The sequence below is a fragment of the Panicum virgatum genome, chromosome 8K, assembly GCF_016808335.1.
Source record: "Panicum virgatum strain AP13 chromosome 8K, P.virgatum_v5, whole genome shotgun sequence".
NCBI classification, from domain to species: Eukaryota; Viridiplantae; Streptophyta; class Magnoliopsida; order Poales; family Poaceae; genus Panicum; species Panicum virgatum.
Genome location: NC_053143.1, coordinates 50491377 through 50562172, shown reverse-complemented (window position 1 = coordinate 50562172; position 70796 = coordinate 50491377). Strand labels below are relative to the sequence as shown.

At 43.8% G+C, this 70796-nt stretch overlaps 4 protein-coding genes across 12 annotated transcripts; 3 read left to right on the top strand and 1 right to left on the bottom strand.

The window, feature by feature from the left end:
* Positions 1-23860: 23860 nt before the first annotated feature.
* On the bottom strand, positions 23861-25450 carry LOC120645073 (protein ELF4-LIKE 4-like). 5 transcript variants are annotated; one of them, XM_039921820.1, is made up of 3 exons: positions 25201-25450; positions 25020-25120; positions 23861-24728 (listed from the first exon to the last, which is right to left on the bottom strand). In XM_039921820.1, the coding sequence occupies exon 3, from the start codon at positions 24644-24646 to the stop codon at positions 24287-24289; it is 360 nt and encodes a 119-aa protein (XP_039777754.1). In that variant the 5' UTR covers positions 24647-24728; positions 25020-25120; positions 25201-25450; the 3' UTR covers positions 23861-24286. The 5 variants fall into 5 exon arrangements, with proteins under 5 accessions (XP_039777754.1, XP_039777753.1, XP_039777756.1 ...); XM_039921819.1 differs by having other exon boundaries at positions 25036-25120; XM_039921822.1 differs by having other exon boundaries at positions 25020-25114.
* Positions 25451-33814: 8364 nt separating this feature from the next.
* Positions 33815-35699, top strand: LOC120645072 (stress enhanced protein 1, chloroplastic-like). Of its 3 annotated transcripts, XR_005664114.1 has the most exons (4): positions 33818-34048; positions 34370-34569; positions 34665-34867; positions 35137-35699. XR_005664114.1 is itself a non-coding variant. In XM_039921818.1 (3 exons), exons 1-3 carry the CDS (start codon positions 33970-33972, stop codon positions 34767-34769), a joined length of 384 nt encoding a protein of 127 aa, XP_039777752.1. In that variant the 5' UTR covers positions 33815-33969; the 3' UTR covers positions 34770-35090. The 3 variants fall into 3 exon arrangements, 2 of the variants coding, with proteins under 2 accessions (XP_039777752.1, XP_039777751.1); XM_039921818.1 differs by lacking the exon at positions 35137-35699 and having other exon boundaries at positions 33815-34048; positions 34665-35090; XM_039921817.1 differs by lacking the exon at positions 35137-35699 and having other exon boundaries at positions 34373-34569; positions 34665-35090.
* Positions 35700-36469: 770 nt separating this feature from the next.
* Positions 36470-42770, top strand: LOC120645070 (glycine-rich domain-containing protein 1-like). 2 transcript variants are annotated; one of them, XM_039921813.1, is made up of 10 exons: positions 36470-36690; positions 37274-37453; positions 38036-38153; positions 38320-38571; positions 38752-39207; positions 39446-39972; positions 40524-40707; positions 40798-40953; positions 41035-41107; positions 41180-42770. In XM_039921813.1, exons 2-10 carry the CDS (start codon positions 37293-37295, stop codon positions 42493-42495), a joined length of 3243 nt encoding a protein of 1080 aa, XP_039777747.1. In that variant the 5' UTR covers positions 36470-36690; positions 37274-37292; the 3' UTR covers positions 42496-42770. The 2 variants fall into 2 exon arrangements, with proteins under 2 accessions (XP_039777747.1, XP_039777746.1); XM_039921812.1 differs by having other exon boundaries at positions 36475-36690; positions 41035-42770.
* Positions 42771-53894: 11124 nt separating this feature from the next.
* LOC120645071 (glycine-rich domain-containing protein 1-like) lies at positions 53895-57845 on the top strand. Of its 2 annotated transcripts, XM_039921816.1 has the most exons (6): positions 53895-54373; positions 54612-55135; positions 55599-55782; positions 55873-56028; positions 56110-56182; positions 56255-57845. In XM_039921816.1, the coding sequence occupies exons 1-6, from the start codon at positions 53933-53935 to the stop codon at positions 57565-57567; spliced, it is 2691 nt and encodes an 896-aa protein (XP_039777750.1). In that variant the 5' UTR covers positions 53895-53932; the 3' UTR covers positions 57568-57845. The 2 variants fall into 2 exon arrangements, with proteins under 2 accessions (XP_039777750.1, XP_039777748.1); XM_039921814.1 differs by having other exon boundaries at positions 53921-54373; positions 56110-57845.
* The last annotated feature ends 12951 nt before the right edge of the window (positions 57846-70796 follow it).

Below are 70796 nucleotides of genomic sequence, written 5' to 3'. Positions count from 1 at the left end.
ATAAAAGAAGCAGGGTGTTGTCTCTGTGCAACTAATTCTATGCGACAAGAACTAGCATAAGATTGAAACGTGACAGCACAGAAACAACGTGATATTCGTAGATGATAAGCAATGAAGCACGACAGATCTACTAAAAGCCATGCTACGAACATCAGGATAACTAGCATTACTTGCCATCAAAAACGCTTCAGTACGAGTAATACCAAGGTAAAAGCAAGAACTACGCTGCCCTGATCGCAAGAAGCGATCAGGGCAGCATGGCACTTACTTGGATGAAACCCTAGGATTAGGGGTGGCGATACGCCGAGAGTTGTTGTTGTTGTGAGACGTGATGACGCTCTCTTCATAAATAACAAAGGATACATATTTATAGTCCGGAGACTTGGGAAACAATCTAAACTAATCTTGTCCCGATTGGACTCTATCTCTAACCTTAAACTAAATCTAAGGATACACGGCCAATGTGGCCCATATGCTCACGCAGGAGCCGATTTACAAGCCTTCCTCAATCTTCTGCTTTAAGCCCATCTTGCTTTCGGCCCACAAGTCACCAAGACAAGGCCACCGCCACCATCTCTCTCAAAGCGTCACCAACGGAACCGTCTTCACTATTGGAGCTTCTCACCAAGAGGGGTCTCCTTCCCCGCACAGAGTGTCGTTGCCTCTCCACACCAAGTCGGAGGGTCGCACAACGAGTACACGATTGCTTGCCGCAGCAGGACTTTGCTCAAGGGAGCTCTCGCAAGAACTAATCCCTATACAAGTGCACAAAGCACTCTCTCAAAACTTCTCACAAGCTAGATATGACACTAAGCTTTGCTAGGATGGTTGGAGATGTTAGTTTGCTTGGGCAACACTTCCTTCAACTTTTCTGGCGTCCAACCATATGCAGCAACCAGCCTTGGGGGGTATATATAGCCCACACACCCCAAAAGAGCCGTTGGGAAAGGCTGACAAAATTCCTTAACGCCGGTTAAACCGACGCTCCATTTTTGTCATCACCGGTTCAACCGGTGAATGCTATTTCCCAGCAACTAGCCGTTACTGCTCCAATGGCTACTTGATCAATTGCACCGACGCTCTTGAATTCATCGTCGGTTTAACCGGTGAGTGCAAGTTCAGAAACCCCCTGAAGAATGGAGTCTCTGGACAACTGCACCGACGCAATTGACCGGTGTATCATCGGTTCAACCGATGTATGCATTTTCCTTGGTCTTCTTCTGCCGTTGCACCGACGTATTGTCTTCAGGCGTCGTCGGTTCAACCGACGCTAAACCCTAGCCTCAGCTTCTGGGTCCATTGCACCGACGCCATCATTCTTCCCATCGTCGGTTCATCTGGTGCACTCTGCTGACTGAGTCTTCTCTGAACTCATTGCACCGGTGTATGTAATTTGCCTCACGTCGGTTTAACCGGTGAGTGCAAATTACCTCTGTCTTGGTTCTTTCGACCTGATTTCTTCGGGGTTTAGTATCTTTTCATCCCTTGGACCTATAATCCTGATAATGATCATCTTAACACATATATTAGTCCAAGTGTTGTGTGTATCATCAATCGCCAAAACATTATATTGAAATATGGCATTAGAGGCCATTTTTGCTACAATCTGCTTCATCAAGTTGCAGTCAAACTTAGAGCTGACCAACCCATCGGCAATCTTGGAGGTTCTTGGTGGTTTATTCAGTTATGGTTAAACATGTATATGCATAGGACCATGGGTCGAAACCTGAGAAAAATGTCCTTTCCATCAGAAAACTATGCAGAGGGACAACAAATCCAAGTTCGCCTATGCACCTCTTTTGGTGAATCGGCATCAATGATCGCCAATGAAGACTTTGGCATGACAGATTTGTTCAAGTGCTTCTACAATGGCTTTGCTGATGAGTCCATAATTTGGTTGCTTATCGTGACGACAACCATGATTTCAAAAATAAAGTGAAACTTCAGCTTGACAACTAGAAAGATGATGAATATGCAACAAACAGTCTGTAAGAAGCTGTTACCACAAGGATTTTACATACCAACTTCACATTGGGGCGAGGTTAGCCCAGTTATGAGTTCTATCACCCATCAGCAGCAGCATGGCAACTATGATTTGGTCAATTGCCAATTCACCTTTTCTTTGCTGATAAAGTACGAGCAAGGGAAACTGTCAAGAGCGTTCTGAATTATAGTCGCCTGAAAGATCGGGAGCCTGATTTGAGCACTATAGATCTGAGTAGCTGGCAGATTGTTCCTTTCACATCAATTCCCTTCAAACATTGGTGGTCAGAATGGCAGGATCATCTCTTTTGCTTATCAGCAAGCAACTACTGCAAGAATATCAACGCTACTTTTGGCTTTTAACAAATATCTATGCTCCTTGTACTCCTGATGGCAAGAGAGACTTTTGTGAGTGGTTCAAAAATATTCAAATGCCTGATGAACAAGATTGGATTATAGTGGGAGACTTTAACTTGATGAGGTCACCTGACAATAGGAATCGACCAGGGGGAGATGTCACAGCGATGTTGCTTTTTAATGAAACAATCAATTCTTTGGGTATTGTTGAATTACCTTTGCAAGGGAAGCGTTTCACTTGGTCGAATAAACAGCACCCTCCTTTGTTGGAACGTTTAGACTGGTTTTTTACCTCTATAACTTGGACTTTGACTTATCCTAATACAACGGTGTCAACACTAGTCTCAGAAATCTCTGATCATACTCCTTGTCTTGTTCAAGTTGAAACTGCAATCCCAAAAGGAAACATTTTTCGCTTTGAAAATTATTGGATGGAACATGAGCACTTTCTACTAGTGGTGAGTCATGGTTGGTCTTTACCAACTAACCAAACTGATTCGGCAAAAGTGTTAACTGCTAAATTTAAGAATCTGAGAAGAGTTCTAAAGGCTTGGCAAAAACACATTTCGAGTCTTTCAGATAATATTGCAAACATCAAATTGGTTTTCTCTCTCATGGAAATTCTGGAGGAATATAGAGATCTAACTCTGGAAGAATGGAATTTCAAAGAATTGCTGGGTGAAAAATTAACAGCTTTGTTACATCAACAAAAAATTTATTGGAAGCAAAGAGGCACGGTCAAATGGGTTAAATTTGGAGATGCTAGTACTCGGTTCTTCCATTCAACTGCTACGATCAGGCACAGAAAGAAAATGATTACGCTTCTAAAAACTGAAGATGGAACAGAGGTTTTTAACCATAATAGCAAAGCTGAAATCTTGTGGGAAGTTTATAAAGAAAGATTGGGCACTTCCAACCCAGTTTCGATGCCTCATAATCTTGATCAGCTCTTACAATCAGCCCAGAATTTAGAACGGTTGGAAACACCTTTTACACATGAAGAAATAGACCTTGTGGTAAAAAGTTTGGCTACTGATAAGACTCCTGGACCAGATGGTTTTAATAATGACTTCTTGAAAAAATGTTGGCATATCATAGCACCAGATTTCTACAAGTTGTGTGAGGACTTTCAAAAGGGTGACATTTGTCTCCAAAGTATAAATGGTTCATACATTACTTTATTACCGAAAATGGATAACCCATGTACAGCTAGTGACTTTAGACCCATCTCTCTTCTCAATTGTTCCATGAAGTTAATCACAAAGCTTTTGGCTAACAGATTACAAAGAGTAATAACTGATTTAGTACACAAAAATCAGTATGGTTTTATCAAGACAAGGACAATTCAAGATTGCCTAGCATGGTCCTTTGAATATCTACACCTTTGTCATCAAAGTAAGAAGAAAATTATTATTCTGAAATTGGTTTTTGAAAAGGCTTTTGACAGAATGGAGCATACAGCAATGTTAAACCTGATGCAGGCAAAAGGTTTTGGGGGTACTTGGCTTTCATGGATGCATTCTATATTTAGTTCTGGCACTTCCTCGGTTTTGCTAAATGGAGTACCTGGAAAAACTTTTCATTGTAAAAGAGGGGTTCGGCAAGGTGATCCACTCTCACCTTTGTTGTTTGTTCTAGCAGCTGATTTTCTTCAAACTCTCATCAATGCAGCTCTGGAACAAGGTTTACTTCGCCTGCCAGTCCTGTGCACTTCAGATAATATTTTTCCAGTGATACAATATGCAGATGACACACTCATCATTATGGAGGGGTGTGTGAGACAGTTACAGACTTTGAATGACATTTTGAACACCTTCACTTTGGCTACTGGCTTGACAGTTAACTTTAACAAATCTATGATGGTCCCCATAAATCTAGATGATGAAAAGTTAGATTTGCTCTCTACAAGTTTCAATTGTTCAAAAGGGTTTCTTCCTTTCACCTACCTAGGTTTGCCACTTGGAATTTCGAAACCAACGGTTAATAATTTCCTACCTCTGATCTCCAAATGTGAAAGAAGACTGCAAGCCACATCTCAATTCTTGACACAAGCAGGAAGGTTACAAATGGCCAATTCTGTTTTTACTGCCTTACCAATGTTTCAAATGGGGACCTTCCTCCTACCAAAACCTGTTATCAAACAAATTGATAAGTTCAGAAAACATTGTTTGTGGAGAGGAGCCAATGTAAATGCAAAAACACCTCCCAAGGCAGTGTGGAATATGGTATGTCTACCAAAGGAAGAAGGGGGATTAGGAGTGCTCAATCTTAGAACACAAAATGAAGCCCTTTTGCTCAAGAATTTGCATAAATTCTTTAACAAACAAGACATTCCTTGGGTTCAGCTTGTCTGGGAAAAGCATTATCAAAATGGAAAACTACCCAGTCACATAAAAAAGGGCTCTTTTTGGTGGCGTGACAATTTAAAGTTGTTACAAAGTTTTAAAGGAATGGCTTCAGTATGTCTACAAGATGGTTCATCATGCTATTTCTGGACAGACCTTTGGGATGGTCATGTGCATAGCCAAATTTTTTCCAGAACTCTTTTCTTTTGTAAAAAATAAGAGAGTGACTTTCAGTAAAGCATTTCATACAGAACCTCTACACACATTGTTCCTTTTACCTCTCTCAGTGGAAGCCTACAATCAATTCTTGCTCCTGGAGATTAAGTTAGACAATTTTCAGCTCTCGGTTGAGAAAGATTGGTGGACTTATATTTGGGGCACGCCACACTTCTCCTCACAAAAAGCATATCGCCATCTTCTTGGTCATGCAGACGCTCATCCAGTTTTCAAGTGGCTATGGAAATCTTGCTGTCAAAACAAGCACAAGGTCTTCTTCTGGCTTCTAATTGTGGACAGATTAAGTACTCGAAATATTCTCAGAAGGAAGAATATGGTTCTACCATCGTATGATTGTGCTATCTGTAATAACGGCATTGAGGAAACCTCGCAACATCTGTTCTTCCAATGCCCGCTAGCTTTAACTTGCTGGAATATGTTGCAAGTAACTCCGGTGGATTCAGATTCATTTTTTGGAAACATAGAAAGCATCAAGGCTAAAATCTGCTCACCCATGTTCATGAGTTTAATCATCTTGTTATGTTGGACCATATGGACAGCAAGAAATGAACTGATATTTCAAGGAATTCAACCGTCATTGGGGCAGTGCCGGGCTACTTTCAAAAAAGAACTCGCGTTGCTTATGCATCGAGTCAAGGCGAAACACAAACCACAGTTAGAAGAATGGATAAGTTCCTTTGGTTGAGCCTAGTTTTAGTTTTGATTTTTTTTCTTTCTTTCTTTGTTTCCTGAAGTTCGCGTTGTAAAGACTTTTTCCCTTTGTTTTAATATATATATTCAGTAGGAGTCTTGAACTCCTCCTGTTGCTTCAAAAAAAAAAGAATATCAACGCTGATTATCAGGATCCCGCGAACGAGGTACATATGTCATCAACCTCTTCAACAGCTAACTTTTATTTTCTTATTAGCTAATTCTGAAAATTATCTGACAGGCTCCCAGTATATCTCCTCCGAAGATAAGCAAGAGCAACCGGCCAATTGCATATGGCCCTCCATCGGTAGATCCTCTCATCGACCTCGATGCTCCAACCTTAGATGAAATCTATACTGGGAGGAAGCGTAAACCATCTTGTACCAAGGTATCAGTCTGTAAGGTGCCTCTGCAGGATTCCCCAAGCCAACAAGACCCTTCACCAGCGGTACCTTCATCGGGAGGAACTGTCGATACACTAGTGGTGGACATTTCTTATCCTTCACCAGGTAACTAACCTGCCATTTGTATTTCCCGCATAAGAACAATTTCAGCATTCCTGCTCTTTGACTCCGATTATATTATCAGCTGGAGATCTCCCTAAAGATGCACCAACATCCCCTCCTTCAACCAGAGTAAAACTAGGTTAGACATTACTCATTCTTCGTGTTCTCATCTTTTTTCAGATTAACAACAGCTGTTTATCATTTTCATATCAGAACACTATCTCCAGCTCTGAAGAAAGCAAGAACGACATCTCCACCTCGTCAGGTAAAACCTGGAACTCTTATCCCGCAAATCATATGCAATTTCTGACAAGCATTTTCAGGCTACCCAGCAAGTGCTGGCTGGATCTTACAGTCAACTAGTAATCCAACAAGATATTCCAGATATTGCAATCACCATTTCTTCACCAATGACCTCTGTACTTCCCCCTCCTGGTTCTAACTTTGACGAAATAAATCTAAAGCAGGTAAATATTCTTCTTCAGCCAATTTTATGACATAACAATTCCTATCGGCTGACTAACTTTCTTTTTCAGGCACAAGAATCCCCAGACAATAGCATGTTTTCCTTCCAGATTGGAGTCACCTCTCAAGAAGAAGAAGAACCATCGTCAGCTGAATCGGCAGCACTGCCTGACCATGTCAAAGCCATGCTCCAAGAAGTCCTTCAATTTCTGAATCGTGTCATCGGCCAATTGGTTCGGGATGCTGAGCCGATTCGTGCCATCTTAAAGTCTTTGGATGGCCAACTCTCCGAGCTGATTGAAGAAGCGCTGGTCCCTGCGGCATTTATCGAGAGCCATCAAGTACAAGTCCTCAGAGCCAAGAAGTGCCTCGCTGACCGCACCCAACAAGAACAAATTGCCAATTAGAGGGATGATTTCAAGACTCACGTGGCATCAACTTGCTTTGAAATTGAATCTTTGAACAGTGCTCAGGCTGCTCTTCAAAGAACCAAGAATGAATTGGAAGCCAAGCGCAACAATCTCCTTCAAGAACTCAATCGGGTCAACCAGGAGATCGATGTCATAGATAATGACGTCTCGCAGATACCACCGGCTATCAGCAGACTCCAAGGGGAGAAATAAGAACAAGCCCGCCAAGCATACCAACTTCACAAGAGTCCACGACCGATTCCAAATCACTCACCTAATTCAGACCTGAGATTCCGCCGAACCCTTGGGATGATTTGCGGTTCCAATCGATCATGGACCCCCTGCAGATGTGCTTGCCGATGAGCTCCACCAAACCAAAAACAAACAAAAAAGGATTAGATGCAGGGGGAGGGGGAGAGGGGGGCGCATGGATTTGGGGGGTTGTTTGGGCGGGGGGTGTGTGGGGGCATGAACTCACCCACACTGGTCTGCAAATTTCGGCCCATCCCCCTTGATTCCCTTCACCAAAAAACAACCACAAAAATCAAATCGCTTCATGCACGATGGGGGTTCAAAACAACCACGAAATCAAAATTGCTACACACGCGATGGGGGATCAGATGCAGCAAAATGGAGTGAGAAAAAAAAGCGAGCACGTACCTGTAGGGGTTGCGATTCAATCCCCCTCGCAAATGCTCTTGTGAAAGCTCATATGCGCGAGTATGGTGCTAGATTCGAGCAAATGCCTCCCAGTGGAGGAAAGAGGAAAGAGAGAGGGGACGAGGAGATGAAATGAACGAGGTGGAGGAACCATAGAGAGATGAGAAAATGAATGGGCGCAATATTTTGATTAAAAAATAACAACCGCTGGCAGATACGTGGGCCCACATGATTAGAAGTGTGTGTGCGAGCTGGCCGCGCTGGTGGATGCAGCCAGCTGTGCGCGCAGACTAGAATGCGGCCGGTTGTAGCAAAGTCTTTACTTAAATCTTCTATGTCCGTATTGTGAATAAAATATATTATCTTGATATTTCGTGTGCGTATTTAGAATATTTTTTTCTTTTTTTAATACACAGGAAAGTTGCACATCATTGTATTAAGAATAAAAAATAGAATGTTTGATTTACAACCACGGAGCAGAGCTCACGCTGACAAAGTACGGCACACAACGCTCCTAGAGCAAGAAACAGACGTGGCCACCGTAGGAAACAGCCTCCTGCAGCCTCATCAGGCGTCGATGCCTAGGATACTGGATAGGGCAGGCGCTCCGGAGTGCAGGGAGTAGCTCCAGATATACGTTGAGGCAGAGCACTGAGACAGTGAAACAGCACAAAATTGCAAATAAAGACCCATAACAAGAACTGATGAGGAGCTGCCAGGTCAAGCTTGAGGAATTAGACTAGTGAAACTGCTGTTCATTCCTACAGCACTGAAGACTAGCTAGCGTTTTCATAACAAAGAACGTCCTTTAGGAGCCCCCTAGTTTGGATCTACTCGTGATCTAAATATTTGCATATGGCCCCTGATTTTGCCTGAATCGGCACCTCCCGCTCCGGCCGGTCCGCACCGCCGCCACCATCACCTTGGCTGGAATCGAAGCACAAGTGGATGCTTACAGCCACTGGAGTCCACACAAAACATATACTTAGGCCCAAGGTGTCATACGGCCATAGAAAACAGACAGCAGAACAGAAAGATAAAAGCAAGGACTCAAGCTTCAATTCTGTTGCTGAACTTCCATCCAAACTTGCTTAGAATCTCTATCACTGTGATCTCCAAAAGATGGCAGTTTTTCTTTAGGGCATTCTCCTCTTCCTCTTTAGAGAGTAGTGACCAGCACCTTGTCCGGCACGTTCATCTGAAAGTTACCTAACAAAAGAGCTAGGTTTGGTCTTTTTGAATGCTACATCATTTCTACTCAACCAAATAGCCTAACAAAGAACTGATGCACCAATAATAATCTGATTTTGAAACTTCGAAGAAAAACTTCCAAGCCAATAACCAAAGAGATTTGATACACAAGAAGGTGGTTGAATACCAAAAGTGATATAGACTGCATTCCAAATGAACCTTGCCATATGGCATTCAAAGATAAGGTGATGTATCGTTTCATCACAGCAGCAGAAATAATATTTGGTGCAGACTTGCCATTTTCTCTTCATCAGGTTGTCTTTCGTCAGGGTGACTGGGTGAGTCACTTGAGAAGAACAAACCCACCCCAAATATTGCTGAAAGAAACTCGTTCAGGTTGCAGGCAAGAGGAGGAAGCATCTTGCAGTTGCAGTAGCTGCTTGTCCAGAACAGAGGGAAGTTCAGTTAGAAATGTGAGGGACCGAAAAGGCGACCAGAGGGGGGTGAATGGGAGCCGATCAAAATTTCTTTCGAAATCGATCTGTCGGCCTATATCCCGAAAAACACCACAAACACTCAAACCTAGGATATGAGAGAATAGCTGTGGACTAGCTATCTCTTTGCAAAACGCCCTAGGAAACTAAGCGGGAGATATCGCGGAAGCAAACACGAAAAACTAGCAAAAAATAGCCAGCCAGCAGCCCACCGGTCAGACCGGTCCTGGGCACCGGTCAGACCGGTCCTTCCCAGACAGCCCGAAATTCAACCTCCAAAAGATGAATCTTGAGCAAACGATGTCCAAATCCAACGAAACTTGGAGGATACCTTCACAACTGTCCCGTGAACATATCCCCAAGAGATCTCTCCCAAAAGATCAAAGGAACTTGAGAATTCGAGGGATGATCAAAGAGGATTGGGGTTTTCTCAAGAACGTGAAAAACTCCAATTCGTGAGAACTCGCGATTCCAGGGGGTTTGGCACTAGGCTAGATGGATAAGAATTGTCACAACGAGTCCAGCAAAACATGAATCCAAGGCCTTGACTCCTCCAAACACAAAACACACCAAAGAGAGGAGAATTCAAGCCCAAAACGCAAACCTTGAGAAGGGAGAAAGGGGAGGACGAAATTCCAGCACACAAGTGATGAACTTAACACGATTTCATTTAAGCATTTCAGAGGTCATCACCTATACAAAGCTAGAGCCTACCACCCTATCATCCACCCTCTTGATTGAAGAGATTAGCTATAACCTAATCCTCCTTTGCGTTGGAGACCTTGGCCCTAAACTAGAGCAGGGAGAGAGGAAAGGAGAAAACCAAAGGACTCAAAAGGCTCAAGAGACTCAACCAGCCACGGGCTGGTGGGGGTATTTATACCCGCCGAGACCGGTTCCATGGACCGGTCAGACTGGTCGGTCTGCAGCATCTCCCTGTACACGATCTCATCTGACGGTTAAGGTTCTTTCTTCGAAACGAAGTCTTCTCCGCGATGACGCCATGTTGATGAAAATCTGGTTCGCGGTTTTGGAGGGTCCGTGAAACCCGGGTAGGTGGCCGGTTTTGAGAAAACCGCCAAAACTCCACGTGCGGAAGATTCCCGCCTCCACGCCGTGGCCCTAGACGCCGTTCCCGCCTCGGCCTTCTGATGGCCCTAGACGCCGCCCGACGCCCGTCACCTCCTCGCCCGCAGCGAGGCCCTAGACGCCGTCGACGCCCGTTCCTCCGCCAGTCCCGAGACCGACGCCCGTGCCTCCACGACTTGGCGTCTTCAACCGCCGTACGCGCTTGGTTTTGTGGCGCAAACCAAGAAACCCGACATCCGTCGCTGCTTGCGCCCTCGATCTAGGAGTGGACGCCACAGCTGCCGCCCGGCCTGAGCTCCTCCACGGCAACTCTCCGTCGACATTTGACGCCCGTGTACCTACAACCAAAGACCAAGCACACGATCACACCGCACGGTTGACAATTCACTCATCACAGCCAGGAGTGAGTACTGCTCATTCCTCAAAATGCTTGACAAACCCACAGCCTGATGCTGATCTCTCCAAGGAACATAGGATCTTTGAATCTCTTTCATTCTAGTGAAGACTTTTAGGAGCATGATTCCGTAACTGAACACATGGCTCTTGACCATGCCGTCCCGAGAGATCCATACTCTGCTCATGCATTCCCAAAAAAAAAAAGAATTAGGATTCACTGGACAAGCTAAGTAGTCGTAGAGAAAACAGCATAGGATTTATTTTAGCAAATTACAAGTGGCAGTACCTGGTTCCATGTACCCAAGTTTTCCAGGCGTGCTTGCAGTGATAATGTAGTTGTCATTACTCAAAATCTTTGCGATGCCGAAATCTGCCACATGCGCTGTCATGTTCTCTGCGTACCTGTAGATTTCAAGTTGTACTGCCACGTATCATTTGAGAAACAGTATATTCCAGGTCAGAAGTCAAAGTCCTCCAAAAAAAAATGGAACGAGCATCTACTCTGTCCCTATTCGTAGTCCAGTGCTGTTAAATTTTCAGGTAAGGTAGATCCATCCTCTCTTGATCTCCAATAACAGAAACACATTATATTGAACAAGTTCAGAAAAGTAGACCAGAGTGCAATGTAAGAATTATATGAATTGTTATTTTCCACATAAATTTGTACTGGAAATTCTTATCATGGTTATTAGAGAATTCGTTGCACAATCCTGTTGCAAAGCTTCCAAGGCCTTCAGACTCTCACCGAATAATGAAGTTCTGCTAGACATAATTCCCCTTCATCCGCCCTTGAAAACATCAGCCACCGTCAGATTATTACTGGAGGCTACGCTACAATACTTCCATCAAGCATCATCCTGTACGTTGGGTTCAGTATAGAGCCACAAACTTCTTTGTCCAGATGATGAGATGAAATAATTTCTCCGGGTTGGCTTTTCCTCCTCCTTATCTGCATCTCCTCAAAGAATCACTCCAGGCAGTTTCTACCAAGAACGCGGATCGCCGTTGCCACCATAGATTGGAAGCTGAGTGGCCTTGGTTAGTTGCATTGAATTCAGCCTCCATCTCCCCCTATTCCAGGCTCTCTAATCTATGGAAGTTGATCTGGCTTGCTAGTGGACAGGGCAGGCGGCAGCAAACTCTGTGTTTCCCTCCTTGTGGGCAAAGCATCGTGCACCTGGAGCACCACACCATGCGGGCACCAATCGACGTAGGTACAGACCGTCGCCGGCGAGAGAGATGCACGGCTGCAAGGGTACCAGACGTCGCCGGGGCCGATATTTACCTCAGTCAGAGCAGAGCAATACCGTACAAGTAAAAGAAAAATACAGTACTCAGTCACAAGCTGAGCAACCGAACCTCTGATTTTGACTGAGTGAACGACTCAATATCACCACAGGTTTGAGTGAATGATCGATGATGATTCCATGCAGCAACCTCATTTGCAAGTACTCAGATGTACCTGTAGTTTTTAGGAACTACAGAACTGAGAAGAAAAGTAGGTATCGTTTGTTGCCTCACAATCTTCCTTTCTGACTGTTTTTGCCACTGCTGGCTAACAGATTCAAGTGAAACATCCTCAAGCATTGTGCTCCCCACATTAACACCTGGGCAGGGATTACAGTTACAGACTTGTTGATGACAATGCCCGAGGCATGGCTTCTGTGGACGCTTGGGCCTTCTGTATTTTCAGTAGAAAACAGCCATGGTGATTAAGTTTACTTCTAGGCTCTTGCGTATTTCAACACGGGCAAGTTTCCGTCCTCCTTTGTCAATGAAAAGCAGTTAATTTGCCGTGCCCTTCAATCAGTTGTACCGGTATCATTCCCTGATGGTCCTGTACGGGCGGGCGCTGGGACTGAAATCACTGCAACAATTGATATTTTTCAGTGTACTGCATCTGGTACTGGTAACAGACCTGCCAGTACTGGCACCAGATCTGAATATCTGATACTCGGATTTACTCGCTGGGATCTTGATTCTTAATGTACTGGAGTTCCTAATTACTGGTACAGTGTCGTTAGTAAGGTACGAGTTCACACATCAGGATGTAGTATTGATTCTGAATGTCCTAGATGTCATTTTTTTCTTCCCCCGTTTATTCATGACAGCGCTGTGTATTTTCTCTGCATGTTCAGGCTTGCAATGATGGTATTTGAAGTATCGATAATTCGATATCTAATTTCTACAATTTTTGTGTTGTTCTTGTTATTTTTTTATTCTTGGATAAACGCAGCTAACTACATGTACGCAGTAATGCTTTCTCTCGGCTGGATGGAGGATGCCGTAAGTCTGTAATTAGTAAACTGAACCGAGGAACAACAGGTTGGGCACCAATGGAGCTCAACTTGAGGCTCTGCTCTTTCAGACAAGCATTTATCTGCACAGGACGGTACTCTTTCCCTCACCCGATGGCATGCAAAATCCAGTGCTTAATGTCACATAGAAGAGGCTTAGGCGATCATGTTTTATAGGCAGGAACCTACGCGAGTCAGTGATGAAGCCAAGAAAAAGAATGTGCAAAAACATCGTCCAAAGCACCGAATGGAGGACTCCAGATGAACATCTCAACTGCTAGTGGCCCTTGTATGGTTTCTACAATTTTTTTACAATGGTTGGAGGAAAAATAGATGTCTCACGAGGCTCGATCCGACGGTTCAAATTTGATAAGCATAAAAAAACACAAAAAGAGGCACCTATAGAATGGTGGGCACATAGGCACTACATGTCTGTTAAATTGGTTGGCCCAAATTTTAAAAAGTAATTGTGGTAATTCTATTTTTAAAATTATTTATTTAATCAAGGATAAGATAGTAAATCTATAATGATCCTTACCATCAAAAGATAGCTCCATTTGCTTTTTAGCATCTATTATATTATTAAAGGAGTGTTAAAAGAAGCCACCACCTTCGCCGAGAGGGTCTAGAAATTCCCACATTAATCTAAAAAAGAGAAGAATTTGCACCGTTGGATTTTATGAAGATCTAACGGTTCAAACTAACACAAGAGTTCATATCAAATACGATTAATAAATAGCTAATTTCGGATTTAAAAAATTAAGGAAAATTAAGACATGGCAAAGAGTCCATGCTGAATACTATTAGTAAATAGTTTAATTCAGAATTAAAAAAAATAAGGAAATTAGGGCATAATCAAAGAGTCAATGTTGAATACAATTATTAAATAGGAAAATTCTGAATTATCAAATTAAAAAAATAGCATTACCACTAGATAAAAAAAGAGAAGAATTTGCACCGTTGGATTTTATGAAGATCTAACAGTTCAAACTAACTCAAGAGTTCATATCAAATACAATTAATAAATAGCTAATTTCGGATTTAAAAAATTAAGGAAAATTAAGACATGGCAAAGAGTCCATGCTGAATACTATTAGTAAATAGTTTAATTCGGAATTTAAAAAAATAAGGAAATTAGGGCTTAATCAAAGAGTCCATGTTGAATACAATTACTAAATAGGAAAATTCTGAATTATCAAATTAAAAAAATAGCATTACCACTAGATAAAAATTAATATTAGCTGAATAGCTAAATTTAAAATCAAAAATATAAATTCTATTATATTATTAAGGGAGTGTTAAAACAAACCACTACGTTCGTCGAGACGGTCTAGAAATTCCTACGTTATTCTATGACTGTCCAACTGTTGTCAGTTGACTAATTTTTTAGTATTTCATATTGTTAGTACCTGTTAAAAGTTTTGCAAACGGATTATGCGTTCTGGACGATTGAAGAAGAGAGGGGCATGTGTAATACGTGAGCTTGATGGGAAAACATATGTTTTAGAATTAATCTGAACTGTTAATACCTCTTTGCAAAGAGATAATGTTGACTTGAATTCCTAGCAACTACTGGTAGCTAGCATCACGGTGGTCGCTGGCAACAGGCTGGCAGAGGGAGCCTCCGACGCGATGTGCCCCCGGTGTCGTGGCACTGCCCCGACGTGAAGGGATGTCAAAGATGGTTGGACGGACGATTTCGTGATGATGATGGTTTAATTCGGAATTTAAAAAAATAAGGAAATTAGGGCTTAATCAAAGAGTCCATGTTGAATACAATTACTAAATAGGAAAATTCTGAATTATCAAATTAAAAAATAGCATTACCACTAGATAAAAATTAATATTAGCTGAATAGCTAAATTTAAAATTAAAAGTATAAATTCTATTATATTATTAAGGGAGTGTTAAAACAAACCACCACGTTCGTCGAGAGGATCTAGAAATTCCTATGTTATTCTATGACTGTCCAACTGTTGTCAGTTGACTAATTTTTTAGTATGTCATATTGTTAGTACCTGTTAAAAGTTTTGCAAACAGATTATGCGTTCTGGACGATTGAAGAAGAGGGGGGCATGTGTAATACGTGAGCTTGATGGGAAAACATATGTTTTAGAATTAATATGAACTGTTAATACCTCTTTGCAAAGAGATAATGTTGACTTGAATTCCTAGCAACTACTGGTAGCTAGCAGCACGGTGGTCGCTGGCAACAGGCTGGCAGAGGGAGCCTCCGACGCGATGTGCCCCCGGTGTCGTGGCACTGCCCCGACGTGAAGGGATGTCGAAGATGGATGGACGGACGATTTCGTGATGATGATGGAGTAAAGAAACGCGATGAGATACAGGGTCCGCATGACATAAAAACTCATGTTACCATCTATGTCTCGCATTAACCTTCCTTAAAGATGCAAAAAAATGGCAGCAGCATAAGCGTGACAACACGACCATAGTTGTATTGTATTGGTACTATTGAAAGGGATAATTGCTTTGAAAAATCTTTGGAACGCCCTGCACTACGACACGACCATAGTCTTTGTCCGAGATTCCGAATCACAACTTTTTGAGTCCCAAGAACGTCATGCAGTACATGCAGCTGCATGAAGCACACTGGATTCTACTCAAAATCATTGCCGAACTCAATCAATCCATTTCTTCTGGAGCAACCAAACGTCAAGATAGGGACGAAAAAATAATGATGATGCGCAGAGTTTCACATATTGCAATCTATTGCAAGACCATTGGCACCTTATGATTGTAAGTGTGGGCCAATGAATACGCAGACGAATTAATGTGAGAAATATCCGCTAAAGAACCAATACTTTCTCCAAACAAGAATTATCATCATAAATATTGCATATTCTTGAACAACTTTAGTTATACAAACTAATCTGATGGTGGTCAACAAAGAATTATGATTCTATGGGCATATAATAGTTCCATACAAGTAATAATCACTGGGATAAAGGGTAAAGCACCGAACCCTACAAATAAATGTGACTATTATTAGCTCAATCTAAATAGATGCATGGGAAAAATCAGGGAGTTAGTCATGTGAGGAATCAAATAGCATAGATAATTATTAACATTATTATCCCCATCTAATCTTCTATAAGTACACACTAGGCATAGAACACAAATGTGATCGATACCTCTAAAGAAGTATAAAGAAAGAGAAGAGAAAAAGATAAAGAAGCACCAAGATTGAACGGGTAAGGAAAGTAGAAAAAGGATAATAGAAAAAGAAGGCAGGAAAAATGAGAAAATGAGGGCAAAAGAAAAGGACAAAAGTGAATTTATTGGTTTAGTCTATAAATAATATCATTAGAATGAGAAAAATATTAAATTATAGTCATGTCCCGTTGGACATTTGACATCTTTCATATATTCATGAAAAAATAGAAGAAGCGGTTCTACCAAACGGTTTTCAAAACAGCTCTATATCCATAAAAAAGCTGCTCCATCAAAGAAGCCACAACTGAAATTATTTTAGCCACAGATACAGGGCTGAAGCCCTGCTAATCTATCTCAAAGTCGATTGCCTACAATACAAAATCAAATGATTCAAACAAATGTACGTTGTCGATGCTCCTCTTCGCTCAGAAAAGAAAACCCTGAGGCACAATACTAAACAGGAAACTTCTCCATTAGATGCATCAGATGCGATACACACTAATCGATTTCAAATATACCGAGGAACAAAATAGAAGACAGAGAAATCAATAAAAATTGCTAGAGAAAATGAAAAATAAAGAAAAGAGTTAGAAACAACAACAAAGATATATATGGAACTATCTATCACCGAGATGACAAAACTCTAAAGTAGACCAATATATGCAGTCATATAGGCTAAAAATAAATAAATTATGCAGAGTGGGAAAAATAATAATAGGTTCGGTTAAATAAAAAATTTAAAACATATATGCATTAACATAGCACGCATATATATAAGTTTTGCATAACATTTATTTACCAAAGCCAGCAGGAGGCCTCAACTTATTTTTTAACATAACTTTTTTTGTCTAATCTATGATCATTTTTATTTCGCTCCGATGATGAGTTAGGTCTAGATCTGCTAGATGCTATTTAAGTGCTCTAACAACTACACTAGATATATTTTTGCTAAATATTAATCAAAATATTGCAAGATACAAATCGAACTCCAACATCTAAGTTACAGATTGTTGGCAAACATAACTATCAAATACATATAAATATATTTCATAATTATAAAAAACTTTATATGAATACAATTATGTAAAATTTGCTCTGTATTCAAGGTGATCCAAAATTGAATTTAATCCTCAAATTTAGATTTTGCAGGTTTAAGCACTAAAATATGCAACTATAATATAGAATAAAGCAACATAAAAAGTAATGATTGATATGAACTCTTATGCATAGAAAGCTGCAAGTAGTATAATATTCAACAAGAGCAAATGAGAGGTAAATAAATTACAAAATACATCTCTTCTGTCAATGTAAATATTTTTAAAGAATTAAATAAAAAACTAGCTACCCGCGCTATTAGCGCGGGCCACCTTGCTAGTTCACGTTAACTGAGCGTTGACTACCGATAGAAAAAGAAAGAACTCGCGCACTCGTCGGCGTCATCGGTTCATCGCCGCAACTCCTGTATGCTGCTTCTGCTGCATCGCAGCTTGCGGCCTCCGGCGGCGCATATGACTTTGTGGGACTCCCTCAATAATCTCAGCGGTGTCCTCGGCTCACTGCTTGACAACTCCGCCGCCATGTCCGCAGCTCCGCGCTCGGTCTGCTACTCGACGACTCCGCTGCCGTGTCTGCAGCTCTGCGCTCGGCCTGCTGGCTGTTGCTCGATGACTCTGCCGCCCGTCGCCGTGTCGGCTTGCTCCTCATCTCCTCCACCGCCATATTCATGCTCGGCTTGCTCCCGAAGCCTCTCGTTCCATACGTCCATAGAACCTCATTAGCGCCTGCGACGGCGGCGCGCTTCACCTCTACGATACGTCGATGCTGATGGATTCGTGCTTCTTGGCGTTCCGCAGGTTCTCGAGGGGCTCGCTGTGCACCTGCCGGACTGGGGGGGGTGCTCGCCATCGATCTCGATGAGCCGACGAGGTGCTAGCGATCGTCAATCTCGTCCGAGGGAGGCGTACCTTCGCGTGCACCTTGAACGCCCCGCATCCACCGGCGCAGGACAGAGATGGGGAGGAGAGCAGGGTGACTGCGTGGTGGGACAGTGGAGCTTTACCACAATACCCTTCATCAAATAAATTTAATTAAAACTAATAATTTGGGTAAGCACCTATAGGCATTAAAAAGCATCCACAACCACCGTAAAAGAGCTCATGGTTTCTATAGTACTGTTCATGTGTGCTTTGTGAATCCTGAGAAGTACCAGCAATATGTAGAGCAGTGTAGAGGAAAAAATGTCCTACAGTATTGTGTACAAAGGCATTGGAAAATCAACCGTCCGTCTCGTTGTCTTCTCTTTGCTGCCCTGAACCCTTGTTTGACATTTGTTCTACAATGTAGAATTCTCCTGTAGAGTGTAGACCTATCAAAGAATCTAGTGTTCCAAGCTCTTTCGGGAAAACATCTTCTGAAGAAACAACAATATCGTTTTGAGCTCTCACAATCTCAATCATTTGTTCCACGCTTTATGTAATCGTAAACTTTATGCAATACTCTGGTGATTATGCCTGCTAAATCGATGCTCGACCTGATTGGTTAAGCAAAAGAGCAAAAATTAGCAGAGCATCTCTGGATGTGATGCTCCAATGCGTACAGATGCTGCAGTTCCGACAGCTTAAACAAACCGCAAATCGGCAGAGGTTTTGGCATTTTTTTAGCCAGGTTTGGACGGCAGCAGCAGCAACTTCTGGTAGCCCCATTTGGTGAGTCCTTTTAAAAATGGGAGGAGAATAACCAAGCTTGTGTTCTGGCTAAGGCCGAGTTCCACGCAGTGAGAAATCCAGATTCTCAACCTCTTCCTGTGTCTATTAGTTGTTGCTGTTGCATTATGAATGTCCACTGTCCCATCAGTGGTCCTAAGATTGTAAGTATTAGTTTCTCGAAAATTGACTACCCAACAACCTAGTCAGTATTATAATGACATTTGTAGGTAACTTGGGCATAGATTTAGAGGTAACTTTAGGTTATTTTTTATAATGATAGAAGTAGGTAATTTAGATGCAAATTTAGAGGATTATATTAGTTTAGTTTCAAAATGCCATTGGTGGGTAATTTATATGAAGATTTAAGGTGTTACTTTAAATGATTTTTTTTTTGTAATAGCAAAGGTGAGTTATATGTAGATTTAAGGGTTGCTTTCAATACTTTCATAATGATAGAGGGGATAATTGTTTTTAAGAACATATAATAGATTCAATGTCTATTTATTATTAATGAGTATTAGAGTCTAGCAAATTGATGGCATGATGTTTCTAATTTTTTTACAAAGATTCTAGCATTTTATCTTTTTTATATGCAGATTAATGGGGGCACCAATTAGTATTATTAAGATAGGAATAAAGATGTCCTAGGTAATTCATGCAACAATCTTACATCGATGTCAGCTTGTGTGATTGGGTATGCAAATGGAGGAAATATATAAAAGGATAAGTTGGTGAGTGGTGGAAAAGCCTAGCATCACCTGAAATAGAATTAAAACTGTGAATAAATAAGGAAAAATGTTCCACAGTGATATAATAAATCATTGCCTGATTTATTAAAAAAATAACAGATATATGGAGCAAGATGTATATGTGGACTCCAATAGAATACTATCAGGTAATTCAAAAGAAAAAGGTGCACAACTGTGCCAGAATGGTTAACCACAGACAAGGTCAGCTCAAATTATTTTACATTATCAACTTGATATATTTTAAGTCCAATTAGGACCATTGTTTCAAACTATTTTACATTATCATCCTTAAATCTATTCGCATCGGTTATCTTCACAAGAAATCGAACAATACAAAACTGTGGAGTCCATTCATGCGCCCTAGAGAGTAGCCAGGGACAAGCATCCTTGGGGTATACTTTTAAGGAAAAGGAAAAGGAGGGTCCTTTCACTAGATTTGTGGATGAAAATGGATACTTCCAATGCACAAAAAGTACATAAGTTAAAGCCTCAATGGTACAAGATAAGCCTGATTAACATACCTATCATTGCACTAATCAGTGGTCCTGCCAAACACTAAACACTTTGCCCCAATGCGAGGTGGTCCTATCACAGTTTTTTTTTTTGCCAAACCCAACAGCTCCATATACCTACTACAGGGTATAACATATTTGCTGGTGGTGTATCAGATTTCAGTTTAGTGGAGTCAATCAGCTGATGGAGTATCAGATCTGATCTGCTGGAACCTAATCCTCCACAGTGGTGGCTTTGTTATCTGTGCATATAGAAACATATGTTATCCACATGTATTATAAGACTGCTCTATTTTTGTTGCAGTAAGTTTTAAGGATTGCAATGAATTTTGTTTCCTCTGTGGATTCAAATACCTGTCTGAGAGATTTCATTCGTTCAGACAAAGTTCACATCTGTGAAAAAGGAACTGGAACTTTTTTTAACAGAGGAGGTGAAACTTTCTGCTTTGGTTTATTATACACACTCTCTGAGAAAACGCTGGATAAAAGAAAAATGACCAGTTCTGCTGAGCTATCTGAAACCTTAGCAGAAGGCAACGGAGACAATCATCACATTGCAACTTATGTGCAAGTTGCTCCCCTGGGTACCTGACAATCATTACAGACACTTGGGCACGGCCAACTGCGAAGCAAACTCTTAAAGTGAATAAAGAATATGTCTTGAGGGTTGAACCTATGTTGGATTCTATCAAAGATTGGGTCCTAAACTGTCACTTGAATATTCTCTTTGTATTCAAGAAAAAAAATATTTTCAGCTGATTTCTTTTTTACCAATTATGCAACATGTTTGCAAACTTCAAAGTACAGGTGGTGATGTCAAAGAAAACGTGTAGGCTGGGTGCAGACTTAATTTATAGTTATTGGTGAAAATCATTGGTAACTAACCGTTTAAATTGTTAAACATATCAATGAATACACCGTTGCACTGAATCTGACCACACTATTTCTGTTATCTGTCAAGGCCACATGTTTTGCCTTCGAATTAGGGACCTCCCTAGGACTATTGCTGTCAAATAAAAAGATAATTGCTACATCACTGATCACAATTTGATATCATTACTGAACTGAAATCATTATTATTATTTCGTACAAGATCGAGGACTTCTCAAATAAACTTAATATTTGACTGCCTAGAAGCTGCACCCATAGTCACCAGGAAACGCGAATGCCCTTGCATTCCACGTTCAAAAATACGCTGTTCCGGGATGGGAACACGGGAACATTTTCATTACTGTAGTGTAAAAATACATCCCAAGTGCCGTTCTCCGCTCCACATTTCCTATTTCTCGTTCCTCAATCCATCGTTCCGGAAACTTCGGTGACTGCTAGCCTATCAACTCGTGCTCTCGCACGGGCTAATTAGAATTAATATAAAAATAAGACTAATAGCTAATAATTATAATTACCTATCTCATACCCTCTTTTATCTATAAATATTCTAACACATACTCTAAAATACATATTTATCATTATCGAGTTGCAATATATTTCATTTTGCATCTCACCTCCGTGTTTGATATATATATTTAATTGAATCATTTGTTTATAAATTATTATTCTTATCTCCTGCATCATACATGAATACATAGTGACACATATCATAGTATTTTATATAAATATTAACATAATATATTAATAATAATAGATTTAATTTAGAATTTTATATTGGTACACTTTAATATTTTGTTATAATTATATAATTTTGATTCAGATTTAGGGGTTACTTCAACTTTAATAATGATATAATTGGATAATTTGTATGCAAATTTAGGGGGTTATTTGCATTATTTTTTATAATAGCATAGGTGGGTAATTTACACGAAGATTAGGGTGTTACTTTAGATTTTTTTATAATGGTAGAGATGGGTAATTTAGATATATATTTAGGGGGTTACTTTATATAACGACAGAGGTGGATAATTTATTAGGAAAGATAACAGATCCAATGACCATTATGATTATAGTTGTCGGATTGATGGCCGGATATTTTTTATTTTTTTAGAATTTCTAGATTTTTTCTAATTTTTTAAAGTGTCAACTTAAAATTCTGGGTGGCTTCACGTGGAGGTTTAAAAAGCCTTCAGTTAGATAGCTGCACCATGGCCCATGTGGTACCAAGCTTGTATGTTTCTTAAGAATTAAGCAAGCAAGGATATTTTTAACCAACCAAGTCTAGCTATCCACGTGGAAGTGTTGGGACCCCCAAATTTGGCCATTCCCCGAGCTGTGATCCCAAAACTGCTGTATTTTTGTGTTACAGGGTGTAGCTCAGCTGTGGGTCCGACCAAGTGCAGTGTCTGAGTACGTACCGACTAGTGATCATGTCATTTTCCTGCGTTTATCTAGCTGTTTCATGCAGAAAGAATACAGAAGATCCTCTCAAGTTCTGGAGAGAGACCGAGAGGGGATATGCGATCGATCGATCGATCGAGAGAGAGAGAGAGAGAGAGCTGTCATCAGATCATAAGGAACAGCCTCTCCTGTGCTGTGGGCCTTCCCAGCTTGTCCTGCCTGCTAGGGGGACACTGCTAGGATGGTTCTGGTAATATTCTCTGGTGCTTTTGCTCTACATCTTTGCTATTATATTATACAGAAGTAGTCCTTGAGATGTCCAGATAAATTTAATGGAAACAGTGAGTATCAGTACTTAGGAGCATTAGGATCAAAGCAACATAGGAATGATCAGAGTATAAATTTATTGGAAGAAAAAAAATCATAACACTTGCATTATGTCTTTGTGTTTGGAAGAGCCACCTCAACATACCTCATCTCAAGATAACTGTATCTTTGGAACTAGCTAGCCAAATAGGTATTCATGTTTAAAAAAAAAAACTCAAGTTTGAAACATACAACATGAAAACGCAATTTACAGATGCAGAATTTAAGATTTCAAATTATGTCTCGTGTTATGAACTACTAATTTCACAGAGAATCTGCCTACATGTCATGTTTCTTTAAATGGTTGAAACAGTAGTACCACTGTAGGTCCTTGGCAAAGAAAGGGGACCAATTGCACTGTCCAGCAGGCCAAATCAGTGGTCAAAAGTTTCACACACTCAGATCAGGAAAAGGGCCAGATTTCAGACACATACACACCACTCTTTCGAATAGGAGTAAGATTCTGACCATGCCATGGTGTTTCACAGCATGATTGGCAGCCATTAAATTATTGAAGCTTTTCCTCTCCTCCTCTAGCTGATGCTGTCCAGCATCTCGCAGATAGATGCCCACTGCACTAGACAACCCCTGCTTTTTGTTCACCCTTTTGGCATTCAGAAAAGGAGAGCCTTATCTAAAAATCACACCACCAGTTCGAGTGAGTATTAGGAACATGAAAGAAAAGCTGGGAATTTCAGCGCACAAGTAGCTTGGGGCTTTGGCCACCTTGAGCTTTTTCATGATAACTCATCAGGGCAAGATAGAAAGACATGGCAGGGGTGAGTGAGCATGAGCAGATTTGTAAAGCTGTAAAGCTCTGCACTTTGCATTGCCAGTACATGAGCCACCATTTCGCACTGAATCATCAGATCCAGAGCTGTGAGATCACCAAAGCGTCGCACTCATCAGATTCAGAACTCAGGTAAAGATGAACGGAAAGGATGACGGCAATGTCAGATGGTAGCTGAGATGCATGCCTCAAGATCTGTATGTCCTGTTAAACATGAACTGCCTACCTGACCTGACCCATCTACAGTGACAGAGAGCTGCAATGGACATGCTCCCCCAAGTCCTAGTACACTCGAAAAACCGCCATGGAAATAATTTTCAGATGCTAACTGTAACAGCAAGGATGCCAACAGATGAGCATTTCGTCTCATCATCATCATCATAGCAACTACCACATGACAGCTTTCTGTTTCTCACTAATCATACACTAATCACTGATGCAGCTAAAGCATTTGCAGCAAAGACAAGGAGGATTAATGAACAAGAAGAGAGCTGCAAGAAAAAGGCTAAGCCTAGGCCTAGTAGTGGCAACACCTCACTATTCGCAATGGGGGAATGCCGGCAAGACCAAGAGAGCCGCTAGCCGGGGCGGACGCGCTTCTGGCCGGCGCGGCCGTCGGAGGAGCGGAGCGTGCCGGAGGAGTCGCCGTCGGAGGAGGCGTCCATGTTGCGGGCGAAGGAGGCGGAGAGGTCGGCGTAGAGGCCGACGACGCGGCGGATGTTGTTGTTGAGCTCCCGGATGAGGCCGACGTTGCGGGTGAGGTTGCCGGGCACCCGGGACTCGTGGTTCTGGTTGATCTCGCTGATGAGCAGCCGGTTCTGGTCCAGCAGGCTCTGCACCTGCACGAAGCTCTTGTGGAACGTCTGGATCAGCTTCCCGTCCGCCTGACCGCCGCCGCCGCCGCCGTTCGCCATGCCGGAGAAGCTGTCCCCTTCCATGTCAGCCCCAGCCTCTCCTCTTCTTGCTTGCTCTGACCTCTCACACTGACACCACGGCAACAGCAGCAGGCAAGATATATGCCTGAATTGAACGCAGACAGATCAAATCAGACCCATTGATTCAGCTGGGGTCAGGAAAGATTTGAACTTGAGAACCAAAATTTAGGCTTTGCATTTATGGTGGGATTGGTTTGTACTAGAAACAAATAATAAAGGCCCATCAAGAAACATGTAGTGTGAAAGATTCAACGGGTACATACAGTACAAATGTACAATAATCAACCATAGGTAAAAAAAATCCAATATACAAAACACCGTGAAGGTAAAATTCAGCAACTGAACTTTGGGACGAAACAAAAAGAAAGAGACGAACTTTCACAAGGATTCACCTATTTCAGTTCCCAACCCCTCCTCTGAAGAAGAACACAAAGCCTCCTACTGGTGTGATGAGCAACTGCAAACTAGTCCCTGATGCTGACAAGAAAGCAATGGAAGAACTTAAATAGGAGGTGGTGGGGAGAAAAGCAAAGGAGGCGGGATTCTATAGGACTCACCCCACAAATGTTATCCCTGCAGAAACCTTTGCAATTAACAAGGGCAAAGCGGGGCGGATGCCGAGGATGATAGAGAGGGGATGGAATCTATCGGGAAGTGTTCAGGGGCAGAGTCTAGGGAGAGAGGAGAGGAGCATGGGGACTTGTATGTGAGAGAAGAGATGGAGAGGGGCCCTGATCTGAGGACCCAGTGACCCTGACTGAGCCTGACCTGTGTGATGCTGAGGTGAAATCATGGCCAGTGGCCACAGGCCGGCCAGCTCCCCATGCCGATCCCTTTTATATTCTCTCTCTAGCAGACTACTGGCACACAAAAACAAACATTCTCTCTCTAAAACTTTGAGATAATCAGCGAAGCATAGCTCTAAAGAATCTTAGAAATATTAAACAAAGTTTATCTACAAAACTATTTGTAGAACCCCTAGTCTATTTCGCAAGACGAATCTAAAGGTACGCTAAACTATGATTAGCGGATGGTTACTGTAGTATCACTGTATCAACTTATAGATTAATTAGGCTCATTAGATTCGTCTCGTAAAATAGCATAGGGGTTATGGAATGAGTTTTACCAGTAATCTACATTTAGTACTTCTAAATATTAGGATTTCGTAGTAGAACTATTTTTTAGCTCGAGGGAGAGGACATAGGAGCAGGACGAAGAAAGAGGACATGCAGAGGGTTTTGTAACTGGGGAAAAGCTGGAAGCCAATTCCACAAAAAGAGATGACATAGGAGCAGGACGAAGAAAGAGGACATGCAGGGGGTTTTGTAACTGGGGAAAAGCTGGAAGCCAATTCCATAAAAAAGAGATGGGGCTCCCCATGTTGCTTTGTGCCCACATTTGCATGCCCCGGAACGAGATGTTAAGTAATGACCCCATCATAATCCAGCCATCTCTGCCAGGGACCTTCGTGGGAGAAGATGCCAAGAACGGGAACTGAAGCAGCCCCGGATAAAGAATGGGCAATTTGTCTCTTGGGGACGCACGGCACCAAAAGAGTGGCTTCGTTTCTAAGACACCGTCGTGTTCGATTTTGTTTGCTACGCTGCACAAATACGAGGTTTGTTAGTAGGATACTAGAGGAACAGCAAAAAAAAAGTCATATTTACTTTTGCATTGCATCCTATCCGTGTATTTTTTTTCTAGGAATGTCCACGAAGATTTGGAAAACAGCACAAAGGGCACAATAGTCTTTTCGTCCCCTCCAACGATGTGATTTTGTTGGGGGTTACCCATAAAGATCTAGAAAAGTGGTGCCAAGCGCGTCATAATTTTTTCCTCCAACGACGTAGACGCAAACCATGTTTTTTTGCAGCATTGTGGGGCCAAGGATCATTTTCCTTTAGGTACTTGCGAGAGGGATAAAGTTCCTCAGAGGATATCAAGACAAGGTCCTTCCCTGCACTGCAAACAACCCCTCGTAGCTCTCCCGCGTGTTCGAAGAAATAAATTCCCATCTAGGAGCTCGGCAAACCGGTAAAGATGAGACCCTTGCTCGGTGCCCTCAGTTGGCAGAATGGGTCGCCACTCACCAGGGCATGGCCAAGCAGATTAAGCAGAAGAAGTGTTGTTTACCCCAAGGTTAGCTCAGGTTTGTGTCGGGGCTTAAGGAGGGGGAGGAATCCTGTCAATCGGCCACTTGGCCTACCATTCTACCGCCCATTCAGAAACTGAGCCCGAAAGTGAGTGACCACTGTCCACTGTCTTGCAAGCAGATTGTTTTTTCCTAAAAAAAAAGTACTGCACTTGTGTTGCTTGTTAGATGTGCAGAGGTAGGCAAGCGTGCAGAGTTTGCACAGAGACTCATGCAGATCTTTTCAAAAAAAGAAAAAGAAAAGAGACACATGCATGCAGATGCGCATGTATCATTACTTACTAATTTGCTATGTATAATAACAATTACACTAGGTGGCGTTGGAGACACTCTTCAGGATCGTCGTGTGGTGCCGTGAGATGATGGTAGGCTCCCCAAGGATGGTGGTGAGAAAGGAGGGAGGACGGCAGGAGGACGCGTCGCTGTTCTGTTCAGACGAGGAAGGGACACGGGATGGCCTGCCTGAATTCTTTTTCTTTCCAGCCCGGGTGATCCTGACAGACAACTGCAACGCCTGCAAATTTTGTTCTTGTGTGTCTCCTCTCCTGTGCTCACCGAAAGGAGTTTCCTCGATGCATCCGGAGGTTTGAGATGAAGAAACTTTTTGATTTGTACCGGAAGTTTTGGTTTTAGAGGTGAAGCTTTTAATTCGCACTGAAAAAAGCTTTTGGTTCGGTAGAAACCAGTATTTGCGGCAAGGACTCAACTGAGCTCAGGAAAATAACAGGAAAATAAAAAGGCTAAAAACAGACTGAGAAACTAATATGGCAAAGTACCATGACAACAGAAAGTTATTTTCCGGTAAGAATACGATGAATAGTTACATCCTCCTGATCAAACAGTGAACGCACAGCAGGCTGGCAATGTATAATATATATGTAATTCCTCAGTTCTGAAATGCAAGTTACTGTGGTTTGTCCTAAATCAAATTATTCTAAATTTAATTAAGTTTAGGATAGAGTGATAATATTTTAAATGTCAAATGAGAATAATTAGGCCCATTACGAAATATATTTTCATAATTTACTTATTTGATACGCTAACTGCTAATATTATTCTCTATAAATTTGTTCAAATTTGAACTATTTTAACTTCTATCTAAACTACTTTAAAGCAAAATGCCTTATATTTTAGAAATGACGTGAGTAGCTAGCGTGGTAAAGGTGGGACTTCTATGCACCTTCCGTGCGATAGAAAGAAACTCATTGAATCGCAAAAGCCCAATACAGCCCAGCAGTAGCCCACTGGACACGCACCCGCAAGCAGAAATATCATGCTAACATCATCTTGTTGCAGCAGCGAATGGAGGCTAAGTCAGTCATGCTCAACATCACCTCAAATGCATATGCTTCGATTTTTTTATTTATACTTCCTTTTTGTTTTTTCTAGCCTGTAATAGCAGATTCAATATTATTGTTATAGCTGGATCAACATTCTGAAAAACTTCTTCAACATTTTTTAAAAGTGTTGAAACAGTATATTATAAATATTGAAATGATATATTAAAAATGTTGAATTAGTATATTGAAATGTTGCAATATTAAAATTGAAAATTTTAGACAACATATTGGATCTCATTTCATTCTAAGAAATACCATGATGCAAACGGATTTATAATCGGATGCATGGCTTAAGAGAAAACACCATCTAAAGCTTGAATTTGTTTAGCATCCCACCCACCACCCTTCTCTCACGTCGCGATACGTGTCCCCAACATGTATGTTGCTGTGCTTCTCCGTGAGCCGGCTCCGCATGTGCAGTTCATGCATGCCATGTGTACCTCTCTCTAGACATGTTCTTAGCCTCTCTCAGTAATATTACATGAATTCTCTAGACATGTTCTTAGCCTCTCTCAGTAATATTACATGGATCTCAAACGGTGTAAGATGTATTGCTAAAAATCTTTCGAAAGATATATAGAGATTATTTTTAAAATTTAACTCAGATAATCAAAGAATCGGACTCTAATCTTTATAATTTTAAGCTAAAAATATATAAGAGCAAAGTTAAAATGTGCTACGAGTAGCCCGGAGCCTCTAATGGATGGACTGGGTGGGCTTCTTGCCAGGCAGGCCTTTTCAAGCCTGCAACATGGACGGCTCTGGCCCACATAAACGAAGGGCTCCTTTTCAACCCAGGCGGCCACGTCGGCCACCCGACGGCCACTCTGTTAGAAGCGACGGCGAACAAAACGATGAAAAATAGAAAGATCAAACCGTAGAAAGACACGAAGATTTAACGTGGAAAACCCCTCCAATGCGAAGGGTAAAAACCACGGGCGCCAGCCAGCAAGAACTTCACTATATCGGGTGTTTGTGTACAACGCCTAGCGGCGGCTTACAAGAGGAATAATAGGATTGATATTCTCCGGTGAATCCTATGGGTTAGATATATAGGAGAGTCACGTGGTCTCCTCAACTTCTACTAGCAATGTGGGATTAAAAGTTTGCACCACATGGGCCTTAATGGGCCAAGCCCAAATTCCAACACTCTCCCATCAGAATTTGGATCACAATATAACATACTCCACCTTGAGACAAATTCCTTCTTGTAGCATATCAAAATCATCACCTGAACACAACAAAGAACAGAACTTCTGGCGCCAAATAGCCTCTTGGGCTAAACTGTCAAACCAACTAAGCTTGAGCAAAGGTCAAACTTAGCTACAGGAACTGGTTTAGTCGTCATATCAGCTGGATTATCATGAGTACTGATCTTGCATACCTTTAATTTACCTTGTGAAATAACATCACGAACATAATGGTACTTGACATCAATATGCTTTGTCCTTTCATGAAACATCTGATCTTTAGTGAGGCAAATAGCACTTTGACTGTCACAGAATAGATCAATGCAAGAACCAACTCCACACAGCTCAGTAAACAAACCTTTCAGCCAAACTGCCTCCTTGCACGCTTCAGCAATAGCCATATATTCTGCTTCTGTGGTAGACATAGCAACAACAGGCTGCAAAGTAGCCTTCCAACTCACAGCACAACTGCTAACAGTGAACACATAACCTGTGAGTGACCTGCGCCTATCCAAATCAGCAGCATAATCTGAATCCACATAACCAATGAGTCCCTGATCAGTTCTCCCAAACTTCAAACAAGAATCTGCTGTTCCTCTGAGGTACCTGAAAATCCACTGAACTGCCTTCCAGTGTTCTTTACCAGGATTAGACATGTATCTGCTAACCAAACTCATAGCATATGATAAATCTGGGCGAGAGCAAACCATGGCATACATCAAAGAACCAACAGCACTAGAATATGGGACTTTTGACATGTATTCAACATCCTCCTCAGAACTAGGGCACTGAGCAGCTGACAATTTAAAGTGAGGTGCAATAGGAGTACTAACTGGCTTTGAATCATGCATATTGAAACGCTGAAGAACCTTGTTAATGTAATTATGCTGACTAAGAAATAATAAACCAGATTTTCTGTCTCTAGTAATCTCCATACCTAGAATTTTTTTAGCAACACCAAGATCCTTCATATCAAATTCACTACTCAACAATTTCTTTACTGTAGTGATTTCTTTTCTGCTCTTGGCAGCAATAAGCATGTCATCAACATATAACAGCAAGTATATAGATGATTCCTCAACAATCTTAATGTAAACACAGCTATCATATTCAGATCTTTTAAAACCATGTAACAACATAAATGAATCAAACCTCTTATACCACTGACGAGGAGACTGTTTCAAACCATACAAGGATTTCTTTAATTTGCAAACATAATTCTCTTTGCTTGGCACTATGAATCCTTCTGACTGATCCATGTAAATTTCCTCCTCAAGCTCTCCATGTAAAAATGCAGTCTTCACATCTAACTGCTCAAGCTCAAGATCATGCATAGCAACAATACTAAAGAAAGTCCGAATTGAGCTATGCTTCACAACTGGAGAGAACACATCATTATAGTCAACACCAGGAATCTGACTGAAACCTTTTGCAACTAACCTTGCCTTAAATCTTGGAGGCTCACTAGAAGACAAACCCTCCTTTCTCTTGAAGACCCATTTGCAGCGAACAGTCTTCTTTTTCTCAGGCAAGCTTACAATCTCCCATGTGCCATTCTTCTCAAGAGACTGCATCTCCTCATGCATAGCTGAGATCCACTTCTCCTTATCAACTGAATCAATGGCTTCAGAATATGTTGCTGGCTCACTAGCATCCTCCACCTGTTCAGCACAACTCAAAGCATAATAAGTCAGATTACACTCCTCAATTAAACGGTTTGGAGGTCCACAACTCCTCTTTGATCTGCGAAGAGCAATAGGTAAATCTACATCCTCCTCATGCTGCAAATCAGACTGTGAAACTGGAGGTGAGTGCTGAACAGTATCAGGAACACTATCTGAAACATCATTACCAACAACTTCATTTTCCTGGTCATCCATAAGCTCCACCTGCACACTAACTTGTGACTGCAATTTCTCAACTAAAGCATCATCTGTGGACAAACTGTCAGTAAACATCACAGATTCATTGAAAACAACACTTCTGCTCATAAAAGTCTTTCTAGTTTCAGGATTCCACAATTTATATCCTTTGACTCCCGAACCATAACCAAGAAACAGACATTTAATAGCTCTAGGCTCTAATTTTCCATTATCAACATGAGCATAAGAAGTGCAGCCAAAAACTCTCAAGTGTGAATAATCTGCAGGTGTACCAGACCATACCTCAATAGGAGTCTTCTTGTTGAGTGGAATAGAAGGCGATCTGTTGATCAAATAACATGCTGTATTAACAGCCTCAGCCCAAAAACGCTTGTTCATATGGGCATTGGACAGCATGCAACGAGCCTTCGAGATGATAGTCCTGTTCATACGCTCGGCCACACCATTCTGCTGAGGAGTGTATGGTATGGTGTGATGCCTAACAATGCCTTCTTTTCTGCAATAATCATCAAAAGCATCCGAACAGAACTCTCCACCATTATCAGTTCGAAGCACCTTGACCTTCTTCTCAGTTTGCCTTTCTATCATAACTTTCCATTCTATAAAAGCAGCAAAAGTATCATCTTTGCTTTTCAGAAAATAAGGCCAGACTCTTCTAGAGTAATCATCAATAATGGTAAGCATATAACGAGCACCACCATATGAAGGCTTACGTGAAGGACCCCACAAATCAGCATGAACATAATCAAGTGTACCTTTTGTGGTATGAACAGAGGTATTGAATTTGACCCTCTTATGCTTACCAAATACACAATGCTCACAGAACTTCTTGCCACTCAGAATGCAGCCATCCAGCAGGTTTCTCTTCATCAATTCTGCCATACCGAGTTCACTCATGTGTCCAAGACGCATATGCCAAAGGTCAGTCTTACTAGGTTCAGCATTAGCAACATTAGCAGCAGAAACAGAACCATGCAAAGTACAACCTCTGAGAACATATAAATTTGAAGGATTGAGATCACCCAGCAAACATACAAGAGAACCTTTAGATACCTTCACAACTCCACCTGAACCGGTGTATTTGAGTCCTTCTTTATCAAGTGTGCTCAACGAGATCAGATTTCTTTTCATCCCTGGTATGTGCCTTACATTCTTCAGTATGCGAATCATGCCATCATGGGTCTTGATCTGAACAGAGCCAATGCCAATAATCTCACACGGGTTATCATCTCCCATGCGCACAAAATCACCGTTCTGCAAAGACTCATAGGAACTGAACCAATCTCTATTAGTGCAGATATGAAAAGAACATGCAGAATCAAGAATCCACTCATCATGACCAGCAACACAATCAGCAAAGACAACCAAACAATCTGACTCAGAGTTTTCACCAGCAGAAGCAACACTAGCCTTACCATCAGATTTATTTTTCTTCTTCTCCTTATTCTGCAATTTCCAGCAATCCTCAATCATATGAGATTTCTTCTTGCAATACTTACAGAATTTCTTCTTGGGACCTTTGGACTGGGAGCGGCCTCTACCGTCATTGCTCTTGCCACGATCGTTGTTATCACTTGAGGATCTTTGCTCTGATCTGCCTCTGACATGCAAAGCGTCGCCCCTAGAGGACGAGCCATCTGTCTGCACCATGCCTTTCATCTTCTCCTTAGACTGGAGTGCCTCACAAACTTCCGCAAGGGTTAGTTCATCACGGCTTAATAGTATGGTGTCACGGAAACTTGCATAAGAACTTGGCAAAGAGCATAATAAAAGAAGATCTAAGTCCTCATCTTCATACTTAACCTCCATCGACCCTAGGTCAGCAACGATCTCCTTGAAGACAGATAGGTGACCCATCACCGAATCACCCTCCTGCATCTTAAGCGTGTACAGCTTCAACTTCATATGCAATTTACTGGTAAGATCCTTCGACATGCAGATCGATTCCAGTTTTAGCCACAATTCTGCAGCAGTCTTTTCCTGCAGCACTTCTTGTAGAATATCATTAGATAGATGAAGCTGAATAAGAGAAAGAGCCTTACGGTCCTTGCGCTTCTCCTCATCGGTCCACTCATCCTTCTTTTTCTTCCCGAATTTTTCCAGCGCCTCATCAAGATCATTGGTTTGCGCCAGAATAGCTCTCATCTTGACTTGCCACAGCGAGAACCTTGTCTTGTAGTCCAACATCGGTAGATCATACTTCATCGACGCCATCACGAAACTCAAACTTGAAACCTGGCTCTGATACCACTTGTTAGAAGCGACGGCGAACAAAACGATGAAAAATAGAAAGATCAAACCGCAGAAAGACACGAAGATTTAACGTGGAAAACCCCTCCAATGCGAAGGGTAAAAACCACGGGCGCCAGCCAGCAAGAACTTCACTATATCGGGTGTTTGTGTACAACGCCTAGCGGCGGCTTACAAGAGAAATAATAGGATTGATATTCTCCGGTGAAGCCTATGGGTTAGATATATAGGAGAGTCACGTGGTCTCCTCAACTTCTACTAGCAATGTGGGATTAAAAGTTTGCACCACATGGGCCTTAATGGGTCAAGCCCAAATTCCAACACTCTCCCATCAGAATTTGGATCACAATATAACACACTCACCTCGGCTGGCTCCTGTCCTGCGCTCCCACCCTGCAGACAAAAACGAGCACACACGAGCAGCTCCGAGCAGACGCGGCGAGGATTCATTCGTTCAACAGCAGAGGAGGAGGAGGAAGAGAGCGAGCGGCTCCGGTCCCAACCATATCCCATGGCGCTGTTCGCCGTCCTCCGCGCATCTCCGGTGGCTGCCGCCGCGGCGCCGTCCTTCTCCTGCATGTCCGGCCGTGGTACTGTATGCGCAGCTCTGTTTTGATTCCAAGCTTGGTAGCCATGGAATTAGACGGCGCTGATTTACCTTAATTCAGGCGTCGTTAATCGTGGATTATGAGGGCATCTTGTGTGTGCTAATTGTAGGTTTTTTGAGATCTAGTGTAGTTACTCAACTAATGCTGCGGAGTCTTAAGATTCTTCGAAACAAAACATTCTTTGGATTGTCTGAAAGAGTTGCATGCATTTTGAACATGGCTACTGAAATGGTCTGACCTGGTGTTAAAATTTAGTGATTTACTGTACTACTCGTGGCTTCTGAAAATTGTGCCAAAATGCAGCAGCGTCTTCGCTGCGCGTCACCTCCGGCAAGAGGCGCGCCGTCTCCTCCAGGGCGGCCGCCCGGCCGCTGTCCATCCGGTGCGAGCAGAGCGCGAAGCAGGGCGGCGGCGGCTCCGACGTGTGGCTGGGCCGCGCCGCCATGGTCGGCTTCGCCTCGGCGATCTCCGTCGAGGTGGCCACCGGCAAAGGCTTCCTCCAGGTCGCTAGCTAGCTTAGATTCGCATGACCAGTGACTGGTTCCTGCACACGTACGTGCCGAAAAGCTTGCAACTAACGCCCAACTTGGTGCCGCAGAACTTCGGCGTGGCGACGCCGGCGCCGACGCTGGCGCTGGTCGTGTCGGGGCTCGTCGTCGGCCTCGCCCTCTTCTTCCTGCTCCAGTCCGGCTCGCGAGACTGAACGCCGGTGGACGAGCAATCGAACATCTGCAGGGTTCAGTGCTGAAGGTTCGTCAGAGGCTGCTCTGCAAACGCATCTAGTTTGTCCCTGGTTCACTGCCGGTGCCGGCCTCGGATCGGATCAGTGGCCTACCAGCTACTACTGGTACAGTCCATATTGTATTGTCCTGTGGCTTTGTGTTTGGACCATCTGTCGGCGATACGAACTAACATGCAGTGACCTCTTAATGAAAAACGTGCTCAGATCGCGAAAAAACCGAATGAACATGTAATATTATCCACATTTTAACCTAAAGGAACATGCGCTACATCAACAACCAAACAGACAAATCTTTTGGCGAAATTGCATAGTCGCAATTGTTAGTGAACATAGCATTCTTCTTCCCCCCTGCAGCATGCTTTTTCCATGATCCTGCTCCGCAGTGGCTGCACCCGACAAATTCAGGACGACGTTCTGAATGTCATGCAACTGACGAAAACCGTGACCTGGTGGCCGGCAACTTTCTTGCTCGTCAGCTTCCCTATCTGCCCTTGTACGAGCTGGACATTCCTTCAAGTCTGTATAAGTAGTACTACACGGATACCTGCAGCTCCATGGCTTGTACGACCGTACTGCATCTGATGATGTGCTATCTGACGGAGGAGGGACAGCGTTAGGTGGAACCGATCGATCATGGATGATTGGATGTCATAGGAACGGTAGTATTGCTTGCAGATTCCCCAGAAAAAAAAGGAGACAAGATGAGACTCCCTGTCACTGAAATATCAATTTTGCTTGTGTGAGTATTTTCCAAATGTGCAGTGATTCAGCATGATATCAGTTCCTTTGAGTAGGGGACTTTGCTCGAGTTACTTACTATTAGATGGACAAGATAACAATAATGCTGTGATCCTGATGCAGCAGGTGCTTATATATAGCAAAGTGGACCAACTCTGCCTGGTCTCCCGTGCTGCAGTGTGCAGATGGTTGCAGTCTAGTACAGTGCCTCTTCTTATGCAGCTGCATATGACATAATACACTAGCAAGCAAATTAAAACAGCACAGCCACCTCTAAGACTTCGCAAGATTAAATTTTCCCTACTGTACTCTTCGGAAAGAAAAATCTTTTCAAGAAAACTCATCTTAAAGAAAAGTATATCCATGTACTCTCCAGGCCTCTTCAGTGACCCAAAGCATTTTCAGTCACCGGAGTACCACCAGTGGAGTTCATGCGCGTCACAACTCACCACCGGACGTTTGAAGGCGTCAAGCAAAGTACAAGTACTGAGACAAAGTGACGTGAAGCTGTACTGCCCTGTCCCCATCCGCTTGCTTCACGGCGCAAGCTAGCAAAACGGCCCCGGATCACCAGATTCCGGTAGTAGCTGACACCACCGAGCACGGCTTTCTGTTAGAGGTTTCCGTGTTGCAAGGAGCAGTTCAATCAGAGTTAACCGAAGTTCTCGGAACGATGGATGGAGGAACGCGGAATGGGGAACGAGGAACGGCATTTGGAATGGATTTTTACACTATGGGAACGAAAATGTTCTCTGTTCCCGTTCCCGGAACGGCGTTCCCGGAACGGCGTTTCCGGAACGTGGAACGCAGCCACGTTCCCTGTGACTATGAATCAGAGTTCCAAAAGGAGTAACTTGCACAGGGTTTCTGCTGGAAAGTCAGTCCTTTTGATCATTGCACGCAAAGCTTTAATCCGGCTCTGTCAGTGACGCTAACCTATGGGCATTGTTTGTTTCTCGCGGTGGTTAAGAAAAGAAAGCGATGCAGTTTGAGACTCGAGTTCATTAATCTACGATTTTTTTCTCAGGTCATTGCGTGTCCACTGCCCCTACTGGCTGTATAAATAGGGAGGGCCACAGACAGCTGCAGCAGGGCTGCCACTCTCTCTCACAGTTCGAGCTCTTTATCACCTGCAGTCTCTCAGGTTCTTCTTGCTCCCACCACTCTTTTCAGTTAGCATGTAGGAGTACTAGCAGTAGCAATTCAGTTTATGCATCCCTTCGATTCAGACTGCTACTCTTGATTTTTTTCTGAAATGAGAAAAAAGAAAGATCTTTCTGATTTCAATCCCGTTTCTATCCCGCTTTTGCCACATGAGCTGATGATTCAACACAAATTCACTTTTTTCATCTCTTCGATTCAGACTGCTACTCTGAAAACTTTTCCGAAATGATAAAACAGAGAGACCTTTCTGAATTCGCTGTTGATTCCGTCTCTATCACACTTTTGCCACTTATAGTCTCGACGATTCAACAACATAAATTCGAGACAAATACAATATAAAGTCTAGGGTGATATTTCGAAGAAAAAAAAATCTAATCTTGACGGGTCAAGAACCCTGAAAGTCAAGGGCGAAGGGCCCACGGCGCAGAGACCGTGTCCGTCTAGGACTCCGCCTATCAATCTCTCCGGCCGCCGGAAATAAGTCAAGAACCCGTTTGTCCGCCATGATCGCGGCCGAGCGATAACCCACCCTGCCGTTGACCTCGTGGTGATCGATTCCGCAGGCGGCGACGGGAGGAGGAGATGGACGGGGAGCAGGCGGCGCGGTGGGCGGCGGCGCAGGAGGGGGTGCCCGTCGGCGCGGACCTCGTCGCTGCGGCGCTGCGGCAGCTGGAGTTCCTCGCGGCGGTGGACCGCCGCCGGTGGCTCTATGAGGGCCCGCTGCTCGACCGGGCCATACGCAGGTACGGATGATGCGAGAAATAATTTTCCCTTATTTTATCATTTCTCCTCCCCCTTGGCTTTTGGCTGTTGGAGAACGCAAGGGACGGTTCATGCTTTTTCTCGAGGTCGTCAACTGTTCATCTTTGTCGGGCCTGGATCATGATCAATAGATGAATCCCTGGGAGAATCATGAGAATATGAGATGGAAAATGATGAAACCGGAATCTTAATTGTGAAATTTCTTCTTCTGGTCTGGGAAAATAACAGTCTTGATGAAAATCGCTAGTTAGATAACAAAGTGCCGCAGGAATGCAGGTGCCTGAGCTTCAATTTTGGGGGGGTAGAATTCAGAAGATAGCTGAGAGCCTGAAACCAATTGCAAATACTCTTGTTTGTAGTTTTGGCCTTACCTGGAGATATTTAGTTGAAAATGCAGTCACATAAAAGTCAGTGTCGTGTTGAATTACTGATGGTTTGGTGATTTGATTTTTTTTAAACTAGGAAATTCCTCTACTGCTCCGGGAAACAGAACAATTCTGCTCTGATTCATGTCCTGAGATGTATACTCGTTGACCCTTTGTATTATTTTGCTGCTATGCTAGGTACAAAGCTTGTTGGCTTCCCCTTCTTGCAAAGCACACTCAGGCTCCTATTGTGGATGGACCCTTGGTTGTCCCTCTTGATTGTGAATGGATCTGGCACTGCCATCGCCTTAACCCGGTATGCATCTTTAGGAAGACAATCATCTTGATTCATGATGTTACTCCTACTGGATGGAATGATCTGAACACCACATTAGACATCTCCTGCAGTTTCTTATGCTATATAAGATATGACTGTATTAAAAAAACTCAGTGAAGTAATTGTCATATTGCACATCTTTCAGGTTCAGTACATAAGGGACTGCAAGAAAGTATATGGCAGAATACTGAACAATGACAATGTTGAGTCATCCATTGGAATAAAATCAAAGATTCAGTCAGAGAAGGTTTGGAAAGCGTTGTATCCTGAGGAGCCCTTTGAGTTAGGGTACACTAGTTCTTCTGAAACCACCATGGATGTGCACCCTGGAGCTACAGAGGGCATTTCCTATGATTTAATTTCAGCTGTTAAGAGACAATCTTCTTTCTATTATCAGGTATTTAAACAACCTTTACTCCACTATATGCTATGTACCAGTGTTCCTGATTACACGATAAATCCTAAAAATTGCTATTTCAATTTTGACTCCAGATAACTGAAATAGCATTTACTTTGTAGACGACATACTGTTTTTTTATGATCCAGGATATCAGAAAATTTTTCTTTTTTCTGGCAGGTTGGAACGCCAACCATGCATGACCAGCGTTTTCTTGTTGAAGCGTTAGCTCGATACAAGGGATTTTTATATCTGATCAAGATGAATCAAGACAAAGGAGTGCAGCGATTCCGTGTACCGACCTACGATGTGGATCTCATGTGGCACACTCACCAGCTGCATCCTGTTACTTACTGCAAAGATATGTTGAAGCTTCTTGGCAAAGTTCTGGAGCATGATGACACCGACGCTGATAGATCTGAAGGGAAGAAGCTTGATGTCGGATTTACAGAGACTACGGAACAGTTTGAGAGTATCTTTGGTGCAAGATACTGGAAGGCTGGATGTATGTACCGTGGCAACATGCCGTCTCCTGTTACATCCACTCCTCAGATATTCAATACTGAGGATGGTAATGGATCTGACATCTGCAAAGCCCATAATGATCTTAATGTTCTGGACATCACTTTTGTAGAGGTATGCTACTTTCTTCATTAAGTGACAGTTAGTACAAGGTACATAATTATATCTAGACAGGTCTGATCTGATGGTACAATTCAAAATGATGTGTGTTGTACATGTAACTACTATAACCAGTTGTTTCTGGACTGATAGTTGATATGATAATTGCATAAAATCTGAAGCAGCCAATTCTTCTGCCATGATGTTTCTACCATATATTAGTAGTGGACTTGAACATTTCCCTTTTTTGCAGTTATATTTGCAAATTGTGGACATCAAGAATTTACCATCATCTGCTGTTCCAAAAGAAAATGTGTATGTATGGTTCACCAAGAATCAATCAGATATGTTTATCAGTGACGGTGGCAGGTTGGATATTTCAACAGTTACAGGGAAGACTGGAGCTAGTTTGCAGTGTGAACCTACCGGAGAACTCATCCTTACAGTAATGGTTGATCAGGCATCTAAGAAACCAGAACCAATTGGGAAGGTTTCTATTCCACTGCAGCATCTTACAGGGCCTGATTCTAAGCTCTCCTTTGAATGGTGGTTTGAACTGAAAGCTCATGGTGGGCATGCCACTTCCCCTCCTGTTAGTCTTCGTGTTGCAGCCTCTGCTACTGTCCCATCTAGCGCTCAGAAGGTGTTTAGCATGGTCAGGGCAGAGCCTTTCTCTCTCAAGTCCTGTCTTTTGCCATATTCCATCAAGGATCAGAAGATGGGCAGCTCGACTCGTTTCTTGTATGATTGTGGTACCGAGCTTATCCGTCTTCAGATAAGGTAATTTTCTTGGATTGCAAAATGGATGAATTTTCTCTCCACAAAGGTTAACAGATTTGTAGAACTGTATGGCAGAAATTACATTTGATGCTGACCGGAACTACACTACTGCCACATAGTAGTACAGCTGCTTTCCTTCATGTTTAAAGTTTCTTTATATGGTTTTGCCGTCTGTTCAGTACATCTCCAAATGAAGGTTGAGTATGCAAAGTTGCAAATTGGTAGTTGCAGTAGGAGCCGATGGTCAGATTATAAAGACATCTTTAACTATTCATTCAGATCAGATCCGCAATTTATTTCATTATGAGGAGTCTGGAAGGACTTTAGTTACTGTTAATTTTTTTCATTATAGAACACTATGAAAAAGATAAGAATGTTCTTGGTGATAGGGACTGAAAGAGTTGAAACTCACAAGTTCTGTTTATCCAAATCCCAGATGAAGCAGGATAAAAAAATTATCTTCCTGTAAATAGAACAGTGTGTCAATTTACTACTAACCTGAATCATGCTAGTAAATGCGTCCAATGAGTAATGACTAACCTATGTCTCAGAAAGCACAAGGTAAAGAATGCTATGGCTTGCAAGCGGGAATTGGTTGGAGTACTGAAGTCGCGAAAGCAGCATCTTCAGCTAGCAGAATTCAGAGAAAATAAGTGGATGCTGAAAAATTCAAACCTGTCGATCAGCGGTAGCACTGATGGCAGTATGCTCGACCTCAAAGGTGACAACCAACTGGTAAGCTTAACTCAAATTCAATTCACAGTGATAACCACTTTCTATTCAAGTAGCAAACTTAAAGTTCTAGTACTTGTTTGAACAAATCAGATCAAGCTGTACCAAGGAAGGAAACTCGAATATGAACGCAAGTGCTGCAAGTGTCACTCCGAGGATGCCTCGGCTGTCACCGCTGTGAGGTTTTGTGCTGAGCACCCATATGGCAAAGCTGTGGCGTTGCTGGACACCAAATCTCGGTTGATCATGGTACACTTTTACTTGTAGCATCATTTTGGTAACCTGAATTATCTTTCTTTCTGCTAACACAACCATGTTTGTCATCGATAGGTGAATGAGGATGAGTTCCTACTTCCATGGATCACGATATCGTTCCTGTTCATGTATGCCGACTGCCAAGAAGGTGTGGAACTCATCAGTAGTGCAGTAGTTCAGAAGGCTGTAGTGTCCGGATCTGACACAGCCATAATTTCAGAGATACATACCCTTGAAGCTAGGAGCGCGGCAGTGGCTCCTGTGCTATGTGGCACTTGCAGCACGGCGTTGGGTGGTGAAAAGGTCACGGCAGGCTGCAAGACTGACCATGCTAGCTCTGGTGCTTGCCCGGCAGCAGTTGCAAGTGGCGAGGATGGCCACGCTGAGTCTGCTGGCTGTGGGAGCGGTTGTGGCGGCGGAAACTGTGGACCCATGGTGGTTGAAGATTCCAAGGCTGACAATGCCAAGACTGGAGGCTGTGGTTCTGGATGTGGTGGTGGCTGCGGTGGTGGGGGAGGCTGTGGCACCTTGTTGAAAGCGAGCACCATGACTGGTGAGTGTCAGGCCATGTCCAAGTCGGGAGGCTGTGGCTCCGGCTGTGGTAGTGGAGGCGGCTGTGGCACTGTGTTGAACTCCAAAGCTACGGTTAGGGATAGCATGATCATTGAAGGCTCCAAGGCAAGCCACATCAAGTCTGGTGGATGCGGTTCCGGCTGCGGTGGTGGCTGTGGAGGCGGTGGCTGCGGCACCCTGGTCAACTCCAGTGCTACAGCTGGCCAAGGCCTGGCCACGTCAACTGGCTGTGGTTCCGGTTGCGGTGGCGGTTGCGGCGCCATGGTCACTGAAGGCTCCAAGACCAGCCATGCCAAGTCTAGTGGATGTGGTTCTGGCTGCGGTGGCGGCTGCAGCACCCTAGTCAACTCTAGCACTGCGGCTGGCCAAGCCAAATCTGGTGGCTGTGGTTCTGGTTGTGGCAGCGGAGGCTGCAGCGCCATGGTCACTGAAGGCTCCAAGACCAGCCATGTCAAGTCCAGCAGATGTGGTTCTGGTTGCGGTGGTGGTTGTGGAGGAGGCGGCGGCTGCGGCACCCTATTCAACTCAAGCACCGCGGCCGGCCAAGCCAAATCCGGGGGCTGTGGCTCTGGCTGCGGCGGCGGAGGCTGTGGTGCCATGGTTACTGAAGGATCCAAGACCAGCCATGCCAAGTTCAGTGGATGTGGTTCTGGCTGTGGTGGCAGTTGCGGAGGAGGTGGCGGCTGCGGAACCCTATTCAACTCTAGTACTGCAGCCGGCCAAGCCAAATCTGGCGGCTGTGGCTCTGGCTGTGGCGGCGGAGGCTGCGGCAGTGGCGGCATGGTCATAGAGGGCTCCAAGAGCAACATGTCTGGAGGCTGTGGCTCCGGCTGCGGTGGTGGGTGCAGCAATGGCATCATATTCAACACGAGCTGCACAAAGGCTGGCGGCGAGGGCCATTCCAAGTCAGGCGGCTGTGGTTCAGGCTGTGGCGCCGGTTGCGGTGCCATGTTCAATGCATGATCCAAGATCCTGGTCGGCTGTTGCGGCTTGGCTGGCTGTCTAGTCACCGGCGATTGCAGCTTTGGTAGCTCAGGAGTGAAGAGTGAACTCCAAAGAGGACAGAGATGCACAACATGCTACTTATTAACATAAGCCGGAACCTTTCCTGGTCTTTAAAAAAAAAGATACACAACATGACCGCGTGCATTGGTGTGCGTTGAGGATTGAGGTGTCTTGTGCTTGTAAGATAAATAATCAAATGAATAAATAAATAATTGCTTGGTTTTACTGGCATACATCTCACTCTGACGAGAGTCTTGCCCAGATCTGGGCGTTGGGTTGGTCGTGGTTGCTATTAGTACTGTGATATGTGATATATTGTGTAATTAAAAAACTGCGAGAATGTACTGTTCCTATTAGTACAATTTCAATTATTTTTATGAGTTTTCAAATCTTCACTAAAGAAAGAAAAAAATGTTTAGGTTTAGTAGTGCTAACCTTTTTCTGCCGTGCTGTGTAATTAAGCCTTCGTATGTGCTTTCACACTAGTTTTTTCCACCCATTAGGTTGAACGATATCTACATACTCAACAGTTTTGCTCTAACACAAAATTTTCCAGACACTACGTTGTTCTCTATTTTAGCATAATGTAAACTGTACCAATTTTATTGATCGTCGCTTGTTCTCCATCCAAATAAACTGCAATATATGCAAGTATGCCACAGTGTCTATAGTCATCTTTCTATGTTTTCTTCTACAACTCCCTCCTTTCCTCTTTCTCATAATTTCATCGAATCAACCTGAATTCATCCTCTTTAAACGTCTTCAATGCAACCGCGTCTAAACTCATCTTTCTACCTTTCCCTTGACAACTTCCAACTTTCTTTCCCATATATTTCAATCAACCTTGACCCCAACAATGGTCCCCAGATCTCAACCCGTACTTCCATCTTACATGCAGGACCCACGTGTCAATGACTATTCTATTTTTCTTATTTTTTATTTTCTCCTTTTCTTTTATTTTTCTCTCCTCATCTCTTCCCCATTCCATCTTCTCTTTCCTGCTCGCAACCCCTGCCTCCTCCGACAGAGTCATCTCAATCGCCGTAGGTCCGCGTCCGTCCCCACGGAGGAGCTTCCCTGTAACAATCCGAAAATTCACATTTAAAAATCATTCGAATTCAAAACTATTTTCAAAATCTATTTGCATAAATTCATCTCTTGAGCCCAGATTCCTTTATCATCTAAACTCCATCTTTTATCTAATCTCAATCCAACTATTCCGCCTCACTACATCAACGCAACCAATGAACTTCCTCTCTAATCTCTCTTACTCTCACGTACCAAGAGGCATAAAAAGGTTGTCCACTTGTCCCTCCACTTGCTCACTTGCCAAGCTTCCTGCATCAAGCTCACGAATGGGTAGTTTGCATGCTGCCTACTTATTGCTGCCATAGCCTGCATGCTACAGTTCTAGCCTCAGATTCATACTAGGAAGCATGAAATTGCTGCCCACTTGTCCGCTTAAATGTCCACTTGTCCACTTGAATTACAACTTGCCTACTTAACTCACGCTAAAACTTCACCCAAGTACATGCATGACACCCAGCAGGCTGTTTCAGCTCGCTGCTGCATGCCGCGTGTAGGCTCATCCAGCTAGGCCCCCGGCCATGCTCGCTCTCGATCACGCTGCTGTCACCTCAGCACTCGCAAGTGGCCGCACGGCTACAACACCTCCATTGAAGGTGGTCGATGGAGCGCTGGCACAGCTCGCCGTTGCCCGCCTATAAAAAGGCGTCCCAAGCTGCTGCCCATCGCCATCACCGAGCTCGCTTAGCCATTCCGTTCTGCCAGCCCCCTCCCTGGCTCCGCAGCGCCGTTGCCACCCGCCTCCCGCCGGCCGCCGTGGCCAGGCCTCCTCGCGCCACCTCTGCTCAAGGTGAGGAGGGGGATCGAATCCCCTCATTCCTCTCGCCATTTTCCCCCTCCCCTGGCCGCCGCGGTCAGCAGTGCCACTGCCGCCCCCCTCCCTCCTCTGTTCTGTCGAGGGGAGGAAGAAGGACAATTTTGCCCCTGAGCCCCCTCCTCTCTCTCCCCCTTTTACCCAAAACCCCCTCTCTATGTTCTTTTCCAAAGAAGCTCCCTCCCTTCCCCTTTTAAAGAATTAATCCATCCACTATATATAAAATAGTTATAAATAGACCCCTGCCCTCTTTCTAAAGTGACTCTAATATTTTCAAAAATCCCGACCAAGTCCTTTCTCTCCTAAAAATATTCTTCCTATCTTCACCTCTTCACTTTTTCTGATTCGAGCTCAACGGTAAAACTTTTATTTATTTCTCTTTAATATGTGCTTGTTTGTGTCTGCCATAGAGCACGGGGTGACTGAGGAGGAACCCATTGAAGAGTTTGCAGAGCAGTACCTCGAGCCGGAGCCCAAAGACACGTGACGCGAGCAAGAACTCCCGGAAGGCTTTGAAGACGGCAAGTCCAATCTCCCCCTTTGATGCATATTTAACCCAATTTTACAAACACAATCTGTTGGCCTGTTTATAAAATTGCATGTTGTTTGTTGCTAAATCATGGTTGGATAGCCACCCCTTGATTACTATGATCATTCCTCAATGACCTAGGTTTATCTCTAAATATGATATGCTTTGTTTGGATAACAAACACTGCTATATTGCTTAGGACTTTATTGCTCATTTTAATTCACACAAATATGATTACCATGTGTTTTATCAGAGAAGAAATGCGTGAGTATTTTGAAAAGGAGACAAATGGGGTTTTTGGAAAATAAAAGAAAGAGATGCTTAGATGAGATGGATGGGTGTTTCTTGTGTGAAATGTCGTGTTGGGCTCGTACCTTAGTGGTTGAGCAAGGTTGGGATATATCTATCTTGTCATAATTAAGGACCGAGTTGATGTGTTATCTTGCCTAACTCAAATTATCGTACAACCACTCGACCGTTGTGTGTACCAATGGCTTAGCATAAATCTCACTAGCTAGTCTGTTAGTCATCAGGAGAGCTGGTGAGCAACGGGTGATCAAGGAGACAGGTTAAGATCTGGGTAACATGCCTCGATTATACCTCACTGGTAGGTCAATGACCCCTTGGTGGATCCCGTGTTGGCTAGTCAGGTCTAGCTAAGGTGGGTAATGGTTTTGATATGATCCGTATTGACACCAAGTGATCGTGCTATGGTACTCTACTTGTGGGTAAAGTGTACACCTCTACAGAGTTAAAACCTATTCGGATAGTCATGCCCACGACATTGGGCGAGTTACGGTTTGGTCACATAACTAGATTTTGGGATGGATGGTTTTATGGTGTGAGTGGTTTTTGGAAGGTGTCCGACAGTTGTGCCGTGAGCTACGGCGGATGAGGAGTCCGGTAGTAGTAAAACTTGGATCCTTAGTGTAGGATCAACTTCACTTATTCTTTGGTTACCAAAGAATTTTTTTGAGAAAACCTTTTCTAAAATAAATCTTTGCATGTGTAAAAATCTAGCTTTACTGCAAATTAACCTTAGCCTCGTCCTTGTTATATCATGTGCATAATCTGTGTTATCCCCCTTCGTGGATGGGGTTGGACCTGCTGAGTATTTTTGTACTCACCCCTATTTTGTTGCTTCAGAGGAAGACCCGGATTTCGTTGTTGAGGACGTCGAGTAGGTGGTCGCTTCCGCACCCAACGCTGTCTGTGGTGTTGGCCATTTACATGATGCTTCCCCTGACGAGATACTCTGAGCCCAATCCAGACTTCGTCTTAGTCGTGCTCTGGTGTATTATTGTGGCATTTTTAGTTCTTATTATCGTGTGTATCGAGTGCCGACCTCCATGGAGGTTGTACCGTGACTGAACTATCTGTTAAATAAATATATTATCAGCGTACTAAAACTAATATTTATATCACATTTAGTTACTACTTAAGCGGCGTTGGCAGGAGCTCAGTGTGAGGCCTCCGAACTCCACCCGTGGGACTAGGGGCCTTGGGGGTGATAGTAGGGGGGCCTCCCTAGAGTAGGGTCCCGAGAAGGGATCTTTTTTTTTTATGTTAAGTCGCTCAGCTTTATTTAGGGACTTGTAGCTCATCCAAATCGCAAGCCAACAAATTGTTTACAAATTCAGGGAGGGGAGCCACCCAGACAATCGGGTGATCCCTACTACGACCATACCGGGCCAGCCCATGAGCAAAACAATTACTTAAAACGAGAACACCGCCCATCGCCCGATCATGTTCCGTCGTCTGCAAAGCTTTCACCGAGAAGGGATCCTGATGGAGTACGTTTTTTTCTCTCTCTCGGTCCCTACTTTTCAAGTATAACGGATTTGAGTTGAGATTTTGTTAGATTTGCATCCCTAGCATATAAGACCAACCCAAATTTATGTGCACATATATTTGGACATCATAGGCCACCTCATTGGCGCGGTGCATCTCATCTAAACATAATAAAGACCAATCATAACCATACAATTGTCAAAAACCGAATCTTAATGTATATTAAATTTTCCGAATACAATTAGAAAATAGGTGGGGCCCATTTCACGTGTCGAGGGCGCCCATTATTCTAGTATCAAGCTTCAACTGCAACAAAGCACCAGAAGCTAAGGCATGCAATTTTTATGGAGAGCATAATGTGCTGTCACGCTCTGTTGACGTTGAAGTTTGCAGCACCCGCGTGTGGTGGTGGGCACGGCGGGGAGTCGCAGGGAGGCTTGTGCCCGCTCGGTCGGGAACCACCCGGTCTGCCTGGATGACCTCCAACAACAATCTCTGTAGATTCCAAATTAATCCGATCACTTAGAAATAATAATACTAGTTAGTTTATGGCAATGATCTCTTATTAACCAGCCAGATATATAGAGGGAGGAACTTCGTAGGATTGAACATTGATCTGGTGCAGGTTGTCGTTGAAGAAATTAAAAACATGGCGCTTTTCCAAGTAATGAAGAAACGAACACACTAACTTCTTTCTCTCGTAATAGAAAGAAAGATATATACGCGGCTCTCCCGCGTGTTCTAGAAAAAAAATCTGGACCATCGAAAGATGTGATGCGTGCACAGGGATACACTAGCAGCAGTTTTAATTTTCACAAACAGCAGGTGAAAAGTTCCAAATCACACAAAGTGCTGCTGCACCTGTACGTATATATAGTGTGCATTTCTCGTTCAAATTATACGCATCATCATCACGATTAATTATTAGTATATGCACGGTGTATTACTGTACTCGGGGTAATACGCCCGTGGACGTGTCCCGTCCCAAGCGCACGGCTCATGTTGAAACCTTCCAAATAAATCAATGGTAAGGGGAAATTAGCAACGGTTTGTGTTCAGAGAGGTCGATCTTGTAAGTCGTTTGATCAGCACATGATGTGGAACGGTGGATTACCTACGATGTCAAATTCGTCGTTTTATATCTAAAGCATTTTCAATGAAAATTCAGATAACACATTGCAGAGATATTAAGACTACTACATGTGCTCCCTCGGTGAACCAATCTACATAGCAATACACAAACAGTTTTCAAACAACATGCTACCAAAGTGCTTCAAATTTTCTCTATTCTACTCCAGTTTGCAGTTAGAATTACATAAAAGAACTTGACATTTCTCAAGTTTCATGCTCAGAGAAAAGAGCTCATACAAATTAATCAAGCTTCAACTGAGAAAATTAGTAGGAAGAAAAATAGATAAGATAAGAACTTACCTACTGACACAGCACGGGTGCAACGAGCATAGCTGCATTGTGCCCCTTCTGTGGATCTTGAGTTCTTTACTGACAGTAAATAGATCTTCTATTATCTCTTGTTGTTGTGGTTGAGTAGAAACCAGACCACTGTACTTGGTGATTTCTGGCCAGTCCATTGATGCCACCACCTACACAAATTCAAGAAAAGATACAACAACATCATTACTAGAACCAAGTAACAGCAGGAATATCACATTGTAAGATCAGATCATACAACTGAATAATGATTGGGAAATTGACAATTATGAGAAGAAACTAACAGCGGCAATGGATGACGCAGAGTCCTGTCCTGGTGGTGGGTGTGTGACATCAGCACCAAAGATGATAGTTGGGACTACTGACACAAAGGGTATGTCATTGCGTACAAAGGCTCACTCAAGAACTGTGTTGCGTCCTCCAACCTGCTTAAGGAAAAGAATCAATACATTCCTGCAAGAAAGAAATGAAACAAAGATTGATCTGCCTATTTAACAGTATATTATTGCCTGAAGATTCACATTTGTGCGCTTTTTTGTCTACAGGGAGCCTTCCGCATGTCAACAAACTTCGCACACCTGGTTCTGAAGAAAAAAAGCCAAATCAAAGGGGATCAAAACTCAAAATACTAAGGATATCCAATCCCTACACATGAACTCAGGAACGACACCCATTTCCAACCCAAACCCTAGAATAGGGACCAAATCAAATTGGGGGAAATTAGAGAGAGATAGGGGAGATATGTACCTCGACACTGATGAGCCAAAGCACCACAGGGCTGTAGCGAAAATGGCATCTCTTGCCATATTTCAATATAATGTTTTGGTGATTGATGTAGACAACACAACACTTGGACTAATATTATTGTTAAGATGACCATTCTCAGGCTTTTAGGTTCAAGTGATGACAAAGAGAAGATAGGCGTAGCTAGGGCCACACCTACGGTGGTCCAAAGGATGAAGAATTGAAGAGACCGTGAAGAAACCAAGTCAAAGAAATCAAGACAGAGATACTTTAGTATCACCGGTTGAACCAGCGCTGAGAAAATCACATACGTTGGTGCATTGACTTGGAGCACACCAGGAATTTTGGTTTCACCGGTTGAACCGACGTTAGGGAATTTGAATACGTCGGTGCAATGGACACAGTAGTTGAGGCAAGGTCTATACACCGGATGAATCGACGATTGGGTCTTCGTGAACGTCGGTGCAGTTGTCCAGAGAGTTTGTTTTTCAAAGTTCATAGGACAACTACACTCACCGGTTAAACCGACGCAGCATCGGTTGATTGCCCGTACACGTAATGGCTAGTTTTTGAGGCCGGCAGTTTAGTATCACCGGTTGAACCGACGATGGCTTTTGGAGGTGCGTCGGATTAACCGGCGTTAAGTGTTTTTCTGGCAGCTTTTCTCCAACGGCTATATTTCCTTGGGCTGCCTATATATACCCCCAAGGCTGGGTCATTTGAGGGTGCTGGAGACTATGGAAGCATAAAAGAGTTAAAGATCATCTCCAACCATCTTAGAGCTTCATTGTACATCATATAGGCTTAAGCACACTTGTGAGAGTGCTTAGTGCTTGTTTAGGCTTAGCTCTTGAGAGAACTAGCTTGAGAGAAAGTCTTGCTGCGGCAAGCATCTTGTGTACTCGTCGTGTGACCCTCTGACTTGGTGTGGAGCAGCAACGACACTTTATGCGGGGAAGGAGACCCCTCTTGGTGAGAAGCTCCGATAGTGAAGACGGTGCCGTTGGTGACGCTTCGAGAGAGACGGTGGCGGTGGCCTTGTCTTGGTGACTTGGGGTCACTTAGCCTTTGCTTGCCGGGAGCCTTGGTAGCGAACGCAAGACGGTGATCAAGCGAAGTGACTCGGCATTACACTTGTTCTTGTTGGACAAGTGGCCGTGGACGTAGGGAGGGACTTGGTGTCCTAACCGAACCACGTTAAATCGTGTGTCTTGGTGTCTTCACGGGAGTTTGCATATTCTCTAACTCACCTCTTTACTTACCGTATTACGTTTCCGCATTTACTCTATCTTGCGTGCTTTTACTTTCCTAGTTAGTTTGATTAGGATTGGCTATAGGTTGCAAGTCTTTTAGGGGTAAGTAGAGAGTAGCATAGATAAATCTTAATCATAACTAGCATGTGTAGGATGTGTTAGGTTTATCTTATGCAAATAGATTGAGCCCTAGGTTAGAAAGCGATTAGCGACCCTATTCACCCCCTCCTCCTCTAGGGTCGGACACCCCGGTGATCCTTACAAGGGCAGTGCCCCATCCTCCACGTACATAGCTGCCTAGCGCGCCGGTACCCGCTGCTCCCATTCACAGCCTCACCCGCGACGCTACACCTCATCACCTCCACAAATCCATCGGGCCTGCATCTGCTTTCACGCCCACATCGCGCCGCTGTGGACGGGCCCCACGAGACCCGAGCACGAGCGCAACCACAGCCGCACCTTCGATGCCCAGCCATGGGAGCAGATCAAAGGCCAGCAAGGGCCCAATGTGTAGAGGATGGAAGGTTGGGGGTGGCGATGCGGGGAGCAGATCAGCCAGGTCGGTGATGCCCGCGCCGCCACCGCCGCCACCGGCACCAAGGAGAGAGAGAAAGAAAGAGGGGGCCAAGCCAATATTGGATGATTGTAAGCATCCAAATTTGGTTCAATTTTTCAATTTTTGCAAATTTATTTGGACATAGTGAGGTGACAAAATGAAAAAATAGAGATAAAATAAATTTGAGGTGCTCAAATAACCGCCGCGACGATTTGGACAAGTATCAGCAGAATTAGCAGCACCGGTTAAACCGACGCGTAGCCATCGGTCAAACCGACAGTCATCGGATAAACCAACGCAGTGGCATCAGTGCATTGGACAACATTTCTGAAGATCAAGTGAAGAAACTCAGTAGCACCGGTTAAACCGATGGTGCACAAAAGGGCATCGGTGCATTCACCATACTATTACTCAGAGAGCATGTCAAGTGACCAGGAGCAAAGCCTTCAGCACCAGTTAAACTGACGGTGCATCGGAGCAAGGCATCGGTGCAATGCCAAGTCAGCAGCAGAGAGCTAAGATGAAAACTTAAAGACCGGTTAAACCGACACCAAGGCATCGGTTTAACCGATGACTGCTGAGTCAGCAATAGTGCATGTCAGAAGATTCAATGGCTAGTTTCGGCCAATGTGTGACCGGTTAAACCGATGGTACCCACCAGTTTAACTGACGCCTACGTAGAAAAAGGCATGACAGCTAGCAACGGCCCTATGGACTTAGTGGCCTATATATATGCTTCCCCCCGGCCATTTGAAGCTTGCTGGAGTTCTTAGAAGTCACACTGACACCAAATAACGTCTCCAAGCCATCCAAGTGCTTAGTGATCAAATCTTAAGTTCTTAGCACACTTTTGAGAGTGTTAGTACTAGGTTAGCTCTTAAGTGAGTGAAAAAATAAGGTGTTATGCCTTGTGAGCTAGTTCTAGAGTGAACCAAAATTGTATCTTGGTGCGCCGGCTGTAACACCCTAGGTGTCTGCACAGTAATTGTGTATATTTTATATGCATCATGTGCTTGAATTGCTTGAAAAGGATCTTTTTGTAAATATAAAAGGTTCTATGTGCAATTATGATTTTATGCAAGGTCCTTTCTGCAGTTATATTGAATAGGGTGTGAAATTATTGCTTTTGTGGAGGGTGCTTTTGCAAAATTCAGTGCATTTATTGCTTGGCAGGAAACTTTTCAAATCAGCCCAAGTTTGAAGTGAAATTTCATTGAAAAGGACAAGTTTCCTTTAAATTCAAATTCCCTTCTATGTTTTCTAATTTAGCTCTCTTTTCTTTGATCAAATAAATTTTTGTACAACATCAAAGTTGTAGGTCTTGAAAAGTTGAACAACTTTCATGTTGGGCACTTTTTCATTTGAGCCCTATATTAAAAGTTATCTTTGATTTACATCTGGGTCCCTGAAATTTTCTGAATTTGCGAACCAGTCCTTTTCTTCTTCCTCCTGTCTGCTTCTCTGTTTCCCGCCGCCGGTGCCGTGCGCCGCCCGCCCGCCGTGCTGGGTCGCCCCCGGCCAACTCCAACTTCGCCTCCGCTTCACGTGGCGCCCCCACAAGCTCCTGGACCCACCTCCCCACGCGCTGGACATCCCCTCCCCTCGCCACGCCACCCCGACGAGGCTCAGCGGCCGCCACCTCGCCGCCGCGGTGGCAAGCCCGCTGCAGCACCAAGGAACCCCAATTCGCGCGTGCCTCAGCTCCAGAAAAGGCCCTTCGTTCCGTTTCCCTCGCCCTCTCGCTCTTTCCCTGCCCAGACACCCCGTAACGCCGCCGCCGCTCCACCGAACGCCGGCGAGCCTCAAGCCCGCCGTCGAGCCGCGCCTCCACAGACGCTCCGCCCAAATCGACCCCACGTATAGCTTCGCCTCGACCCCGTGCAGCTTCTCGACCGCTTTTCCCCGCCCAAACCCCACGGGAACCACCCCGCCGCCGTGCTCCGAGCCCCCACTGCCGCCGCTCGCCGTGGACTGACCTCCTCCGGCCACCTCCTCACGAGCCAAGGGTGCCTAGAGGTCCGCGTTGGCCTGCTCGTCTTTTCCCCCAACCCCAACCTCGCCGCCGGCGCTCGCCATCGCCGGTAAAGGCCGGTCAACACCCGTGCCCTCTCTCTGACCGAGGCCAAGGACCGCGTGCTTGAATTTGAAAAAGCCCAGGGGGCTGTCTGCGATGTCAGTGACTCAGGGGAATAGTGCTATAGGGGCTTGTTTGTAATAGTTTGCTGTGATCTTTGAAATTCAATATCAATTCGTAGAAAATTCGTAAAATAGCAAATCTTGATGTTTTGGAATCCTCTTGAAGAGGTCTATGCAGTAGAACCATAATATGATAGGTGTTAGTTGCAAGTTTTTGCTGTAGAATTTGATTTGTGTTACTAGTGCATAAATTATTAGTTGATTTTATCTTTTTCTTATCTACTGTTTGAAGCCATGTCTTGCAGTGAAACTTTTATGGTAGTTTTTTCTTATAACACTAGTATTGCTATAAAAATTTCGTGGTCAGTTCTCTTGTGTATCTATTTAATTGATTTAATCCTTGTTTAGTAGACTTTATTTGTGGTAAATAGTTTATTTTCGTAATAAATAATGAAAATATTTCTGCATGTTCTTTTTGAGTAGTTTAGCTTGTTCAGGAAGTTTGAGCCTCAGTTCATGGCTAGAACAGGAGATAAAAATGAATCTTTTTAAATCTGATGTCTGTTTTGTTTATTTTCTCAGAATTAATTCTATATAGATAAAATCATGAAAAATTCACAGTGGCTACTTCATTTCTGTGTGAACCTCTTGTTAAATTTTGAGCTTCTTCTTTGCTCTAGTTTGACCTGTATAATTCAAGCTTGCTCTAGGTGTTATCTGAATGAATGAATTGTTGTGATTAATTGGCTACATGTCTTGGCATGATTTTTACAGGATAGCTTAATCTGTTCATGTTATGTTTAGGGTAATTTTTTCTAAATTTATTTCTGTTTGTGCTTTGAGTTGTGTATTTATTTAGCAAACCATGATTTCCTTGTTATAGGAAATCGCCCCAACTTGTTATAGGAAATCGCCCCCACCATGATTTTGACTCCAGATAACTGAAATAGCATTTACTTTGTAGACGACATACTGTTTTTTTATGATCCAGGATATCAGAAAATTTTTCTTTTTTCTGGCAGGTTGGAACGCCAACCATGCATGACCAGCGTTTTCTTGTTGAAGCGTTAGCTCGATACAAGGGATTTTTATATCTGATCAAGATGAATCAAGACAAAGGAGTGCAGCGATTCCGTGTACCGACCTACGATGTGGATCTCATGTGGCACACTCACCAGCTGCATCCTGTTACTTACTACAAAGATATGTTGAAGCTTCTTGGCAAAGTTCTGGAGCATGATGACACCGACGCTGATAGATCTGAAGGGAAGAAGCTTGATGTCGGATTTACAGAGACTACGGAACAGTTTGAGAGTATGTTTGGTGCAAGATACTGGAAGGCTGGATGTATGTACCGTGGCAACATGCCGTCTCCTGTTACATCCACTCCTCAGATATTCAATACTGAGGTTGGTAATGGATCTGACATCTGCAAAGCCCATAAGGATCTTAATGTTCTGGACATCACTTTTGTAGAGGTATGCTACTTTCTTCATTAAGTGACAGTTAGTACAAGGTACATAATTATATCTAGACAGGTCTGATCTGATGGTACAATTCAAAATGATGTGTGTTGTACTTGTAACTACTATAACCAGTTGTTTCTGGACTGATAGTTGATATGATAATTTCATAAAATCTGAAGCAGCCTATTCTTCTGCCATGATGTTTCTACCATATATTAGTAGTGGACTTGAACATTTCCCTTTTTTGCAGTTATATTTGCAAATTGTGGACATCAAGAATTTACCATCTGCTGTTCCAAAAGAAAATGTGTATGTATGGTTCACCAAGAATCAATCAGATATGTTTATCAGTGACGGTGGCAGGTTGGATATTTCAACAGTTACAGGGAAGACTGGAGCTAGTTTGCAGTGTGAACCTACCGGAGAACTCATCCTTACAGTAATGGTTGATCAGGCATCTAAGAAACCAGAACCAATTGGGAAGGTTTCTATTCCACTGCAGCATCTTACAGGGCCTGATTCTAAGCTCTCCTTTGAATGGTGGTTTGAACTGAAAGCTCATGGTGGGCATGCCACTTCCCCTCCTGTTAGTCTTCGTGTTGCAGCCTCTGCTACTGTCCCATCTAGCGCTCAGAAGGTGTTTAGCATGGTCAGGGCGGAGCCTTTCTCTCTCAAGTCCTGTCTTTTGCCACATTCCATCAAGGATCAGAAGATGGGCAGCTGGACTCGTTTCTTGTATGATTGTGGTACCGAGCTTATCCGTCTTCAGATAAGGTAATTTTCTTGGATTGCAAAATGGATGAATTTTCTCTCCACAAAGGTTAACAGATTTGTAGAACTGTATGGCAGAAATTACATTTGATGCTGACCGGAACTACACTACTGCCACATAGTAGTACAGCTGCTTTCCTTCATGTTTAAAGTTTCTTTATATGGTTTTGCCGTCTGTTCAGTACATCTCCAAATGAAGGTTGAGTATGCAAAGTTGCAAATTGGTAGTTGCAGTAGGAGCCGATGGTCAGATTATAAAGACATCTTTAACTATTCATTCAGATCAGATCCGCAATTTTTTTCGCGACTGAAAGAGTTGAAACGCACAAGTTCTGTTTATCCAAATCCCAGATGAAGCAGGATAAAAAAATTATCTTCCTGTAAATAGAACAGTGTGTCAATTTACTACTAACCTGAATCATGCTAGTAAATGCGTCCAATGAGTAATGACTAACCTATGTCTCAGAGAGCACAAGGTAAAGAATGCTATGGCTTGCAAGCGGGAATTGGTTGGAGTACTGAAGTCGCGAAAGCAGCATCTTCAGCTAGCAGAATTCAGAGAAAATAAGTGGATGTTGAAAAATTCAAACCTGTCGATCAGCGGTAGCACTGATGGCAGTATGCTCAACCTCAAAGGTGACAACCAACTGGTAAGCTTAACTCAAATTCAATTCACAGTGATAACCACTTTCTATTTAAGTAGCAAACTTAAAGTTCTAGTACTTGTTTGAACAAATCAGATCAAGCTGTACCAAGGAAGGAAACTCGAATATGAACGCAAGTGCTGCAAGTGTCACTCCGAGGATGCCTCGGCTGTCACTGCTGTGAGGTTTTGTGCTGAGCACCCATATGGCAAAGCTGTGGCGTTGCTGGACACCGAATCTCGGTTGATCATGGTACACTTTTACTTGTAGCATCATTTTGGTAACCTGAATTATCTTTCTTTCTGCTAACACAACCATGTTTGTCATCGATAGGTGAATGAGGATGAGTTCCTACTTCCATGGATCACGATATCATTCCTGTTCATGTATGCCGACTGCCAAGAAGGTGTGGAACTCATCAGTAGCGCAGTAGTTCAGAAGGCTGTAGTGTCCGGATCTGACACAGCCATAATTTCAGAGATAAATACCCTTGGAGCTAGGAGCGCGGCAGTGGCTCCTGTGCAATTTGGCACTTGCAGCACGGCGTTGGGTGGTGAAAAGGTCACGGCAGGCTGCAAGACTGACCATGCTAGCTCTGGTGCTTGCCCGGCAGCAGTTGCAAGTGGCGAGGATGGCCACGCTGAGTCTGCTGGCTGTGGGAGCGGTTGTGGCGGCGGAAACTGTGGACCCATGGTGGTTGAAGATTCCAAGGCTGACAATGCCAAGACTGGAGGCTGTGGTTCTGGATGTGGTGGTGGCTGCGGTGGTGGGGGAGGCTGTGGCACCTTGTTGAAAGCGAGCACCATGACTGGTGAGTGTCAGGCCATGTCCAAGTCGGGAGGCTGTGGCTCCGGCTGTGGTAGTGGAGGCGGCTGTGGCACTATGTTGAACTCCAAAGCTACGGTTAGGGATAGCATGATCATTGAAGGCTCCAAGGCAAGCCACATCAAGTCTGGCGGATGCGGTTCCGGCTGCGGTGGCAGCTGTGGAGGCGGTGGCTGCGGCACCCTGGTCAACTCCAGTGCTACAGCTGGCCAAGGCCTGGCCACGTCAGCTGGCTGTGGTTCCGGTTGCGGTGGCGGTTGCGGCACCATGGTCACTGAAGGCTCCAAGACCAGCCATGCCAAGTCTAGCGGATGTGGTTCTGGCTGCGGTGGCAGCTGCGGCACCCTATTCAACTCTAGCACTGCGGCTGGCCAAGCCAAATCTGGTGGCTGTGGCTCTGGTTGTGGTAGCGGAGGCTGCGGCGCCATGGTCACTGAAGGCTCCAAGACCAGCCATGTCAAGTCCAGCGGATGTGGTTCTGGTTGTGGTGGTGGTTGTGGAGGAGGCGGCTGCAGCGCCCTATTCAACTCAAGCACCGCGGCCGGCCAAGCCAAATCCGGGGGCTGTGGCTCTGGCTGCGGCGGCGGAGGCTGTGGTGCCATGGTTACTGAAGGATCCAAGACCAGCCATGCCAAGTCCAGTGGATGTGGTTCTGGCTGTGGTGGCAGTTGCGGAGGAGGTGGCGGCTACGGAACCCTATTCAACTCTAGTACTGCAGCCGGCCAAGCCAAATCTGGCGGCTGTGGCTCTGGCTGTGGCAGCGGAGGCTGCGGCAGTGGCGGCATGGTCATAGAGGGCTCCAAGAGCAACATGTCTGGAGGCTGTGGCTCCGGCTGCGGTGGTGAGTGCAGCAATGGCATCATATTCAACACGAGCAGCACAAAGGCTGGCGGCGAGGGCCATTCCAAGTCAGGCGGCTGTGGTTCAGGCTGTGGCGCCGGTTGCGGTGCCGTGTTCAATGCATGATCCAAGCTCCTGGTCAGCTGTTGCGGCTTGGCTGGCTGTCTAGTCACCGGCGATTGCAGCTTTGGTAGCTCAGGAGTGAAGAGTGAACTCCAAAGAGGACAGAGATGCACAACATGCTACTACTTATTAACATAAGCCGGAACCTTTCCTGGTCTTTAAAAAAAAAGATACACAACATGACCGCGTGCATTGGTGTGCGTTGAGGATTGAGGTGTCTTGTGCTTGTAAGATAAATAATCAAATGAATAAATAAATAATTGCTTGGTTTTACTGGCATACATCTCACTCTGACGAGAGTCTTGCCCAGATCTGGGCGTTGGGTTGGTCGTGGTTGCTATTAGTACTGTGATATGTGATATATTGTGTAATTAAAAAACTGCGAGAATGTACTGTTCCTATTAGTACAATTTCAATTATTTTTATGAGTTTTCAAATCTTCACTAAAGAAAGAAAAAAATGTTTAGGTTTAGTAGTGCTAACCTTTTTCTGCCGTGCTGTGTAATTAAGCCTTCGTATGTGCTTTCACACTAGTTTTTTCCACCCATGAGGTTGAACGATATCTACATACTCAACAGTTTTGCTGTAACACAAAATTTTCCGGACACTACGTTGTTCTCTATTTTAGCATAATGTAAACTGTACCAATTTTATTGATCGTCGCTTGTTCTCCATCCAAATAAACTGCAATATATGCAAGTATGCCACAGTGTCTATTGTCATCTTTCTATGTTTTCTTCTACAACTCCCTCCTTTCCTCTTTCTCATAATTTCATCGAATCAACCTGAATTCATCCTCTTTAAACGTCTTCAATGCAACCGCGTCTAAACTCATCTTTCTACCTTTCCCTTTACAACTTCCAACTTTCTTTCCCATATATTTCAATCAACCTTGACTCCAGCAATGGCCCCCAGATCTCAACCCGTACTTCCATCTTACATGCAGGACCCACGTGTCAATGACTATTCTATTTTTCTTATTTTTTATTTTCCCCTTTTCTTTTATTTTTCTCTCCTCATCTCTTCCCCGTTCCATCTTCTCTTTCCTGCTCGCAACCCCTGCCTCCTCCGACAGAGTCATCTCAATCGCCGTATGTCCGCGTCCGTCCCCACGGAGGAGCTTCCCTGTAACAATCCGAAAATTCACATTTAAAAATCATTCGAATTCAAAACTATTTTCAAAATCTATTTGCATAAATTCATCTCTTGAGCCCAGATTCCTTTATCATCTAAACTCCATCTTTTATCTAATCTCAATCCAACTATTCCCCCTCACTACATCAGTGCAACCAATGAACTTCCTCTCTAATCTCTCTTACTCTCACGTACCAAGAGGCATAAAAAGGTTGTCCACTTGTCCCTCCACTTGCTCACTTGCCAAGCTTCCTGCATCAAGCTCACGAATGGGTACTCCCTCCTTCCCCGTTTATAAGGCATGGTGGAACATGACACGGTCTTCTAAACAATATTTTGACCATTTATTTATCATATATTATATCACTTTTGATTATAAACTTATAATTATTGTAAACTATATTTGATTATGAATCCAATCATATAAGATTTGCATTATAAAAACAAAAATTTAATAGTCAAATTATTGGTCAAAGATGAGAATGTTTGAATCTTGATATACGTGTATGCCTTATAAACGGGGAAGGAGGGAGTAGTTTGCATGCTGCCTACTTATTGCTGCCATAGCCTGCATGCTACAGTTCTAGCCTCAGATTCATACTAGGAAGCATGAAATTGCTGCCCACTTGTCCGCTTAAATGTCCACTTGTCCACTTGAATTACAACTTGCCTACTTAACTCACGCTAAAACTTCACCCAAGTACATGCATGACACCCAGCAGGCTGTTTCAGCTCGCTGCTGCATGCCGCGTGTAGGCTCATCCAGCTAGGCCCCCGGCCATGCTCGCTCTCGATCACGCTGCTGTCACCTCAGCACTCGCAAGTGGCCGCACGGCTACAACACCTCCATTGAAGGTGGTCGATGGAGCGCTGGCACAGCTCGCCGTTGCCCGCCTATAAAAAGGCGTCCCAAGCTGCTGCCCATCGCCATCACCGAGCTCGCTTAGCCATTCCGTTCTGCCAGCCCCCTCCCTGGCTCCGCAGCGCCGTTGCCACCCGCCTCCCGCCGGCCGCCGTGGCCAGGCCTCCTCGCGCCACCTCTGCTCAAGGTGAGGAGGGGGATCGAATCCCCTCATTCCTCTCGCCATTTTCCCCCTCCCCTGGCCGCCGCGGTCAGCAGTGCCACTGCCGCCCCCCTCCCTCCTCTGTTCTGTCGAGGGGAGGAAGAAGGACAATTTTGCCCCTGAGCCCCCTCCTCTCTCTCCCCCTTTTACCCAAAACCCCCTCTCTATGTTCTTTTCCAAAGAAGCTCCCTCCCTTCCCCTTTTAAAGAATTAATCCATCCACTATATATAAAATAGTTATAAATAGACCCCTGCCCTCTTTCTAAAGTGACTCTAATATTTTCAAAAATCCCGACCAAGTCCTTTCTCTCCTAAAAATATTCTTCCTATCTTCACCTCTTCACTTTTTCTGATTCGAGCTCAACGGTAAAACTTTTATTTATTTCTCTTTAATATGTGCTTGTTTGTGTCTGCCATAGAGCACGGGGTGACTGAGGAGGAACCCATTGAAGAGTTTGCAGAGCAGTACCTCGAGCCGGAGCCCAAAGACACGTGACGCGAGCAAGAACTCCCGGAAGGCTTTGAAGACGGCAAGTCCAATCTCCCCCTTTGATGCATATTTAACCCAATTTTACAAACACAATCTGTTGGCCTGTTTATAAAATTGCATGTTGTTTGTTGCTAAGTCATGGTTGGATAGCCACCCCTTGATTACTATGATCATTCCTCAATGACCTAGGTTTATCTCTAAATATGATATGCTTTGTTTGGATAACAAACACTGCTATATTGCTTAGGACTTTATTGCTCATTTTAATTCACACAAATATGATTACCATGTGTTTTATCAGAGAAGAAATGCGTGAGTATTTTGAAAAGGAGACAAATGGGGTTTTTGGAAAATAAAAGAAAGAGATGCTTAGATGAGATGGATGGGTGTTTCTTGTGTGAAATGTCGTGTTGGGCTCGTACCTTAGTGGTTGAGCAAGGTTGGGATATATCTATCTTGTCATAATTAAGGACCGAGTTGATGTGTTATCTTGCCTAACTCAAATTATCGTACAACCACTCGACCGTTGTGTGTACCAATGGCTTAGCATAAATCTCACTAGCTAGTCTGTTAGTCATCAGGAGAGCTGGTGAGCAACGGGTGATCAAGGAGACGGGTTAAGATCTGGGTAACATGCCTCGATTATACCTCACTGGTAGGTCAATGACCCCTTGGTGGATCCCGTGTTGGCTAGTCAGGTCTAGCTAAGGTGGGTAATGGTTTTGATATGATCCGTATTGACACCAAGTGATCGTGCTATGGTACTCTACTTGTGGGTAAAGTGTACACCTCTACAGAGTTAAAACCTATTCGGATAGTCATGCCCACGACATTGGGCGAGTTACGGTTTGGTCACATAACTAGATTTTGGGATGGATGGTTTTATGGTGTGAGTGGTTTTTGGAAGGTGTCCGACAGTTGTGCCGTGAGCTACGGCGGATGAGGAGTCCGGTAGTAGTAAAACTTGGATCCTTAGTGTAGGATCAACTTCACTTATTCTTTGGTTACCAAAGAATTTTTTTGAGAAAATCTTTTCTAAAATAAATCTTTGCATGTGTAAAAATCTAGCTTTACTGCAAATTAACCTTAGCCTCGTCCTTGTTATATCATGTGCATAATCTGTGTTATCCCCCTTCGTGGATGGGGTTGGACCTGCTGAGTATTTTTGTACTCACCCCTATTTTGTTGCTTCAGAGGAAGACCCGGATTTCGTTGTTGAGGACGTCGAGTAGGTGGTCGCTTCCGCACCCAACGCTGTCTGTGGTGTTGGCCATTTACATGATGCTTCCCCTGACGAGATACTCTGAGCCCAATCCAGACTTCGTCTTAGTCGTGCTCTGGTGTATTATTGTGGCATTTTTAGTTCTTATTATCGTGTGTATCGAGTGCCGACCTCCATGGAGGTTGTACCGTGACTGAACTATCTGTTAAATAAATATATTATCAGCGTACTAAAACTAATATTTATATCACATTTAGTTACTACTTAAGCGGCGTTGGCAGGAGCTCAGTGTGAGGCCTCCGAACTCCACCCGTGGGACTAGGGGCCTTGGGGGTGATAGTAGGGGGGCCTCCCTAGAGTAGGGTCCCGAGAAGGGATCTTTTTTTTTTATGTTAAGTCGCTCAGCTTTATTTAGGGACTTGTAGCTCATCCAAATCGCAAGCCAACAAATTGTTTACAAATTCAGGGAGGGGAGCCACCCAGACAATCGGGTGATCCCTACTACGACCATACCGGGCCAGCCCATGAGCAAAACAATTACTTAAAACGAGAACACCGCCCATCGCCCGATCATGTTCCGTCGTCTGCAAAGCTTTCACCGAGAAGGGATCCTGATGGAGTACGTTTTTTTCTCTCTCTCGGTCCCTACTTTTCAAGTATAACGGATTTGAGTTGAGATTTTGTTAGATTTGCATCCCTAGCATATAAGACCAACCCAAATTTATGTGCACATATATTTGGACATCATAGGCCACCTCATTGGCACGGTGCATCTCATCTAAACATAATAAAGACCAATCATAACCATACAATTGTCAAAAACCGAATCTTAACGTGTATTAAATTTTCCGAATACAACTAGAAAATAGGTGGGGGCCCATTTCACGTGTCGAGGGCGCACATTATTCTAGTATCAAGCTTCAACTGCAACAAAGCACCCAGAAGCTAAGGCATGCAATTTTTATGGAGAGCATAATGTACTGTCACGCTCTGTTGACGTTGAAGTTTGCAGCACCCGCGTGTGGTGGTGTGCACGGCGGGGAGTCGCAGGGAGGCTTGTGCCCGCTCGGTCGGGAACCACCCTGTCTGCCTGGTCGACCTCCAACAACAATCTCTGTAGATTCCAAATTAATCCGATCACTTAGAAATAATAATACTAGTTAGTTTATGGCAATGATCTCTTATTAACCAGCCAGATAATATAGAGGGAGGAACTTCGTAGGATTGAACATTGATCTGGTGCAGGTTGTCGTTGAAGAAATTAAAAACATGGCGCTTTTCCAAGTAATGAAGAAACAAACACACTAACTTCTTTCTCTCGTAATACAAAGAAAGATATACACGCGGCTCTCCCGCGTGTTCTAGAAAAAAAATCTGGACCATCGAAAGATGTGATGCGTGCACAGGGATACACTAGCAGCAGTTTTAATTTTCACAAACAGCAGGTGAAAAGTTTCAAATCACACAAAGTGCTGCTGCACCTGTACGTATATATAGTGTGCATTTCTCGTTCAAATTATACGCATCATCTTCACGATTAATCATTAGTATATGCATGGTGTATTACTGTACTCACTTGGGGTAATACGCCCGTGGACGTGTCCCGTCCCAAGCGCACGGCTCATGTTGAAACCTTCCAAATAAATCAATGGCAAGGGGAAATTAGCAACGGTTTGTGTTCAGAGAGGTCGATCTTGTAAGTCGTTTGATCAGCACATGATGTGGAACGGTGGATTACCTACGGTTTCGAAACCTAGACTGGGTGCCGGGACCGGGGCCGGAGCCGGAGCACTGTTCCTCAGGTCGCCCTTGCAAGGAGGGCATCCACTGAGGAGAAGGGGAAGGAGCAGCAGCAACGGCAACAGCGCCGGCGGAAAGCTCTGGCGGCGGCCGTCTGTCGTTGGCATCTTTCCCCCGTAGATGATGAACAGCATCACCTGTCTCATCTGCATGTTCTGCTCCTATGCTACACGAATAAATAGATTGATTGGGAGCTCGGTCAACTATGGCGTCAACCGCGTACCTGCCTAGCACAACTCGGCCAGACTAATCTGTGCTCATTTATTTCGTTTTGGGGGTAGACTGGCAGCGACTCGCTGGCTGGTCTTGACGAAATGCTTGCCATCGAGTGGGGCAGCAGAGACCAAATTAAATTGTACGATTCTGCTTTAACATTTATGCATGGTTAGTCTCTACTCCTTTATAGTTTACTTTGGCTTAACTTCTCTAACTTTGACCATTTTTCCCCACATGCTGGCACAGCCGAACACCATCATCATCATGGCCGGTCTAGATAGGTCTACCCATATGCTTGCCAAAGATGGTTTGGGTATCTCCAAACAATCTACCATGAAAAATATAAGACATCACAATGCATAGAAATGAGAAGGCATGAATTATTAGGAGGAGGGGGGGGGGGGGGCGTTGCCGGCCTAGTTTTATTTGGGCACAAATTCAAAATAACTGAAAAAACGTGTTTATTGGTTGGACCCAGCTAACTTACGGCCGGTATTAATTTAGGCCGGCCGTACGGCCGCCCCTCGTTAAGAAAGTTTAATAGAATAAAAAAAAATCTGTTTTCCATATTTGGAAGTAACTCCAATCAATACATCAAAAAGCTAGTCTCACGAGCAATTTTCTATTAGAATTATACACACCACCCCCTCCTAATCTGCTCACATTACATTATTTCTACTTCATTAATACTACCATTCAACTCAATGGTTACATGAAGCAACTTTTTGAGACCAATTAAGCAAATTTATGAAGAAATCTAAGAAAATTAAAACAAACACAAAGGCAATTTTCACCCCAACTCTCGAACAAGCAGCAACTCTAGCGTGCAACTCGTGTCCAACTCCAGCGCCGGCAAGCAAGCAACTAACGCGTGTGCACTCTCCATCAAGCAAGTCCTCATGCCCAACTTGCCTTGGTCCTCAACACCATGTCTGCAACAAGTTTAATAGATTAGAGATGCATCTTCACATCCATAGCGGCAACTCTCCTACTGGACCTCAACACTCCTCCTGAAGAATTGGATATTGGAATAATACCTGGAGGCATGGCTGCAGCTGATGATGAAGCTGATGCTCTCGCTCAAAATGAAGGCGATGCTCAGGAAGCTGCAAGTACAACTTGTGCATTTGCCTATCTCTTCTTTCCTTCATTCAAGTGAATATGTAAATGTGTGCTGCACTTTACACAATCACTTCTCCAAATTGTCTGCATTCAAGAGAACTCCCATGACGAATGAACAAAAACATTTTGCTCAAGTATATGTTTTGATGATACTTTACTTGTACAACAATAAGCATTCTTGCTAGGAGTTGTAGGCATATTATAATAAAGTCAAGAGCAACTTAAAACAAATGAGTAGGCAAAAATAATTATTCAATGAAGTTGTCTAATGTAATATATGAATTTGCTTTCTGCTGAAACAATTATTGCCTAATTCAGAAACACATAATAGCATGACCGGTGAAAATGCTTTAGATATAAAAAATATTCAATAAAGTTGCCTAATCTAATGCAAGAATTTGCCTATGCTAAGAGGCATTATTGCCTAATGAAATATGTGAATTTGCCTTCTGTTAAAAAACCAACATAAAAATCCATGAACATATTGGATGCACCAAAGGTTGAACTCCGCCCTGTGTCGAGCTCCTCCACGCCAACCACCTCGATCCTGCGGTCGTTTGCTCTATGGTTGTGCCATTGCTGCCTCACCAGTTCCCCTACCCCGTACCCTACCGCTGCCCGCCTGCACGCCCTCGTGCTGCTGCCTGCACAATATACTTGGCTACTTATTTTAATGAATGTACCTGGCTACTTATTTCAATTATGAATCCAGCAGATAAAGATGATGTTTAGAGCTGATAACAATATACTTGGCTACTTATTTCAATGAAAATTCAGATAACACATTGCAGAGATATTAAGACTACTACGTGTGCTCCCTCGGTGAACCAATCTACATAGCAATATACAAACAGTTTTCAAACAACATGCAACCAAAGTGCTTCAAATTTTATCTATTTTACTCCAGTTTGCAGTTAGAATTACATAAAAGAACTTGACATTTCTCAAGTTTCATGCTCAGAGAAAAGAGCTCATACAAATTAATCAAGCTTCAACTGAGAAAATTAGTAGGAAGAAAAATAGATATGATAAGAACTTACCTACTGACACAGCATGGGTGCAACGAGCATAGCTGCATTGTGCCCCTTCTGTGGATCTTTAGTTCTTTACTGACAGTAAATAGATCTTCTATTATCTCTTGTTGTTGTGGTTGAGCAGAAACCAGACCACTGTACTTGGTGATTTCTGGCCAGTCCATTGATGCCACCACCTACACAAATTCAAGAAAAGATACAACAACATCATTACTAGAACCAAGTAACAGCAGGAATATCACATTGTAAGATCAGATCATACAACTGAATAATGATTGGGAAATTGACAATTATGAGAAGAAACTAACAGCGGCAATGGATGACGCGGAGTCCTCTCCTGGTGGTGGGTGTGTGACATCAGCACCAAAGATGATAGTTGGGACTACTGACACAAAGGGTATGTCATTGCATACAAAGGCTCACTCAAGAATTGTGTTGCGTCCTCCAACCAGCTTAAGGAAAAGAATCAATACATTCCTGCAAGAAATAAATGAAACAAAGATTGATCTGCCTGTTTAACAGTATATTATTGCCTGATGATTCACATTTGTGAGCTTTTTCCTCTGCAGGGAGCCTTCCGCATGTCAACAAACTTCGCACACCTGGTTCTGAAGAAAAAAAGCCAAATCAAAGGGGATCAAAACTCAAAATACTAAGGATATCCAATCCCTGCACAGGAACTCAGGAACGACACCCATTTCCAACCCAAACCCTAGAATAGGGACCAAATCAAATTGGGGGGAAATTAGAGAGAGATAGGGGAGATATGTACCTCGACACTGATGACCCAAAGCACTGCAGGGCAGTGCCCATCCTCCACATACATAGCCGCCTAGCGCGCCGGTACCCGCTACTCCCATTCACAGCCTCACCCGTGACGCCGCAGCCACGACCCTACACCTCATCGCCTCCACAAATCCATGGGGCATGCATCTGCTGTCACGCCCACGTCGTGCCGCCGTGGACGGGCCCCACGAGACCCGAGCACGAGTGCAACCACAGCCGCACCTTCGATGCCCAGCCATGGGGGCAGATCAAAGGCCAGCAAGGGCCCAATGTGTAGAGGATGGAAGGTTGGGGGAGGCGATGCGGGGAGCAGATCAGCCAGGTCGGTGATGCCCGCGCCGCCGCCGCCGCCACCGGCACCAAGGAGAGAGAGAAAGAAAGAGGGGGCCAAGCCGATATTGGATGATTGTAAGCATCCAAATTTGGTTCAATTTTTCAATTCCTGCAAATTTATTTGGACATAGTGAGGTGACAAAATGAAAAAATAGAGATACAATAAATTTGAGGTGCTCAAATAACCGCCGCGACGATTTGGACAAGTATCAGCAGAATTAGCAGCACCGGTTAAACCGACGCGTAGCCATCGGTCAAACCGATAGTCATCGAATAAACCGACGCAGTGGCATCAGTGCATTGGACAGCGTTTCTAAAGATCAGGTGAAGAAACTCAGTAGCACCGGTTAAACCGATGGTGCACAAAAGGGCATCGGTGCATTCACCGTACTATTACTCAGAGAGCATCTCAAGTGACCAGGAGCAAAGCCTTAAGCACCAGTTAAACTGACGGTGCATCGGAGCAAGCCATCGGTGCAATGCCAAGTCAGCAGCAGAGAGCTGAGATGAAAACTTAAAGACCGGTTAAACCGACACCAAGGCATAGGTTTAACCGATGACTGCTGAGTCAGCAACAGTGCATGTCAGAAGATTCAATGGCTAGTTTCGGCCAATGTGTGACCGGTTAAACTGATGGTACCCACCAGTTTAACTGACGCCTACGTAGAAAAAGGCATGACGGCTAGCAACGGCTCTATGGACTTAGTGGCCTATATATATGCTTCCCCCCGGCCATTTGAAGCTTGATGGAGTTCTTAGAAGTCACACTGACACCAAATAATGTCTCCAAGCCATCCAAGTGCTTAGTGATCAAATCTTAAGTTCTTAGCACACTTTTGAGAGTGTTAGTGCTAGGTTAGCTCTTAAGTGAGTGAAAAAATAAGGTGTTATGCCTTGTGAGCTAGTTCTAGAGTGAACCAAAATTGTATCTTGGTGCGCCGGCCATCCTTGAAGTCTTGGTGGCTCGCCGGCACGTCTTCGACCCTCCGGCTTGGTGTGGAGTGGCATCGACGGCTTTGTGCGGGGGACATGGAGACCTCCATCCTTCGTGGAGAAGCTCCTTAATGGAAAATGGGGCCAAGGTGATCGAGAACTTGGCAAGCCTTAGTGGCGTAGCCTTGGTGGCAAGTCAAGGGATTCCCGGAAGAGACTTGGTGGCTGAGAAGCGATACTCTTGATTGAGTGCTTCAACAACGTGGAGTAGGGGTGGCATTTGCCTACCGATACCACGGGATACATCCTTGTGTCAAGAGTTCTTTTCCTCTCATCCCCTCTTTATATTTCCGCATTTCATAATGCAACTTGTGTGCCTTTACATTCTTAGTGTAGTATCTTGTTAGGATTGGCAATAGGTTGCAAAACTCTTTTGGGATGATGGTTTTACACTAGAAGAACCATAGTTGCACATCTAGACAATATATTTTAGATTAAGTTTTTTTGAAAACTAGTTGGAGTCATAGGTTAAGGTTTTAAGTTGATTAATTCACATCCTCCCCCTCTTAGGCTAAGAGCACCCGATCACTTTCAGGGGTGAAAAAAATCTACCTACGCATACGACTCGATACGCGAGCATTCATCGCACAACAACATGTGGGCCCATAATCTTAACCATCACCTACGCCTTCCATTCGGGGTTGTGAGCCTGCTCCCTTGCACAGTTGTGCCACATGTCCATTCGTCGCTACAAGTTATAGTGCACGCGCGCTCTATAAAAATTTTGGATCATCAAGGTCCTACAAGTATACATCATTTGATCACATATTGCTAATCTGACCTTGAGCATCCGATCCACACAATACTCATGTCCTAGAAGTTACTAGCTAGGAGGATCACCATGGGCATCGCACCCAACACCCATGTCCTTTCCTGATAACAGCTGCCATCCCGGTCTCAACGGGGTTGCAAGTTAAGGTATCAACCTAACTAGGTGTCAGATCAAGACTTCCCATAAAGACATGTGGTTGTATGCTTTATGGCTAGGTGAGATGTTGCAATGAACTGGTTGTGAAGTAACCGATGCGAGTATCTCCGATAGGAACCTTACTTGGCAAACATGCCCAAGGTAGTCTCACTCCCGTATGAGGTATATGGACTCGTCCCCCCTAGATAATATGTTTACAGCCTAGAAAACAAGTATCTAAAAGAGATACCGTGATATGCATTGTTACTATGTTGGATACACAATGTTACTAGGTTGGATTAAAGGGAATTTTGGTACTGTGTCATGTGGCCCACATGCCCACATGCCGATGCAAGATGTGGAGCCAGTGTGTTCGTGTGAGAAGGATGACAAGGTGAATGGTGGGAGATTGCATTGAGGCCAGTTCCATATGCCAAGTGGAGAGGGTGACCTCATGTGTTGTTCTCTTATCTTCATGGTGGGATTAGATGCCCTAACAGGTCTGCTGAGTTAAGGGCAACCCAAAATGTACCTGTCCCAATGGGATCTGTCCTTGGGGTTGGGGGGGGGGCATTCTTTGGAGTTCTATTGGGAACCCATAAAATTACCGGCCTAGCCTAGATTTTGCAGAGGTGCTACAAGGATCCACTGTAAGTTGCATGTTGCATGCTTGTTTAACAGTGCGTTTTTGCGTCAACAAAGGTAGATGTAGATTCTGGCGACTCGCCACCCTTGAATAATATAGGAGGGTACTTATCGCTGAACAGCTTCTGGAAGATCAATCTTTAAAGGAATTTTCCACTATCTATCACCATAATTCGTTTTGTTTCTTAGTCTCCCTCTTCGCTCAAATCTGCTTGGGTACTGCATTCGGTAAAAGCCAACAACGCTAGAGGCAACGACCCATCCATGTTGTTTGCAGTATGTTTGCCCACTGGTCAACATTATTTCCTCTTCCTTTTTGTTTTGATTCGTTGCGTGGTGCATGCCTTGTAAAGGAGGATGCCTAATCAGGATATTTGTTAATTATACATGTTGTCCAAGTGGAGAAATTTATATCTCCATGTGTGTGTTCATGAACTAGACTCCCAAAAGGGAAACGTTCAAGTGGAAGATGTGTAAGATAATGCTCCACTTGGACAAGATAAACTACACAATTTCAGTATCATGGCGACCCTCTAGTTAATTTTTTCGTGCTCACCTTGCTACAACACAGAAGATATAAAGTTAATTGCTGGACACAATTCGTCCTGGTCCACCCGCGTGCATGGTGCTGAGAATCTCTGGTGTAAAGTGATCATCCATGCCAGCGCATGCAACCACTTTATACCCGTCAAAGTCTTTGCAGACCGTGGTCGTCTTGATTTCTCCGGTCGTGGATCATGGAAGTTGATCATAAGCTATACCATACCAGTTTCATTGTGAAGAAATGTGGTTCCAAGGAGGCACATGTGATGATATGGCAACATATTTTTGCTAAGTACCAGGTTTCCAACATCTATGTTGAAAAATAGAATGACACCGCATTGAGGTAGCACCTTTCATTGTGACCCATCAGTTGAGGAGATCATGTGTGGCGATCTCGCGAATCCATCCATCTCCCATGCCGAGCTCCGTTTCGCTCCAATCTCCAATCTCTTGGTCATCTCCTGCGCTTCTTTGATTCCATCTCATATTTCCTCTCCATACCACGCCTCCCTTCCATCCTGAGGTTGGATAAGGCATGGTAGGGCATCAACGGACAAAAAGGTTTGTCAGTGGTGGGTGGCTATGCATGCCTGCACCACAATTGGAGGTCCAGCGATTGGGGACCGAGAGAAGAAACAGTGATCCAAGAAGCTGGGTTTGATGTTATAATCCACACTGCTGGTGGAGTGAGTATCTTGTAATTAGCCAGGACTGGAAGTACATCAAAAATTCACGGGAGGAATTAATTCAGCATCTAGTGGATGCCCTCTTTATTCTTCCAAAAATTTTCTCCGAAGATTTCGTATGTCAAGGCTACTGTTTTTACACATCATCGATGCCTATGGCAAGTGGTCTAATTGTTTCTCTAAAAGGATGGATGTCCTTATTAATCGCAGGAGCTCTCTCAACAGCCAATTGGCTAATTGCAGTGTCGTGGATCAAT

What these genes read in the sequence shown, in the direction of transcription:
- LOC120645073 (XM_039921820.1), bottom strand. Translation starts at nt 24,646, where the DNA reads ATGGAAGGGGACAGCTTCTCCGGCATGGCGAACGGCGGCGGCGGCGGC.
- LOC120645070 (XM_039921812.1), top strand. Translation starts at nt 37,293, where the DNA reads ATGGACGGGGAGCAGGCGGCGCGGTGGGCGGCGGCGCAGGAGGGGGTG. An exon ending in ACTGCCATCGCCTTAACCCG is followed by an intron (nt 38,154 to 38,319) that starts GTATGCATCTTT and finishes CACATCTTTCAG; the next exon opens with GTTCAGTACATAAGGGACTG. An exon ending in TCAAAGGTGACAACCAACTG is followed by an intron (nt 40,708 to 40,797) that starts GTAAGCTTAACT and finishes TGAACAAATCAG; the next exon opens with ATCAAGCTGTACCAAGGAAG.
- LOC120645071 (XM_039921814.1), top strand. Translation starts at nt 53,933, where the DNA reads ATGCATGACCAGCGTTTTCTTGTTGAAGCGTTAGCTCGATACAAGGGA. An exon ending in TGGACATCACTTTTGTAGAG is followed by an intron (nt 54,374 to 54,611) that starts GTATGCTACTTT and finishes CCTTTTTTGCAG; the next exon opens with TTATATTTGCAAATTGTGGA. An exon ending in TCAAAGGTGACAACCAACTG is followed by an intron (nt 55,783 to 55,872) that starts GTAAGCTTAACT and finishes TGAACAAATCAG; the next exon opens with ATCAAGCTGTACCAAGGAAG.
- LOC120645072 (XM_039921818.1), top strand. Translation starts at nt 33,970, where the DNA reads ATGGCGCTGTTCGCCGTCCTCCGCGCATCTCCGGTGGCTGCCGCCGCG. An exon ending in CTCCTGCATGTCCGGCCGTG is followed by an intron (nt 34,049 to 34,369) that starts GTACTGTATGCG and finishes GCCAAAATGCAG; the next exon opens with CAGCGTCTTCGCTGCGCGTC. An exon ending in CCGGCAAAGGCTTCCTCCAG is followed by an intron (nt 34,570 to 34,664) that starts GTCGCTAGCTAG and finishes TTGGTGCCGCAG; the next exon opens with AACTTCGGCGTGGCGACGCC.